Here is a 72089-nt window from a genome sequence, read left to right as displayed (position 1 = left end):
TTCAAGATCAGCATTAAACCAAGCAACTTTTGCTACGCTGACCCAATCTCAACAAGGGGAAAACATCTGCAATTATTCAGAGTTTTGACTTTGATACTACTTCCATTAATCGGTCTGGTGGCATTTGCCGCCATTTGGATGATACAGGCGATGGACATTACTGATAATCTTCAAAAGATAAAAGAACAGATTGACAGAGCCCATCGCATAGGAAACCTTATTCATTCGCTTCAGCTGGAGAGAGCAGATACTATTTTGGCTCTTCAGACAGGTAATTATACACCGATGCAAGATGCATATAAGCATACCGACGCTTTTATTATAAATATGTTGGAATTTCCGGATTGTCTGCAAGTGAATTACACCCAAGAAGGCTTGTTGTTCCTGCTCCAGGATCACCGACTTAACATAAAGAACGAAAGTCTTAACGAAAGTCTGGGTGAATTGGAATTCTACACTAATTTAAACTCATGTTTAATGTCAAACCTTTTTGAAGCAACAAAACAGATGCGCCATGGTGATATGTGGCAAGAATTGGTGGCGTATAAGTTCCTCGTTACTTCCAAAGAAAGCATCGGAATAATATTATCGTTAGGTATTATTTTCTTTGAGAAGGGATTCTTACCAGAAATTGAATATATATTTCTACGAGAAGAAACAGCAATGGCGAAAGATCGTTTAAATACAGTTCAGAGTTATTCAAGTCGTGCTATGGAACTGTATTCGCAATATAATGAAACACGCGGGGATATATTTTCTAAATTGGAGTATTTTCAGAAACAGTTCTCTAAGAATGAGTTTTTAAATGCATCTCTAGAAGCGGGTATAGACTATCATGATAATACTGTTGAGTATCTGGATATACTGAAAGCTATCAAATTTGCTCTTAAAGATGCAATGTTAGAAAAAATAAACGAAGAAATCACGAACTCTCAAAAGAATCTGTTTATCTCGTACTTTATATTTGTGTTTGCTTTGATCTTAACACCGGTTCTTGTTTTCATTCTGTACAGACTAACAGCTTCAGTACAAAAATATGCTTTAGAAGCTTTTATGAAATCAAAACAACTCAGTAAAGAAAAACAACGATCGGATGCTTTACTTTATCAAATGTTGCCAGAAACGGTTGCCAAGCAACTGAAAATGAACAAGGCTGTGACAGCAGAGTATTTCGATCAAGTGACTATATACTTTAGTGATATTGTGGGTTTCACGAACCTGTCCGCCCAGAGTAGCCCTCTTCAAGTGGTGGACCTACTCAATAAACTATACCAATTGTTTGACAGTTGTATAGATATGTATGATGTATATAAAGTAGAGACAATAGGGGATGCCTATATGGTAGTCAGTGGTCTACCCACCAGAAACATTGAAAAACACGCCAGTGAAATAGCCCTACTGGCGATTGAGTTGTTGCTTGGGGTTAGTGATTTTAATATTCCACACTTACCTGAAGAAACCCTCCAGTTGCGTATAGGTCTCCATAGTGGTAAATATATTACTAATTTATAATTTATAATAAAATACCGTCAGAATCTGAATACATGTAATTATTGCTTCAGATATGGTATGGATAGAATATTTGACAAAACCGAAAATAAATCCGATTTCTGCTGACTTTTCAGTAATAAAATCGGCGGAACTTGTCCATTATCTTGAAAGCCTTTCGGACCAACGGAGCTTTTAACAGAAATTCGGACTATAGCTATACACCCGGCATAAAAGGTAGACTTGCTACATGTTAGTCCCATGTTAGTTTTATATGTCAGACTACATCAAATGGCATTAGTGATCAATCTGTATAATAGCTAACGATTTTTATGTAGATCCATAGCCCTTTCTGTTCCATGCCATTTTCATTCATGAACGCATGTGAACCTTTTTTTGATTTGGTGGGAGTTGTACGAACGTGATGCTGTAGGCGTGTTTTGATAATTTTAGACATATTTTAGGGGTGACTAACTCATATACCACTTTTTTCGATTTTAAAATTGTGATGATGTAGAATTAGCAGTGGCAACGACATGGTCGTCCAGTTTATGCCAATGACGAAGTAATATTCTCGAGTTCCATGCGCAGCATATTTTCGAGATAATGGTTACAGTTACCTCCCTCACTTGTTATGATTTTCATTTAGTTCTTGTTGTATTTTTCTTGTCGAGAAGTCGCATCCTATAGGATTTACTTTTATGTACCCTTCAGTTTGGAAAATGATGCGCATAGAACCGAGCCATACCTGAAACTTATTAAAACCTCGAAACTGCGAAGTCTTTTTGAATATACATGTACCCACTACATTGGACTTTCAAATTGCAATAAAAACAAAAGCAATGTTAAGAAATGAGTTTAATGAATATTCAACCCGGTGAAAAGAAAAATCCCCGTTTACATTCTGTAACATATACTTAACGCAAGACATTAATTTAAGAATTCCATTTCGCGTCAGGATCATAAAATAAACCCCTATTTTTTTAAAACAAAACTATACAATCAATTTTGAAGCAAAGGTATCTCAAATATATTTATTTATAAGATTTTTGTTATTAGAATTAAATATATTAGCTTTTTAAATTGGTATTTAAAAAATTTAGTTAAAATAATTAGTCTAGATATAAAACGATGGTCCTAGAACGTAACCTTGTGGAACATACATTTTAAAGTTTTGAACTACAGCCCCTACGTATATTAGTAATACTTTATTTCGTTTAACTGCATGATTGTAAGGACTGTACATTTTGAGTCGTCTTAAGTGTTACCATTAACATTAATGTTGACATTTTGTCATTGATTGACTTTGTATAACTGACAGCCCATTTTCAGCAAACCGTTGCTAAACGAAAATACATGTATAGACTCTTTGCATTGATTTGGAACGGTATTTAATGTCATTAATTACGACATAGAAAATTCTGCCGAGTCTTTAGACAAAACTGATTAAACCGACGAGACTGTAAACTCAGTGCAGACTTTTAATATATGATTGGAAAGCACTTCATGTAATTTATGACCGACGTACGTTTGAGAGACTTTTGTCATATTGATGTATATTATACAAAGTGGTATTTTCGCTGATATGTAATGTATTGATCGCCAATTTAAGGGTACTCATTTATCTTGCTAAAAACATAAATCCTATATATATAATTTTCTTCCGTCGAGATACACCAATCGATTCATTCTAAAAAGGGGGATGGCTGAAAATGGAGTCATCGATACCGAAATCTATATTTCAAAAGCTATTTGATGAGATTGGAGCTAGTTTGATTTTCTTTCTTTGCGAACCAAATCCACAAAACTTAGTTAACGACCGATTATTAAGTAATATGCCTTCCACGAACTGCTAGAGAGAGGGGGCGATTGGTTTCTAATAATACGGTTCCATGATTGAAAATGAGAAAAAAATCGTTTTAAAAGTTTCCCAGCAATATGAAATGTAGACTGTTGTTTCTACCTATAAAACTTATACCCAACCGATTAATCGATTTTGTTTCAGTCAATTTACATGGATTTTTATTATTAATTGTTTGGCGGGGTGTTAATACCTAACATAACACTTATTAATTAATTGGTAAAGAGACTTACCTTGCTTAGGATTCTTCGCGTTATCTCTAAGTTTACATGAAAGTCGATTTGACCATTCAGTTTGTAGTATTTTAATTCGAAAATCTTTTTTGTCATAAGAAAGACAAGGGTTATTATACAAAACGCGTGTTAGATTTGCTGACAGATAGACAATAGTCAATACAACACTATTCATTTTACCTCTATTAAACATATGACTCTTACAGAACGTTCTACTTAATCAGTTTATTCTTGGCAAGTTTTAATAAAATCATTTATTTCAATCAAAGGTTCAGTAGTTGCTGGTGTCGTTGGTAACAAGATGCCTAGATATTGTTTATTTGGCGACACAGTAAACGTCGCTTCTAGAATGGAATCATGTGGTCGGCGTAAGTATAAATTAAAAAATATATAATGGGTAAATAAATGTATTCTTACAGATGAAATTCGTGATTGCCCCTCCCCCCCCCCCAAAAAAAAAAGACTGGTTATATTTAAACCGTTCAAAAAAGAAAACAATGTTTGGCCTTCTGTGTCCATCGGCTAATAAATACGGAATATATTTTTCAGAGGTGGGAAGGTAATTTGGAGAAACGAGTCTCCAACATTTTAGATATAATATGTTGATGATATGTCAACCTCTCCCAATCGGGTATTATCCTATTTTGAATTTAAATGTAGATACTGGGTTGGCGGAATTCTTATTATGGATATGAATAGGTGTGTTTAAAAAAATAAGAAAAGAAAAAATTAACAATCTTGTTTTCTACTTTTAAGCTAATAAAATTCATATAAGTACCTCAACACGTGATTCGTTAGAAAGAATTGGTGGCTTTGAGATAGAAGTTCGAGGGCTAATAGCTGTGAAGGTAAGTTACACATTATATTCTCATCTGTTATCAATACATGTACATTAATTCGTTTCTTACGGTGAGGACTGTACGACAGCACTGCGTTTTACTTTTATTTCAGTTGGAATTCATCTTCGGTTAATTTTGAAGAGAGTGCTGGTAACTAACGGAAATACAATATAGTCAATTTTAACAAGCCGAAAACTTTGTCATCCATTTCGAACGCAGCAGTGATTCCTTCGTTCAAAAACAGAATGTGACTGCTGCAGAGTGCGCCCCCCCCCATTGTTTTGATATTATACGAAAAACAATCTAACAATATATTTATTATTACATTATCGTTCGACGAAAGGTGATACTGGATAAATTGCTAAATCTGCCTATTGCAGGTCTTTCTTTGGGCCGCCCTTGGGCCTGAAATGTTATATAAATTATTAATTAGACATTAATTAACTTATCAAGACCATAATCAACTCTCGATGCCATCGCTAGCCGGTAATATTTAGCGGATTGGGATATATTTTTTAGAAAAAGAATTAAACGTAAAACTGGATAATCGAGACTTTGTTTTTATGGTACCGACTTTAGTAATGATGATCGAGGCTAGTTTAAAATTCAAAAGCTGACATGTCGGTTCATAGTGGAGCAATTTGACTGAAATTTTCAGCATATTCTATTTACGTTATCTTTGTTTTAACTATTATAGCGAGAATTGTCAACTTTTTATCTAATCTCCCATAATGCCCCTTTAAGTATATATACATATACACTTTGATTACTTATTTTGCAAATACTGTATTTAATAAGTAATAAATCATGGGGGATAATCAAAGACAAAAAGTCTTCGAAACGAAAGGAAAACTCGAAATAATAAAGTTGACTTCGAAATGGGAAGTTATCAAATTAATATATTATAGGGAAGGGGTATCTGATATTCTGAAAAGAGTAAGTATACATAGTTTTTCGCCCAACATCCGATTTCTAATCTACTATAATTTTATGCTGTATAATTCTAGGGTAAAGGTGAAATGGAGACATATTGGCTTGAAGGGACTTCACATAAAGTGCCTCGGAGAACCGACCTTCTTCCACTACCAGATTCTGCTAAAAACAATTCTCTTCTAAAGATATCTGGCAACCATAAACACAACAAAGTTAATGGTCTAATAATGTTATAGAAAACATTTACAGGGTTGAAGGGATTAAGATTTGGTTAAACCTGATATTTTGTGTGAATGGTTGTCTAGGACGGAATTAAACCGAAATGTCCGACTCTTTCTTCTGCCTGTTTTATAGCTATATTTGAGGCCCTGGACCACGGGACAGTTAATGCGATACTGTCCAGTTTTTAGTTAGTTTTCGAACCTCGAAAGGATCGCGGTTTTTGATAATTTTGAAACGAATTCCCTTCCTGAAACATCTTATATTATTATACTTTGATCGAAAGGTGTTGGCTTAATAAATCGTAGGAAGGTTATAAATGTATCGCCGTCGAAATATTTGAGAAATAAAACCTCCAGATCTTGATAGATTCGTAGAAAATGACAAGAAGGGTGGGATAGTTATTAAACATTCAGATGTTGTGAACTTTTAACCAAAGTATAATTTAAAATCTAATTTGTTCGTTGAGAATCATAAATAGGGTAATAATATGGTTCTGTGAAATATATCGTAGCACATGTACAGTGACCTACATGCACATATTAGGATTTATACACAATATATAAATATACAGTTTGTAAACAGTCATATGCTCTAAATGCCATAATTCCTGGAACTTACTCGACAATTCATTTACTATATTTAAAAGATGCGCATATCGTCAAAAATATATACCTCGGCTCAATTAACGTTCAAGATAGATTGCAAACAAAATACATGTATGAGATAAATGTGCTAGTCCATTTATGATACTGACCTATGATTATACGCTCTGAAAATTCTGAATAAGCGTCGATGATGTCAAGTGAAAATCTCAAGCTTTTGTTACAATTTGAGAGATGGGAAGTAGCATAACTGTGTAGGTAAACACCACCACTTGTAACACAAAACTGGTTAGATGTGGAAAACCCCCTCATCAAAAACCCCCTACATCCAACGTGTGACGCATACCTTCTCCTGCTACACATTTTATTAGCCATGTGATCGTCTAGTATTGTCTCCGGTTATATTTGTAATTCTCTTCTTTTGGCTAGGACTCACGTTGTGTATTTATTTTTATCTCAGCCGCTAAGACCTTTGTCTACCAGGAACAACAATGCAACAGTTAGTTTTAACATTTTATATCAAGCACTGGATACATAGGTTACAATCATAGATTACAATAAAAGTCATAATCTCTCTATCAGCCCCAACATTTCGCAGAGCGAGTTTACTGACGGAATGCCTACATAATATGGCTCTCATACGACCTTACGATATCTCCCAACGAATCTACATGGTATCTCTCTCTCAAGACCCCAATGCGTGTCTATAGGATCTAAATTAGTCTTTTAACATTGACCTTTAGACATGATTCTTGGTTACCAAGCCTAATGACGCCGAGAACCATCCTTATATGGACAGTGGAAACTTCCACCACGAATGTCGGGCGTCCAGAATTAAATGTTTATGAAATTATAGCTGATTTTATGTATCAACTTATCAATCATTTCAATTTGTCTACGTGAAATATGCCTTGTCTATGAATATGAACGCAATAATACTCAAGGCCATAGGTAAACTAAAAGTCTCTAATTAGCCTCACACTATTATTCATGTATAGCACAAATTTTCACCATCAACATTACTACAGGTTTGCCGAAATTCACAGTTTTTCTCTCGCCCAGGGGAATCCCCCCACCCCGTCCTCTATGTCCCAGCACTTTAGATTCCTTAAAAAAATTATCACGATAAAGCATCTTATCTGATTTCTGTTTTTTATGTACTGTTCGATGATATTACTAATGGCTTAATCATGTTCAGTTATAACATAAAATCAATGAATAAAATGTCACTTATGAGTCAATCATTTGTAACGGTCAGATATCAGACACGCCTCATTAGTTACCAATGTAGAACGTCTACAATAAAACGTTGATTGTCATGTATGTTGGAATGTGGATGGTCAGGCTTGAATGACGAGTAATTAAAAATTTTCAGGAGGAAATTATAGAAGGGGTATAATGACATGCAGTAGGAAGAGTCTGCATTGAAATGGGACGATGACAAATTAGAAATTATATGGTTGAATATTTGAGCATGAATTTGACACCCAAATGTGAAAATCACAATATGTTTTCAATAATAAAGGGAGATGCGTGTGGTTTATTTCCTATTCCCTGTTAAATATTATACAGGAACAAGGAAATTATCACATTGATAACAAATTCTATCTGTCAACCAACGAATAAAACATGTCCGGAAATATTGTATATGAATTGGAGGAAAAATAATATGAATCTCGCTGAGTTGAGTGAGGCTGTAATAAATTCCATAACCGTCATACCGTTTCGTAAGACATCAATTGATATAATTACCAGCTTTGCAGATAAATACCATGGCGGACGTATATCAGCAATATCCTCTCCTATAAATTGCAACCCAAGCCGTTCAAGGGCATAGGCTGCCCTCCCAAAAATTTATTTTCGGGCAATGAAAAATTCGACCTTTTTTTTTCTATTAACGTTTAGAGAAAAAATATAACTAACTTATTTCTATGAGATCCACACTGCCCGAAAAGTATTTTCTCGTCTTTTTCTTGTCCACTGCATGCCCGAAAATATACCCGAAGCTCTCTTATGATATGTATGCCCGAAAAAATGGTATTGATTTCGGGCAATTTTCTCTTATGCCCCCCTGAATTACTTTGAGCTCCTACGCCTATGTACAAGGGGAAATATCAAATAGTTTTAACTTCGAAGATTGTGATTTAAATGTAATTTAAATGAATATTAAAAAAAGCCAATTTTTTTTTTAAATTCCGATACTCCTAATTTGGACTTTATCTCCATTTATGTTTTGACAGTAAATAACCGAAAATAACCAAGATGAATTTGCGCAAACTCTGAGGAAATTTCATGATTTGCAATAATTTTCATCAAGAACATTAATTTACGGGTTATCTCGGGTGAACTGAGGTACATGTATAATACTATATAAAGTATGTTTTTGAAGAGACTAATTAAATCGATTTTTTTGATCATGCATCATATAAATATAATCACCAATTTCCTATACTATAGTAATCATAATTAATCATTTACATGCGTGGCGCACACCTATAATGTGCTTAGCCCCAAAAACAAACGTATTGCTCGCTCACTTAATTAGTCTAACGGTAAACAACTACTTATCCATGGTGATAAATTGATTAAAACATTCACGTCTATGTAATTATTAAATTATAATGTACATCGTTGACGACAGCTAGGAGTGCCCTGGGTGGACAAGTCATAGTTTGTGAACAAAGCTAATATTTAATTTCACATTTTTAATCAATATAATCGTTTTTCAGTTTACTCGATTATTTTATTTGGCGAGTCGTGTTAAACGTTCATATTGTGTTTTTTTTCGTCGTAGTTTCTCGGTGCATCATCCACCCCAACGTTGGATATGTAAGATTGAAACACAAAATAGTGCGAAGCCGATTCTCATTTGATTTCTGGTAAAAATTTGACATTTTCGTACATATGCATCGCCCAAGAACCGAATATGTACGATACCCTGCGTCGATGTATTTTATTTTCAGCAACTATATTTCAATTTGGATCCATACAAATTATTGTTAAGAGTATCATCATTTCAAAGGAACTATTTCATAAGAGAAGTGTATTGAATTCCAATATTTTTCTAAATTTAGCTTTGCAGATAAATACCATGGCGGACGTATATCAGCAATATCCTCTCCTATAAATTGCAACCCAAGCCGTTCAAGGGCATAGGCTGCCCTCCCAAAAATTTATTTTCGGGCAATGAAAAATTCGACCTTTTTTTTTCTATTAACGTTTAGAGAAAAAATATAACTAACTTATTTCTATGAGATCCACACTGCCCGAAAAGTATTTTCTCGTCTTTTTCTTGTCCACTGCATGCCCGAAAATATACCCGAAGCTCTCTTATGATATGTATGCCCGAAAAAATGGTATTGATTTCGGGCAATTTTCTCTTATGCCCCCCTGAATTACTTTGAGCTCCTACGCCTATGTACAAGGGGAAATATCAAATAGTTTTAACTTCGAAGATTGTGATTTAAATGTAATTTAAATGAATATTAAAAAAAGCCAATTTTTTTTTTAAATTCCGATACTCCTAATTTGGACTTTATCTCCATTTATGTTTTGACAGTAAATAACCGAAAATAACCAAGATGAATTTGCGCAAACTCTGAGGAAATTTCATGATTTGCAATAATTTTCATCAAGAACATTAATTTACGGGTTATCTCGGGTGAACTGAGGTACATGTATAATACTATATAAAGTATGTTTTTGAAGAGACTAATTAAATCGATTTTTTTGATCATGCATCATATAAATATAATCACCAATTTCCTATACTATAGTAATCATAATTAATCATTTACATGCGTGGCGCACACCTATAATGTGCTTAGCCCCAAAAACAAACGTATTGCTCGCTCACTTAATTAGTCTAACGGTAAACAACTACTTATCCATGGTGATAAATTGATTAAAACATTCACGTCTATGTAATTATTAAATTATAATGTACATCGTTGACGACAGCTAGGAGTGCCCTGGGTGGACAAGTCATAGTTTGTGAACAAAGCTAATATTTAATTTCACATTTTTAATCAATATAATCGTTTTTCAGTTTACTCGATTATTTTATTTGGCGAGTCGTGTTAAACGTTCATATTGTGTTTTTTTTCGTCGTAGTTTCTCGGTGCATCATCCACCCCAACGTTGGATATGTAAGATTGAAACACAAAATAGTGCGAAGCCGATTCTCATTTGATTTCTGGTAAAAATTTGACATTTTCGTACATATGCATCGCCCAAGAACCGAATATGTACGATACCCTGCGTCGATGTATTTTATTTTCAGCAACTATATTTCAATTTGGATCCATACAAATTATTGTTAAGAGTATCATCATTTCAAAGGAACTATTTCATAAGAGAAGTGTATTGAATTCCAATATTTTTCTAAATTTAGGTATTTCAATACAGAATATTTAACGAATCCAGATGAAATTCAAACATAATATATCAGTTCTCGTACATCGGGCCTTAAAATGTTATGTTCAGTGATAGTAATTCGGTAATGTCTCACAGATTGCCTTATTACAAGAATTATGCATGCAATCCGAAGTAATATTAGGTGCCCACACCACACTGATCGTTAAATACCAGGAAAAAAACCGTTTACGAAACACTGTAAAGTAGACCGACTAAAACCTTGTATTCAAACGTAACAGCAACATCCTTTTATCGGAAATAATTAAAGTTTGACAGGCTTCTTCCTTGGGCGAACAGCGTAACATAAAGAAAATAACATGTACCAATAATTACCTGTTGGTAATAACTTTAGACTTCCAAGCGTCAACAAAAGTTTTCAAAAAGATGAAGGACAATACTTTGGAAAATAATTATCGGAAATGGGCTTCTTCATCTTGTGAACACAAACATTGTGTGCCTATTTCAAGATAATCGGATGATAAATGTATTATGTTATCCGAGTTGTTGACGACCGACAGACAGGGGTGACAATAATATTCGACCACATTTCTCTGCAGTTGTATTAAAATCCATCTGATGATTTATGTTAGGTTCCCACAATCACGATTCGTGCTGCGACTGAAATCGTGGTTTTCATCGTGGAGTAATCGTTGTGATGTCATCAGGTTTTAGCATGTATTAAGGTCAGTCTTAGCAATCGGGTTGATCGTAGGCCTATCTGCACGTACCAGATCTTGAACTTAATAAGGGACAATCCTATCGTAACGCATAGTACCACGACAGTGGAAACCTAGCATTACACGGAAACTTGGAATGTGTTGTTATACACAACCAGATGAAGTACGCTGAACTTTCTGTTCGATGTGAGATCTATGAATCAGGCAATGTTTATTCTAATCTAGGAGCTAGACCTAAATATTTTAAAGAAAAAACAGTTTATGGGTTGCCATAGCAACAAAAATGCCAGGCGCCCGACTGGACCATACGTACGCAAGTTTAGTCAAGATCGTTGGAGCAGTGACCAGATATGTCTCGAAGAAATCGAAACAAAGAAAGAATGAAACAAACCAACTCACAGAATCATCTCCAGAATAATGATAAAATCTCGACTGCGCCGTTTAAATGAGCATTTCTCAAGTTTTTCGGTAAACAGCTGTGGGTATATTTATAAACTCTTACGTTAACTTTCTAACTATAAAGCTATAGCAAAATGAAATGAAATGGGGTTTAACGTCCTACTGTGCTGCTCCGACTGGGCAGGAGCCCAGGGGGTTAACCTAGCTGAAAAGTGTACCAATTTTCTCCTATATGGTATCAATGTATGTATATCTGGTATCATCAGAATGTAAGTCTGCCGAGTTTCTGGTTGTGGGTGCGGTATTCCACGCCCAAAATGCCATGCCCCCAACTAGTCTAGATTAGCTCAAAAGTGTACCACATGAAAATCGCACAGCAATGTACCGTACATCTTCAGGTATTACAAAAACACTCTGACAGACATTTCTAGTGGTGGGGTACTCCTGACAGAGCTATGTAATTGCCAGATATTTGTAGTGATGGAGTATCCCTGACAAGAGTTATCTAATTTCCAGACCAAAGCTAGGCTAGATTAGCTCAAATCTGTACCACCTAAAGCAGCTTTGGAGTTGTTCATTACCACCACCGGAATCATGAATGACCACTGCCAGACAGTTTGTGCGGTGGGTTGCCCCTAACAGACACGCCCAAAATAACACGACCCCCAACTAGGATAGATTAGTCGACACTGTTCCTGTTGTCCAAAAAATTAAAAATTGTGCCAGGATGCGTAGAATACTAATACCTAGCACATATGGAAGAGGCGATAAACTGCGGTTGTAGGAACAATTTTATTTTTCAAAAACGCATTTTTAGCCCCATAAAATGTTTTTTGCCCAAAAATCAATTTCTTGCAATCGCAGTTTATCGCCTCTTCCATACGTGCTAGGTATTAGTATCCTGCGCATCCTGGCTAAAAATCTAATTTTTTAGAACACGGGAACAGTCCCTGCTAAGCTAGCCTAGTTGGGGGCGTGGCATTTTGGGGCGTGTCTGTTAGGGGTAACCCACCGTATAAACTGTCTGGCAGTGGTACTGAACAACTCCAAAGCTGCTTTAGGTGGTACAGATTTCAGCTAATAATAAAATAAAACCAAGTACGAACAATCCAAACCATAAGACAGAATTCGAAGTCCTAAAAAACGTTATAGGCAAAATAGTGTATTCAAGCAAAATAGTGTAATCAGCAAATGGACTGCTCCTCGTGTACAAAATACACGACAAACAATGAACTTTCTCGGCCAACGCCGGGAACGAACCCGTGACCTCCGGGCTAGCGAGCCAGCGTCTTACTCACTTAGCCACCGTGGCTCCAGCTATAATAACAAATGTTTGATCATGAAATATCACTGAATGTGTATCGCTGGATATGTATGGGAGCCTATAACTACCATTTTGACCAACAGTTACTGAGCTATAGTTATTTGAATATCTGTATATTTCCAATACTGTAGGGGTATACTATTTTTATTAATCTGTAAAATCAAATCAAGCATGCATACCTGATGCCAAAACTCAATGTCATTTCACTTTAAGATGGATTAAGTTTTGGTATAAGGTCTGGAATACGTTGTATCCCGTTGATAACCTTCCAAAAGATAGTTAACCATGAATTAGTCAGTCATCCTCTTTTCTCGGTCTTATATTATATTTTGATTAAGTTTACAAAGTATTTCTTGTTGCATTCATTACCTTTCCAGCACAAGCCAACGCAATCTGTTTTACAGACCTAATGCGACATCCGTCTTTTATCTCTGTCCAAGATGACTGACCTTTAAAAGGTCAGACCGCTGTAGTTCTAAGGGTGACGTCACATCACAATGTTTACCAACAAAGCAAGATGGCATCAATAACGCCAAAAAAGATTACTTCTGTGGCTTGTTTTTGTTGTTTTAAAACAAACACGAGCAGGTCAATCAGATTAGACGGTAAAAAATGTACTTCTGAAAGAATTCAGAGTAAACAAACAGAAAAAGACGTCAAATTGATGGTCACACGTGCGTTGTTTACATCGAACGTAGTAATATGAACTGGTACGGGCAAAATTATATCGTTTTACCCATTTTACGCCTCCGCGTACTATTTTCTGTGCCTATTTACGCTAAATATGGAATATTTTTTATCAAGATATACTTCAAACACCTTTATTTATTTTTCTAATACTAAAAAAAAATGTTTCAGAATTTAATTTGTCGAAAGAAAAAAGTGAATATTTTGTAGTCATTAAGTCGCATCGATGTCATCCTTATCAGTGATTGTAGCGGCCAAGCGAATATTCACTGCGGATCAGTGTGAAGCCAGCGGTGAGGCTGATGTTCCCCGCCAAAATCCCAAAACAAATAGATGACACATCGACCAAAGAAATTGATTAGCTCTGCTTAGCTTCAGCTCGAAATGTTAATCACTGAACTCAGTCAAGACATTCACCTAATGAACATCTACATCAAGTTTAACCATTCTACCTCAATTAAAAGCAGAGCTGTTATGTTCCAAAGTCTTGATCAATCAAATTGCTTATCGTTCCTTAGCCTAAGCAGAAAATTCTCACCATCGAACTTAGTCAAGGTAATGAATGATATAATGAATCTATATTCCGAGTTTCATGGCTCTCATTTCATTATAACCAAAGTTATCGTGCCCCAAAGCATCAACCAATCAGATTGCTTATCTCTGCTTACGGTAAGCAGACAATGTTCATCATCGAACTCTATCAAGGCATTGACCTAATAAATACCTACACCAAGTCTGAACATTCTAGCTCAATTAGAAGGAGAGTTATTGTGTTCCAAAGTCTCGGCCAATCAAATTGCTTATCGCTCTGCTTACACTGAGCAGAAAATGCTCATTATCGAACTTAGTCAAGATATTGATATAAGAAACTATATACCAAGTTTCATCACTCTCACTAAATTAGAACTAAAGTTATCGTGTATCAACACATCAACCAATCAAATTGCTTATCTGTGCTTACCCTAAGCAGAAAATTCTCATCTTCGAACTCCATCAAGGCATTAACTTAATAAACACCTACACCAAGTTGAAAATTCTAGCCCAATTAGAAAGAGAGTTATTGTTTCCCAAAAAGTGTGACGGACAGACAGAAAGGCGGGGGACAAATATCCCCATTTCATCAATTTTAACAAACCGGTTGTTTATTGAGCTATAGTTATATGAACATCTGTGGCCACGCCCATTTCGACCAAAATTGCCCAGACTGAATGGGCCTTTTCTCAGGAACCGTAAATCTGACCAATGTAAAATTTGGAATATTGGCAATTGTGTGATTTGGCATGGATCCATGACCATATCTCAAAAAAGAAATACCTTTAGGTCCAGGTGGTGAAACTAAATCAACCAGTTAACAAATATATGTTGATAGAGTGGCACACATGTCGGCAGAAGTTCCAATTCCATGCTTTAAATTCATAATTAAAGATACATTAGTTAAGAGCTAAATATGCCTATATCAAATCTTTCTATAGGCTTCAAATGTTATAGAAATTAATTAGACCTTTATATACATAACATGCCCAAAATCAACCTTGTAGATCCTGGGATGGCTTGAATACAGCTTAGATTGAAACAGTCGCCCATTTAATCATTAAATGGCAAACCAAGCTAACATTTACCGTTAATCACTGACGTCACTACCGTAGACTGTCGTTGAAAGAACTGATAATCGAGGGTACTTGAAAATAGAGAATATGTGGGCGGAATTATCGTCTGTCAATCAAACGATCGGCAATTCTCGGAGATGGTGCGGAGACAGACAGTTGATGGCTATTTCTATTCCAAACTTCCAACAGTGACAACTTCGTTCAGAATAAAGTAATTTGACTGAAATATTCAATATTTTCCTTTTTTTATCATCTATTTTTGAACTGTTGTATCAAGAATAGCCAACTTTATATTAACATCTTAACTAATGTATCTTTAAAGTACATAGAGAAATGGCGATGAAACCAAACCAAAGTCTTAGTACCACCAGAATCTCAATGAAACTCTTATACTGGTTTAATAATAACTCAAATACCGAGGAATCTGTTACACCTTTATTATGTACATCATTTTGTAACCAATATAATATCGACCCACACAAAAGATATTTTCATCTGCGACGAGAAATCGGACTGTCGGCGACAGTGGCCGTTGGCTGAATTTTACTTATCTACACGGAATATGCTATCCACTTCTCAGACTGAGAATACACTTCAATATATACAGAAGCAAGACCCCAGTTTTTAATGAATTACTGGCTTCTTCTGGTCTCAAGAACACAAATATTTCTTAACAGAACACAGTTTTTATGGGAAACAATCACCAGTTTTATTCTAAATGCATGCGGTTTCCACAAATATCCTCTTATCGTTATCAAGCACAATGTTCCCATAAAATCTGTGTTCTGTTAATGTGTTTTCCGATTGCTAATTGCCAGTATTTCTCATGGTTGAACTTAATATAACTAAAAAGGCCAAAAAAAAAAAAAAAAAAATCAACAAAAGAAAGTGGAATATATGTTTTTAAAATGTCCTATGTTTTTGCACCAACTTAGCTAATGAAGACAGGTATATTTCATGCCGGGAAAGCAGCCTTTTCATCAACTTCGAATTGTCAAGAGTTCTTTTATGAGGACAGTAAGTACACAAAGTGATGTCAGTATCTCGTCCTTGCATCTTACACCACTGAAAAGGGGAAATTAAGCTGGAAAATCCTGAGGAACTTTCTCCTCCAATACAGGGATCGAACACGAGATCAACGGGTTAGTGAGTCAGTTTCCTGAAATAATTTTCTTGTCACCTTATTTGTATACATGTATAATCAGGTCGTAGGATCTACTGTAAACTAAACCATTGAGAAATATGTTAGGAAATATGTTATTACCAGTAAATTAGTCATTCCTACTTATTTACAAATAATATCTAATCACTAAATAATATAAGTGTCCAAATTTTCAAAAATAAAAGTTTATCAACTGTCTACTTAACCTTCAACTTTGAAATTGATAATATTAGAATAATTATATTTTTTTCTGTATGGTTTTATATCTAGATTTGGTGAATGCTCTTGAATATAACTATACTTATATTAACTTTCTATTATGTAACAATAAATGTGATATTAAGGGTCTCTTTCTAGCGATATATATGGCCATAAAAGTGCACAATCAATGTAAGGTATTTTTTTTATCAATATTCCAATCTATTGAAAGTTTTGATTTGCAATCTTCAATTCAGTATCACAGACAATAGGACTCCCGTTTTCTATTATCAATATGCGTAAACACAATAAAGTTTGCCAATCAATGTCTGCTTCCTAAACATCAGTTGTTTTATATTATTTTCCCTTTGCTATGAAATTTAATAGTAGCCTACTACCCAGTTAGTCTCATGGGTAGAGAAGAATTAAAACATATAAGAGGTTACAAAGATGACTTAACAAATATGAAAAACATGATTTTAGTATTGACAACACTATACATATTTACATAACAGTAATCGTCATTCACAGTATTTACAATTTATTTAAAACACAGCGTAACACATAAAGAAGAGGCAAGTGTTTACACTTTTGTCTTATTTGTTGGAATATCATAAATAAATCAATCCTTATGAATAATCTTCAAGGATTAAACTCTCAACTGATATCCAGTCAGTGGTCAATAATACAAGAGTAAAACTTCGTCAACAAAATAATATTACATGAATAGAATCTCCTTAAAAATTACCTAATTCTTTAACTGTATATTCATATGTATTCAGAATTTTTTTTTTTCTTGATCTAGTTGATATAACCCCTTGTTAAGGACATTAAAGGGCCAATGCCAGATTTCACAGGATCCCATAAAGGAAAGCAGGTGTAAGAATGTAGATTAAACATCAAAATGTGACCAATGACTTAAAGAGTCATCCCAATATTGGAAAGTTTGCACTTTTTTAAAGCTTACGATCATTGACAGGTCAAATATGTAAAGGTTTGTAAGAGTATTTCACCTCAAATTAACCAGCTTTATTCGCTAATATAATTTCCTCACATCACAAGTTGGATTATCAATAACCATCCTTCATTTATCTTTTTTTTTATATACACCCATGAACCAGGTTTTAAAAAGTTCACATAATAGAATCACTTGTTATTTTTACTAAGGAAGGCTACTTGATTTCTGCCTGAGCTTTAGTCTGTATTCATAGTTACACTAATAAAATGCCATTGTGTGTAAAATAGTTCTTTTAGTTTGAGTTTCAAATTCTTGAACTATTTCATCCACATCATTATCTAAATCTTCTGACATCAGTAACTGAAGTAAAGAATCAATGTTAAATATTGAAAATGAATCATAATCTACAGTAATTTGGAAGCACAACTTAAAACTTAATTTTACTATTCTATTTTGTCAATACCATAAGGAACCAATTTCAATTACCTGTTATCCATTTGCCGAAAGACAACATTTCGTCAACTGCAGATAGATAAGACTTGAGAATGTTTCTGGGAGATTTTAATTGTAATAAAGTCACCATGTGACTAAGAACGGCTTTGTAGAACAGAAAGATGATATATTGAATATGTTTACTTTTAACAACAGTTACAGTATAACTCCTGCATAATGGCTACCAGTATATGTATGTATCAAGAGCAGATGCAGAATTAAGATTTGTAATCCCGCTGGTTAAAAACACAACGTCATTTAACATTAAGCATTTATACTTTTACATATATACTTACCATTGCCACTAATTCACAAATCATAAATGCTCCTATTGTTGCCTCTTCATGATTATCTTGAATATCAACATTAATTATGTGTACTGCTTGTCCTCCACTTTTTTCTCGAGTCTCTAAATCTGTAAAATTATTAATTCATGACAGAATATCAGATGGTGTCAATCTATATCAAAATCATTCACAAAGTAAACACAATAAGCAGAATGTTAAAATGTGGTACATGAATTATCTCCCTTTACAGAAGCCACCTTTTCCTGACCAATGGCAATGGTAAAAGTACATGTAATTTCATAAACAGCAAGGAACTGTTCAAGATTGTCTTTTGAACCATCATTTCACTGGATGGGCCAAGACGAATATTGCAGGCTGCAGTCTACAGATTCGACCTTTTTATGAAGGACTGTCCTGCGATTTACAGGACTGGTAGTAACCCTAAATAAAGCTATATTGGTTTGGACATCCTCTCGTGGCCATTTGTTGTTAAGCACATGAAAATAGATTAAAAGTAGTGCAAAATACAAACTCTTACTGCAATATTTAAGTAATAAATCATTTTAACATGGGTACATAACCAATTTGCTATATGTAAGTTAGAAGTTACATGCATTGAAATAAACATATATAATATATTATTAGAACAAGCATTATTTTGAATTATGTTGTGAATTCTGCTTTATGCTATACCACAGGCTACATCACTTAAAATTTATAACATTTCAAAAGAAAATGACTTTGGCACATTACCTTCTATAACTTGGTCGTAAACTCTTTCTTCGCATGTTACTATAATATCAAATCTTTCAAAACAGTTTTGGAATCTCTCAGGGCGAGGTTTTATCCTCCGATTTCTATCTAACATGTGAAGTATGCCATTCTGTGTATATCTTAGGTTTTTGGTTAAAGATATATTATCAAAATTGGTTAATAATATCTTAATTTACAAAAAAGCAACATTTACAAGTATGTGTATTCAGTTTTTTAAATTGTTGGCAATAGGAAAGACAAACAAGTATAGAAACTGATCCAGGTCATCTCTCACAAACCAGTTCATCTTGGGTTGTTTCATCTACTCTTATAATATCAATATTAAATAGTAATGTCTACTGTAGAGTCTATACTCTGATAAAATAACATGATTACAAGAATCATAACTCTCTTTTTGGTTGTTTTTCAAGATTAGCAAATGAAAATTTTGTATAAAATCTTAAGGTAACGATGCATCATTTGTATTTTTCGCGAAAATATCAAATTTCTCAAGCTTAATATGTACTCAGATTGATTATTTAACATTTAATTATAGATGCATTATGTAAGATTTAGATAAAGATCTGGTCATTCTCACTATAATAGTTTAAAGCGAGAATTTCAAATTTTCTGAGAAAGTCAAAACATAATTATTTCTATGTCTTTTGCTCAATAGGTTATCAAATCACTATTATACCATCATGGGCATTATTTCCCACCCTTAAAAATCTATGACAAAGGAAGTAACAACACAATTACCTCCCCTGTTTTGCTATTGACAACATGGGGCAGCCATTTTCCAACGTTGGAATTTGAAGTTAAAAATGATATTTTTGCCAATTTCTCAGCTGGCAATAGCGAATTATAGGATTATTAGATAATGAACAATGTACACATTGAAAATTTCAGTCAAATAACAAATTACTTTATTCTGATCGAAGTTATGAATGTTTGAAGTTTTGATAAGAATAGTGTAGTCTTGATTGTCATTGCTACGATAATAAATAAATTGGGATGAAACAACAAAGACTGAACACTTCGCTTGAAGGAAACAACCTGTTCCATAAAACATACAGAAACACAATATGGTACATGTATATCAGTTCTTAATGTCTTAAATTGAAAAAATGGATACAATTCTGGATCTTTCTGAGATAAATCATTAAACATCTCATCATAGGTGATACTGAAGTCATAATTATTTGGTTTGTCTGGTGATGGACCTGGTAACTTGACTTGAGTTCCTGTACCAAATGATCTAACACGGAAACCTTTTTTACTGAAAAACAAAAAAGCAAACTTACTTTAAAATTAAAACATCACTGTGACCAACAATGTTTATATGGCAATATCTGCATTCTAATTAATTCCATTAAAATTTACAGCTCTAGATTTCTTCTAGATTATAGCTAGGCCTACCTATGAATAATGTTTTATAAATTGAAGTTTATTTCAATATTTGAGGTATGGTTCTTTTAATTATTTATAATCAATTTATTTGGCTTTAACATTGATGTTAATGTTATGATATTACCAGAAAATTATTGGCTTCTGATATCCAATATTTAAATGAGCTAAGTCGCTAATACATGTATTTGGGATCTAGAAATTAATAATGTAATTGAAACTTCTGGCGTATTTCGCCAAACATAATTGATTTGAAATTAGAGTCAAAACGGAAACATTTAAATATGTAAATTAGTTTATATACATTCATATTACCGGTACATTATTATACGAGTTGCGGCCAATTTGTGTCAATTTCTGGGTTCCAAATATTAGCGATTTAGCTTCTTATTTAAAGGTCTTTCCTGTAGGAAGAAATCTAAGGTTGGGAAGGCGCACCTCCCTATCCCCTGCCAAGCCACATATTAATAGTAATACGCTACACCAGCCCAGGGATCGACACCACAAATGCAAACCAGAGGTGGCTGGTCAGCTAGAGTCTGAAGACTGATACTCTTAGAGGCCCTAAGGCTGGTGAACACATTTCTCAAACATTGCCCTGCTGTGATAGGATGGTAGTAGGGCTTACATGACATGCATTATTCCTGGTCTTAATTACCTTAGAAAATTGTGAGCTTCCATACTTCTGTTCTGGTTACTCGAACAAACTACAGCAACCTTTAAATCACCTGTCATTTTTCTTGTTTTAACTAGAACAATATTTAATTCATAACAAAAACAACCGTGCGCAAATAAAAGATTAGCAAACAGAATTGAAAGCTTAACATGAACAACAATATTTTTTCTTAAATACCCATAACGTCCTACATGACACCAACCTCGTTGCTTATTGACTGATTTCATCCAGGTAGTCCAGATCAACGACAATTCCGACCCTCTCGTTGATATCAATTCGGCGAAAAAGCAAACCGTTACAAGGGCGATTGTGGAGTGGCCCCTCCAAAATATAGCGAAATATATTCAGGCTACGAATATTTGATAGGGTCGGAGAATAGACAGAGAAATGTCACTGTATTATTGTGCCCACTTTGGAAGAGAACACAATAGCGTCTAAAGTTTGGCCGAGTTGTCTCCCACGACGTGGTCGATTCAATATCCTAAAATCGGCCAGTCGTCTACCTTGACAAATGAAATAAAGAAGCGTGATATATTTAAAAATTACAATTGGAATATAATCTGAAACGAATTGATAATTTAGGTCATATCTAAAAAGACATTAAAGAAAACAACGAATATTGATATTATATAAAATCACAAAATATCCTCATAAAAAGTATTTTAAAGTTGCAAATCAAAAAAATATATCATAATTTAAATGATTCGTTACATAAAAGTCTGCGGTTTGAGCTATTTCAGATTACACTTCAATAAGTACGCCATATTGTTAAAGTAGAAATGAAATATTTTAAAGAACATCAAAGTAATTTGGTAGGGAAATGAAGTGAAGAAATAAACAAACATGTTTCGTTGTTAATATATTTAACATCAAGGAAGCAGTAAAGTAATTAATAACTTTATTCGAACATTAGTATTGCTCTTACAGTATATTGTTGTACGTGACCAGTGACAATATCTGAATATGGCGAAATGTCCCGTCGGGCGTCCGTGTAACAACAATATTTCTTCACCAGGCTTTTAATACGACGTGATCATTTTTGGTGTAGACTTTTTCTAATTTCAGCTGTTAAATTCCCACCAAGAAACATAACATTCGATTAGTTAATATTAGCAATAATAGACAAGCATTGCATGACTGTGTGAAGCTTTTTCCTACAATAATTTCATTGAAATGAAAAGATTAGAATAGATATAATTATTATAAGCTTACTTACTCAAATTAGTCTAATTTAATTAGTAATGGTAATCCAAAAGTAAAGCCAAACATTCTCACATTCTCATTTCTTGTTAGTCCAAAAGGATATTGTTAAGTGATACACCTTCGACCTTGTCTAGTGTACACAATCAGTGTTTAACTTTTATGCATTTGAATGAGCAGTCTCCCTGACTTCTTCTACTCCTACCTGTGGCCCACAACCCTTTGGCTTGTTTCATAACAGTTTTAAAGGAATGGTTTTGCATAAATTTAACTAAACCCAATATGCATTGAGAGATAAGATGTGTATCACCAGCCTACAGAAAAGATAGCCGATTACAACAGAAATCTTGGTGAAGGTGTTTGTTTTCTACTAGTATTTGTTGTAACATTATAATAATTTAACAATTATTACAAGGTTATAATGTAAGTGATGTTTGACACATGAAGTAAAATCCAAGAGGAGTTGCAAACCCATAATTGTTAAGGAATTCTCACATTATCAAGCTGAAATTATACACAACCGTATAATAATCTCCCCATAACTAGAAGATTTCTCAAAATCAACAGCTTGTGACCCTCCCTCCATCACAATTTTTGCAGTGAAATTACTTGAATTTTATTGAATGGGTTTTGATAAAACTTAGAATAAACTTACATCTTCATTATCACATTCACTAGCCCAAGAAAAACCCTCAATGTCATTTGTGTGTATTTAGTCGACCTACTGCAAAATCTGTTTGATCCGTTGAAATGCCAATTATAATTGGCCTGCTGAAGATCTGATTGGTTGATCCGTTGAAATGCAATGGATTTTGATAAACTTTGAAAAATATACCTTCATCTTCACAAAAAGTCTCGAAAGTTCAAACATTAATACATGTAGGTTAAATTGTTTGAAAAGCATTTCGTAATTAAACCTGAAATACACAAGTTACAATTCTATAAAGACTAGAGAAGCCTAGTTGAAAGGGCACTCAGTAATAAGCAGTAATTGTATTCCATAGAATTGTATCTTGTGTATCCATTGGCTAGCTGCAGTCTGATTGGTCTATTTTTTTTTTTAAAACAGTAACCTTACTTCTTGTGAATGGATATATACATTCATTATCCAGTCACTCGACTAACTTTGAAAATGAACACGATATTATGTATTTCTTGTGAACAGAAAACAAATAGTTACTAAACTATTGAATATAATAAGCTAATCTTCATAATAACAGACCTGCCCTTTCTCAAGTCCCAATATCATTCAATACTTTCTTTGAATTTAATTGCCCTATTCATTTAGATTGGTAAATGTTGGTGTATGTTGCGTTTACTCTAATCGGTCCTTGTAAAATCCCAATTGGCACTATTTTATTGTACCATTGTTCTTTATAATGGACTACTTTAATCGTAATATCAAATACATGTACTGATGAAATGAAAACCCATACAAACATATGGGGTCGAATTTGATTGAAGTTTGTTTTACATGGAGCCTTTTTATAACGGATGTTGAATGGGAACTATTACGTTTATGAAGAAAATAAATGTCATTCATTTTCAACAAAATCGTGTGAAATAACCATAGATTCACCTAATTGTTGATAACACAAAGAAAAGTAAGGTGACTTGCACAAGCTTTTGTCAAACTCATTGAAAACCACTGACATTGTGTGTAGTTTATATGGCAACATTATAGCCTTCTGTGATTGATTTGTGTATATTTCCATCTCTGTTATTTACATTTCTTGCTAGCATAATAGAGAACACTGCAATCCATATAGCTAATAAAATGAGTTTATATGTCAAGCTGTCCATCCAACACACCTTTTGGGACACAATAAGTAATAACTCTGCTTCTTATTGAGGTTAACTAAAATGTCCGAAGTTGGTGTTGATGTTCATTAGGTAAATATCTTAACCGATTTAGTACAGATAAGCAATGGTTGGGACTTTGCTTCTAATTAGGTAAAATGTTCAAAATTAGTATAGATATTCGTTAGGTGAATTTCTCGATAAGCAGTTTGATCTGTTCATGCTTTGGAACACGGAATGCCTGATTCCAGTTGAGAGCGAGTTATGAAAAATGGCACAAAGTTTCATTTGATTAATACCTTACTATTAATGATAAGTTAATGAGATTTTCCGCTTTAGTTAAGTGGTGATAATCAATTTTAATTGTTGACGCTTTAGAGCTCAATGACTCTAATTGATTGGGAGAGGTTATACATGTACTTGATGCATAGTTTCATTACATCAGTATCTTGACTTGATTCAAAAATGAGCATTTTATGCTTAGGTTAAACAGAGTACTTTATTAAAGGGCAGGGGACATTAGCCGCGCTTGTTGAAATTCATAAGGTTTGAGTATCTCATTGAAATCAAGATGCCTTTTGATTTTCTACATTATTCGATAACCCCCCCTCCAACTAATTCTTGTCACTGCTTTATAGCCATAGGCTGCAATTATTAAAACAGCCGATTGTCATTTTAGGCATTTTAGATCTCTTGTTTACTAGAACATTGTGAAAGTTGAGTCTCTTAACGGGATATATGTCAAAGAATTTCCAAGCCATCTGATTGAAACCAAGCGAGAAGGTTATCTACCATTGATATTTTGGTTTTATTTTCCTAATTAAATTTTAAGTAATCAATTTAGTGTAGCTTAAGCTTTGAGAAATTAGATAATGATGATCATGGACTTTAAACTATCTTTCTGAGATGTATGTTGGTTGTCTATCTTATCGAAAGGAAATAAAATGGGTTGGATGGCTGAATGGTTAGCGTGTGTCCGTTGTATCATAAGATCTGCCATTGAATCAAATGGCGTAGTTTCGATTACCCGGTTGTACGTGACGAGGAGTAGGGTAGCCTGTCCAACCTCGTGGGGTTTCTCCGGGTCCTCCAATTTCCTCCAACTACTAAAGACCCCTACGTGCAAGTGAATTATTGAAAAAAAATTGAACCATATGTTAGTCCCGAAATGACCTAGTTTGTGTCGAGCAGACGTTAAACCCCATTTCTCTCTCTCTCCCCTATGTTTTTGTCAATTGTGCCAACAAAAACAGACTTATGCCATCCATTATTGTGCTTTGAGGGAAATTGGCTTGGAATGCAGTCTTATCAGCTCACTCATGGTGGAATTCCAACAGCAACCTGTACACAAGACTGCTTTTTTTTTTACCAGACTCTACTGACAAGGGGGAAAACAGGCTGGAAAATCCCAAGAAATGTTCTTGGACAAGAATGGAATGGGTTTTGGGACCTCCTAGTTAGTAAGCCAAGAAGAAATCTATTTGTTTTCATTATTTCTCAAGAATTACCTTCCGAGTATTTCCCTATGCATATTTCGGTCGTCTATCCTATTGAAAGGATGAATCCTATTGAGTTATTCCCCTTAGTTGCGGCATTTTAATAGCACTTAAGAGGCGTTGATTATGATTTGATGATTGTGAAATTTTCATGAGTTATTTAGGTCATAAATGCACCTTCAAATCTTCTATACTGATATTTGTGACTGTCGTTTGTCTGTTTAGGGTTGGCGGCTACACAAGGGCTGTCCCGAGGCAGAATTTTGGTGTAGAGGAGTAGCTCGAACCAGGGAGTAACATTGGGCTAGGTGGCGTTGTGCTACGGTTTCTTGGTTATCTGCTAGTTAGCTTATAATTGGTTTCCTGGCAATTGTTATTTGTGTACCGTAATTAGGTGAATATAATGCTATTTCAAATATGATTATGTTTAATTATCCCGCGCCGAACGAAGTTAGGGAGGGATATTGAAATAGGGTTCGTCCGTCCGTCCGATTTCGTTTCCGAAGCATATCTCATAAACTGTTCAAGATATCTTTCTGAAACTTTGCACACACATCAACCTGTTACAGTAGTTGTGCCTTTTGCTATTTAGGAATTTCTGGGATTGATATTTTGTGTTTCCATGGAAACAAATTTTACTTAGTTTTTGGTGTACAATTTTGTTTCTGGAGCATATCTCATAAATCGTTCAAGATATCTTCATGGCACTTATTTTGAATTTCTCAGATTTGATAATTTTATGTGTTTCCATGGAAACTCATTTGACTGTTCAAGATACCTTTAAAATAATTTTACCCATTATTTTATTTTCTGAAATTCAGCCTTCCGTCTTGATTTTGTTTCTGGAAGATATTTTATTATCTGTTCAAGAAATCTTTTTGAAACTTTGTACAAACATTAACCTATTATAGTATTTTATTTTCTGATGTATAAGTTTATTGTTTAACATACAGCAGCTAATTGAGGTAGGCAAAGGTTGTTGTGCGAACCTTACAGGGAGTAGCGACCCTGCCTTGCCGAGCTACTGTGATCAGAGTATGAAATTCTGTGAATTGATATTCCATGTGTCAGAATATGAGATTTGTCTAAAGCTCCAGTTCCCTCCACTTGCAAAATATCTCTATTTTCTATGTAGTCATGTCTAATTTTTAAAACCAGAGCTTAATGTCATAAATTATCTCAAATCTTCTAGTAAATAGCAATCAGTCATTTATTTTCAGAAATAGAGAGCAATATCTACTTAACATTGCCACAATATTAGGACCAGTGACACTGTTTGCGAAATCTGATACATTTTTATATTGATTACCAATAGCATAAACAAGTTATTTTTCCTTATTTCTTCCAAACAAGTGCAAGTGTGCGGGATGTTGATGACTAGTCATCTTGTTTTCTTGGGGATTATGATGATGCCTCTTTTAAAAAAAAAAAAAAAATAGTTAACTAACAATTTGCAGAGAAGGCCATGTTTTGCAGCAAAAGTTTATCATTTCAAATACCAGTACCAGGTAGGTCAGAGATTGTCCAGAATCTAGTTTGTTTCATGTGACTTTTAATTCTGAGGTTTCTGTGTAATAGATTTGGATATAATAAAATATTTATAATAAATGTATTAGCCAGGACAGCTCACTATAGGTTAAATGTATCTTAGATACACTGAATTTGCATCTGGGGTTCCTGAAACATCATACTTTTACAAAGTATCAAGAATTTAAAACAAAAATGCGCACAGAAGATCAAAATTTTAAAACTTGAACTATCTTTCGCACTTTTTGGAACATAGTAACTCTGCTTCTAATGGCACTTTGATTATGATTGAATTATTTTGGGAGTTATTGAATTGACTTTACCAAAACTAGGTCAAAAATGCATCCATGAAAACTCGGACAAGTTAGACTTTGAAGGTGATTTGTTAATTAGACGTAGTTAAATAAATTAATTAATAGGCCCTGGCTTAGTGGAAGCATGTCAAGAATAGCTAGTGAATGCTTTGGGCCCACAGTTTCATCCAATTTCAATGAAAGTCGTTATGCATAAGATCTCAATTATTGCAAAATTATAGACCTTCACATGATTTAATTCACTCTCATTACATATTCAAATAGTTGTTATTACTGTAAAAAGCTAACACCACAATCTTATCCTTGTTTGCCATCTACCATTTCCGAAACCTTTAACCAAGCTTATATTAAGTATTATTAAATCTAATGTAATTTATTTTAAGAGACAATTATCAAAATTATAAAAAATATAAGTGCTGAACAGTTGTTATTTAGATAGTAATTATATTATAGAGAAAAAGCTTTGCTGATTTCCTTCTTAATTTCTAATAATATTTTGGGGAGCTAATTTGGTTCAATATTCATCAAGAAAAATTCAATTCTAAACAATGGTTCATTGTACCTCAACAATATGTTAGATTATCTGAAACTTTTTTGTTTTTGTTTTACATTGTACAATACACTCTGCTTAGTAGAGTTGGGGAAATGGTGGTGATTTCCACCCCCTAATCTCTGATCTTCCACTGGGTTGAATATAAAGTTCTGTGAGCTTTGTAGGAATTTTGTTTGTAGGAAGAAACTTCAAGGTAATGTGTGAAAAAATATCACATGGATAGTTGGAATGTTTGGAATAAATCCTACAAGCATCTTATTCTACATGTACACTACAGGCACTAATATAAGTTTAACTAGACAATTAATGGGGATGACATCATAGGCTGGAATCTGACAGTTGTTCAATGAATAATGTGTGCACATTCAGACATTCTGACAAATTGAAAGCAGTGAATCATCTTACCAATATTTTACTTTATAAGGGATTTGTGTTGTAAAATATTGTAAATTAATCCAAATGTGGGTAGATTGTGTGCCTAAATTAAAATCTGTGCATGAACAATGGGTCAGTCAGAAGTAAAGAGTAAAACATTACAGAATAGATGGTTGGAATATGCTTGAAAATGAGTAAATCGTTGTAGAAATTAGCTCCAATTAAATATCAGCATTGAAATTTGAAAATAACAAGATAATAACATTGGCCAAGAAAGTTCAACAGGACTTTCCTACATGATTTCCCCTTGTCAGTGGTGTAGGATGGAGTTCCTGACAAGGACAGCTGTATAGATTGGCGTGCACATAAAAGATCCCATGGCAGTTGGAATTCAGTATAGAAGTAGGCCATAGTGCCTCTGCCCGGGCAAAATTTCCCTCATAGCACACTGTATGGCATATGCCCATCTTCATTAACCCAGTTGGAGCAGAACAGTAAGACAAACCCCATTTCATTTCATTTCCATAGAACTGTTCCTATCTTCAATAGTCCAGTCGGTCCCGAAAAGTAGGACCCTATTTCATTTCATAGAACTGTTGTGATTATTAAATGCTGTTTAGAACCATGGAAGGAAAACCCCATGTATGCCTTGATTAAAGCAGCCACCATCATGAAATTATACTAGTATTGATAATTTGTGGAAAGATTAAACATGCATTATGCAAGAGCAAAATCTGCTTATTACAAGTCTTTCTTTAGGCCTGAAATGTTATCTAAATTATCAATTAGATATTAATTAACTTATCCAGGCCATAATAAACTCTCGATGTCAAGGCTAGCCTTCGATGTTGGCTGGATTAGATTCCTATATGCCGCTAACGGTAATTGATAATTAAATCAAAAAAAGTGGATATTCGAGACTATGCTGTTTATATTAATGATTTTAGTAATGATGACCGAGATTATGCAAAAATTTCACCCGCTTCTCTCTCGGCTCATAGTGGATCAATTTGAATGAAATTTTCAGCAAATTACCTTTACACTATCTAGTTTTTAACTATTATAGCGAGAACTGCCATCTCTTTATCTTATCTCCCATAATGTATCTTTAAGCTGATTTATTACATTTTCATACACTTGTCTTCGTCATACACTTTGTCACAATTCCAAGATATTGTATATTTGATTTAGATATGTATGTATATTACAGATTAAACAATGGACGGGGGTATGTTAGCATTACAACCTGGTGGTAGAATGCAACCTGGTCCAGTAACCAGAATGTTCCCTCCACCATCCAATAATATAGCAGTCATGAATCAGCCACCACCATCTAATTTTCCACCACCTCAAAATATAGCTAGTCAACAACCACAACAACAACAACAACAACCTGGCAAACAACAACAGTATGTAAGTCAAGTACGTCAACAACTTATAGCTAACCAGGGTATGCTGTTTGATGGTAAACGTATGAGAAAATCTGTCAATAGAAAAGTGGTTGACTATAATTCATCAGTATTTAATTACATCAAGGTAATTTTAATTTTTGATTTATTTTGTTTCATAAAGTTTCGATTCCGTTGTGTACTTATGTAGGTAGGTAACTGACTCAAAGCATAAAATATGTTGATTTGGGAGTTAGTTAGTGTTAGTTGTATTTTACGTCCGCTTCCACCGAGGTGATATCGCAGACAATGACGTGTTATGTGTACAAGGTGCATTAATTTACAATGTGATTAGTGAGAAATATTAGGATGGTTAGGTTTTCATATATATGTACATAGGACAATAAACAACAGTAGGATAACATGTGCAAAGGACGAAACAGGTGCCAGTAGACATTTACAAACATGCGATTTGACGGAACAGACATGGACAAAGACGGACATTTTCACAGACATAGACATATTATGTACATATCTATATATTTTGGGTCGATTGGGTTGGTCTGGTCGTTCTGTCCGGTAGAATGGCAGGGCGGTGCAACTCTACCTTGGGGCTTTGTTGGTGAGTTTGAGTCCTGGTCCATTCTTCCTTCCATTTGGGTATGTTGTCCGGTATGGTAGCGTTTTTACATCTTTATTTATGTTATTCATTCCTTTTATTGTTGGTTCTCTGAAGGAAGAATCCAGCACCTGAAAAAGAAAGCTAGAGAAAAGAGAGTATCTGATCTTACTGTGATTTTTTGGTTATTTCGTCTGGTAAGGCTTCGTGGGGGGGGGGGGGAATCATTTTAAACTAATAATAAAAATAATAAGTGAGAGTAAAAGAAAATAGAGTGTTAACTGAATTGCAGATAAATAATAAGAATAATAAATAGATATTAATGGTAATAATGAGAATAATAAATTACTCATGAATTATGTTAATGGTAGATTAGTGGTTTTATTATAAATGTAGGGAGGTTTACGCTTCCTTCTAGAGGACATTTTTGCGCTTCATCCTACTGTTGATTAATTGGTTTTATTAGTTGGTAGATTAATGGTTTTATTATAGATGTAGGGAGGTTTACGCTTCCTTCTAGAGGACATTTTTGCGCTCCACCCTACTGTTAATTGATTGGTTTTATTAGTTGGTAGATTAGTGGTTGTATTATAGATGTAGGGAGGTTTACGCTTCCTTCTAGAGGACATTTTTGCGCTCCACCCTACTGTTAATTGATTGGTTTTAGTTGGTTTATTAATTTTATCGGAGTTATATTAGTTGTGTAAGGCGGTTTACGCTTCCTTCTAGAGGACATTTTTGCGCTCCATCCTACTGTTAGTTGGTTTTATTAGTTGATTTATTAATTATATCGGAGTTATATTAGTTGTGTAGGGCGGTTTACGCTTCCTTCTAGAGGACATTTTTGCGCTCCACCCTACTGTTAAATGATTAAATTCATTATTTTATATATATCGGAGTTATATTAGTTATGTAGGGCGGTTTACGCTTCCTTCTAGAGGACATTTTTGCGCTCCACCCTACTGTTAACTGATTAAATTCAGTATTTTATATATATCGGAGTTATATTAGTTGTGTGGGGCGGTTTACGCTTCCTTCTAGAGGACATTTTTGCGCTCCACCCTACTGTTAACTGATTAAATTCAGTATTTTATATATATCGGAGTTATATTAGTTGTGTGGGGCGGTTTACGCTTCCTTCTAGAGGACATTTTTGCGCTCCACCCTACTCTTTAATTGATTACATTCATTATTTTATATATTTGGTCATCCCTATGTTCTCAATAAAATCCCAGACAAGTTGTGATGTCCAGTGTCTATCGTCGGGTTGTGGAGAAAGGAGTGATTTGAGACAGAGGGTGTTTCCCCTCTCTGCTAGATTCTTAATTACAGATTGACGTTCTTTGCTCAATTGATTGCAGTCAATTAGCAGGTGAGACGTGGTCGCGATTTGTCCACATGGGCATTTAATTGGATTGAAGGTGAAGTCTTTTATTACGTTTATCGTTTTAAGCCTCGTGATGAGTTTGCATATTTTGATTGATGGATGATTGGTGTAAACATTGTCTACAAGATTGCTATCAATTTGATAGCGATGAGTATTCTCTTGTTTTAGACGGGTTTTCCATGCATTTTTGATTTTATCTTTGGCTATGCTTGTGAATTCTTGAGTGCTGTATTCTAAATTTTCTATATCAGTTAATGCCAACCCTTCCTTGGCTAGCTTGTCAGCCTGTTCATTGCCGAAGATATTGATGTGGGAGGGGATCCATGCAAGGACTACCTCTCTTCCGTTATTCTTTATTGTTTGAATAATATACCTAATTTGGTGGATTATGTCCTGTCTGCTTTTGGAATAGTCTGATTCGATGGATTTAATGCTACTTAGGGAGTCTGATAGGATAACGGCTTTTTGGTGTTTTTGGGTGGCAAGCCATTCTATTGCAGTTTTGATGGCCATCAATTCTGCGGTGTACACAGAGCAATGTTCTGGTATCCTTTTCTTGATGTTTAGCTTTGCTTTGGGGATGAAAATGCCGTACCCTGTTAGTCCCTGTGTATTATTTTTCGACCCATCTGTATAAATTTTAATATAGTCTGCCCATTTTGTGTCTATCAGCTCTTGGGAGTATTTAATATCAGTTTAAGTAATAAAAACATTTTGTGCCTCCTGTTACCACCCCCTTTGGAAATCTTCATGTTTTGGAAAAAAAACAACACCAAACAATGCCAACATTGAAATGTATAAATTTCTACAGTGCACTCTGTCACATCCGACATCGTACGGGATCGTTACAATATGTCGGATTACGCAGAGTATCGGAATACCCAGTTTTCTCGAAACCGGAAATATTGTAACTTCGAAAACCGGAAGTATTATTATAATGTAGCTTCGAACATAGAACTTCGAATCACCAGAATGTTATTCCCTTTAAAAATAATAAACCTTTCTGTACATTCAAAATTTTATTACATTAATTTTTATTTCATTTAACATGCGTAGGCATTTTGAATAGGTCAAGTCTGTCGTTAATTTATCTTGTTCGCCGTCTTCAGTTGATCGCACTCTTGTCTTTGCTATCACGTGTTCATTGATAATGGGCGTACTCGATTGAACGTTCCGGAATTGAATTTTCTCAATCCCAAAAATAATGACAATCAAGTGAAAATGGGTACTTCGGTCCACAACGCATGCGTCGACTGGATATATAAATATCTCATCTAACCAAGCAACCGAAACCTGTTCATCGTGTTTAATTACGTCACAATTCTACCCACGCCACCTCCGTCGTCGGGACTGTAATTCCGCGTCACTCGATTGCAATTCTGTCAATTAGGGATGTTCCGGACTGTGACTCGAGCATTCCCAGGTCGTCGCCACATGGTTCGAAGAGATCCGTAGGGTGACAAAACTTATAGGTTATTCAGGTTCAATCGGCATGCGCAACGAATGTTTCCAACAGATGCTAGGAATATTTTTACGACTGTGAATTCGGGGGAAAATTCGTGGATATTCTTGTGTATTTGTCACAACTGTCGTACAAGAGATTAAAATTATCAAAGTAATCAACAAAGATACACGGTAGCGAGTTTTAATCTCGCAGATAATTGATTGGTGATTGCTTGTAATCTTTTGTGGCTTCACACCCATCCAGTTTTAATCTCACGGATAATTGACCGGCAAGTGTTTGCTTCACACCCACCGATTGAAGGCCGGATTATACGGTGTCGACTCAATGGAAATCGTTTGACGGGACGGCTGATTGATGTCGTAATCCGGAACGTACAGAGGTCGAATTACCCAGAGATTTTTTGGCTGAAGTAATAAGGAAATAAATCGGGACATGAAAAAGGTGTCGAATGTAACAGAGTGTCGGAATGATCAGAGGTCGGATGTGACGGAGTGCACTGTATCTTAAAATCTTATTTTTTTTAAAATTTTTTACAGAATCGTGTATGGCAAAGAGATTATCGAGATGTTCGTGCAGTCCAACCAGATGGCTTATATCAAACAAATGTAATTGTTTTTGTTATCTATGCTCACTCTTGGGCTCTTATTTCAGTCATATTTGCCCGTTTTAACTGAATGGCAGTTAAATTGACCGGTGGGAGAAGTTTTATAAAATTAAAATTTCAAAAAATTAACCTTAAAACACATTAATATTCTTTTTATGTAAAAAATTGGGATAATGCTAAAAAAAATTCACATCCTTTGGAAAAAATATCTTGCTAATATTCTTTACCAGAACTGTGTGTTATACACACAGCTGTTGGTTTTTCCCTGCTTTGGAGTTTAGACTGAAACTTTTCTGTCTTGTGAATTTTCTGTAAAATTAAACTGACAAAACTAAGTTATAGACAGATGACGTCTCATTACAATTTATTTCTCTTGAATAAATATAATCTGTCGACTGTTATTTAACAACAACAAAATTGAAATTTCTTTATTAATGTCTTCACTGTTCTGTTTCAGTTGATGCCTCCAATCAGCACACTTAATAATCCAATGAATTGTGTAACAACCAAATTCGTGAGACAGTCCACAAATAAGTTTCGATGTCCTATATTTGTTTTAACGGTAATTAATGTTTTTTGTTCCCGCCTTTGGAAGAAAGCAGGGGACTATTAAAATGGGTCCGCTAGTCTGTCTGTCCGTCACACCTTTTGGGAAACAATAACTCTGCTTCTAATTGAGCTAGAATTTTCAAACTTGGGACACGTTAACTTTACATCTAATTGAGTCATACTGATGAAAATTAATACATAGTTTCATTACATCAATACCTTGACTAAGTTAGATAATGAGGATTTTTGGCTTGGGTTAAGCAGAGTGATAAGCAATTTGATTGGTCAAGACTTTGGAGCTTGACACTTTGATTCTGATTGAGTGAGAATGGTGAAATTTGGCGTTTATCATTACATCAATACCTTGACGAAGTTGTAATAAGACTGGCTGCTGATAAATCACCTTTTGTCTTAAAATACATCTGTTTGTCTGTTACCTTTCGGAACATATTTCTGCTTTAAGAATGAACATTTTCTGCTCACATTTAGCCCTGAAAAGCAAAATGATCAATGCTTTATAAAAAGATAAATATGCAATTAAAAAACGTGTGTCATCTTAGCCATCTTCTGATTTAGGTGCATGAGAGTAATTTCTCTATTCCCCCCCCCCCCCTACACACACACACCCACCCACCTACACAAAGTGTTAATAGATATCGATCTACTACTCATTAAATGCCTAAATAATTATCTGAAAAGTATATCCTTTATATGTACTTTATATTGACCAAGTTTTGGCCAAAAAATGTCTCAAAGTGTTATTCTGGAGTTACTACATTAAACAGAGTGTTGAGCAACAAGAAATTGGCAGCATGGTCATTCACTGGCTAGCTTGTTGCAGAGCTATGGTTAGAGGATAATGTTGGTGTCCACCAATATTACATATGAGATAGAACTGGTTGAACACATTCTAAATACGATTTTAACACTGATCATTGTATGGTATATGCGTAACGAAGATTTGAAGAAACTGGAAGTGACGCAAAAAATGGAAAACACAAGTTATCCTTTTATACAACTGACTGAAGTAAAGAGAGATACCAGATTTTCAGCTCACTGATAATTCCTTTGATGACAAAAAGTTATTATATGAGACTGTGAGAGGATATCTGACAATCCGTAAAAAGAATTGACTGTTGTTTTCTAGAGGATAAACTGCTATATACATGTATATCGATTTGTAGTTTTCTAGAGGTTAAACTGCTTCATTGAATTGTAGTTTTCTAGAGGTTAAACTGCTATATACATGTATATCGATTTGTAGTTTTCTAGAGGTTAAACTGCTATATTGATTTGTAGTTTTCTTGAGGTTAAACTGCTACATCGAATTGTAGTTTTCTAGAGGTTAAACTGCTATATACATGTATATCGATTTGTAGTTTTCTAGAGGTTAAACTGCTACATTGAATTGTAGTTTTCTAGAGGTTAAATTGCTATATTGATTTGTATATTTATAGTGGACACCAGAAGGTAGAAGATTGGTAACTGGAGCTTCCAGTGGAGAGTTTACATTATGGAATGGTTTATCTTTTAATTTTGAAACCATTTTACAGGTACCTAAAATAAGATATGATTTATATATGTACAATGTTAAATACATGTAGGTATATTTATATCAGCAGGCGTTAGTTGATTCTCGTAGTAGTAGTAGCTGTTAAAATATGCTGTTAAAATATAGAAATAGGTGGACCATAGTGTAGTCTAAATTTTGACATTGTTGATTGTGGTGGGGAGTCACAGTGGTCCCATGAATATGGCTTTTAACTAGGAGGACCTGGGTTTTATCCTGCTTTTTCGACAAGTAAGTTCCTCCAGATTTTCTGTTTCATTGTCCCCCCCCCCCCCCCAGTCAGTGGTGCAGGAGGAATGGGTGCAAGGACCAGTGTCTAGAGATTAAGATGCAACAGAAAAAATGTCCTGGGGCAGGATGTTAAACATCTGTAAATGTTGGGAATTGAAATAAAAGTAGAGCCCATAGCATCGCTGTTGGGACAAAATTCCCTCATAGCACATTACTTGAACTATGTGCCTATCTTCATTAGCCTGTATGGTGCAGACATTTTTGTTTTTGTTGGATGGACGGTTACCACTTTACTGTCTATTAAGTATGGTTTAATGGTCGAGAGCGAGACATTAAGTAATATATTGATACTGCACGAGTGTTGTTTCAATATATTACACAATGTCTTTAGCTCGAGACCATTAAAGGGACAATAACACTCTTGCTGGCTTGACAGCTCCAGGAAATAAAAAATAGCCCTATTCTAAGTACTAGATGTGTTAGTGTCCTACCTGTTGTGTAAATTATCCATTAAATCCTATTTTACTTGTTCAGAGGGTTCAAAAATATTTTTAAATCCAAGTCACATTTGAAAAGCTTTACGTCAGGCTTTTCAAATCATTTAGTTGAATTTTTCCAATTTTTTAAATTACGTGTGTTAAGATGAAATTTGTATCATCAATTAATTGGAATATTGTAAAATAGTACAATTTGTTGACCAGAATAAAGATTGGGACATATTATTCAGTTACAACAAGAGTGGTATTGAGCCTTTAAAGAACTTAAAATAAAGACACTATCCCGCACATGGCTTTTCAATGAAATATGTCACGCGAGTCCAATATTTCATCTAGTATAGATAATGTATGATTGGCAAGTTGCCCGTACATTATTGGAAATAATGGTACGCCAGCATCAAAGGATGACATCACATCTGTATTTTAAATAATGATAATGATACTTCCAATTTTTAACAAAATCATGAATGACATTTTTTTGTTGTTCTAAATCTTACTGATATTTTATTTTTCTGGCTTTTTGTCATATTAAGTGAACCAGAAGAATGAAATCAAGAAATGATGTATTGTTATAATAATAACATGTAAGAATATTGGAAAGTAACATAAAGTATTTATTAATGTAAATGTTATTTATATTGATTGGAAGACCATATTCTGTAATTGTTATATGATTGTATTTTTCAGGCCCATGATGTTTCTGTACGAGCCATGCAGTGGAGTCATAATGATCAATGGATGGTAACGGCTGATCATGCTGGCTTTATTAAATATTGGCAGACTAACATGAATAATGTAAACATGTACCAAGGTCACAAGGAAGCTGTTCGTGGGATAAGGTGGGCACCGGACACAACACCTCCAAGTGTTAATCCAACAATAATGATCTTTCTTCAACAAATTCTAAGTATTTTTCCTGATATCTTGTATACCATAGCACCAACAATTTATGTCATTTATTCTGTGCTGTTAAATTACTTCACAGTATTTGTCATTAAATGAGGCAAAATATGTTTAGTTTGATCATATTCAACCAGACTTCTGAGGCTTTCAGCATAAATCAGTCGTTAAATATGATAGTCGGACAAGACTTCAGAGAACATATGGTCTGCAAGTTGATTCATTTTCTCTGCACATTAAATTCAAGTTATTGATGCTATGGTTTATTGTAAACCATGTTGATTTGTGTAATAAAGTGGCAGATCACTATATAAAGATAATAAAAAGCATGGCTGGAGAAAATGAATGTCTGTGCTAGGTAGAGTGAAATAAAGGCATTGCCCAATTTGAATTGCTATTGCATGATGATGGATGATCAACAAACGTGTATAGATTAAATAAAGGCTTGTATGCCCATTCTAATAAAGTTCGATCGAGTTCAACAGCATGAACTTGACTAATTACTGCAAAAGAAGGCAGGCATATCAGATAAATAAAGGCTTTAGCCCACTGCCATGCACCCAATGAAAAAGATCGTAATAAAGGCTTATGCCCTGCAACAATTCCCAAAGTCTCCAACAGTCTTCAAGGCGATAATTGCATCAAATTCCTGAGTCTTCCCTGATGGAGAATGAAAATTGCTCACAAACAGTTATCTTTATATAAATAAAGGCTATGACCCAAGGTTTTCTCAAATATCATTATCGAAGAAATTTTTAAATACAGTACCATAGAATAAAAAAATTATATACCGGTCGAAAACAGTGAATGCTGGTGCATCCATTTCCTATTTTAAAGCTAAAAAAAAAATTGCTGGTGCCATTAGAGCAGCTATGAATTATAATTTTTGGAAGATCCTTATTTTTATCCATCATAGTCTTTTATTTCATTTCATTTTTCATCAAAATAAGCTGTTGAATTGTACAAATTTTTATTTGTATCAATTTCAGTGTTTTTATCATACCATGTTTTACTAATGAATAAATGTTTTTTTTCTCTGATAATATAGGTTTTTGTTGTTTGTTTATTTTAAACAGTTTTTGCCCCTCAGACAGTAAATTTACGACATGTTCAGATGATGGTACTGTGCGTGTGTGGGATTTTGTTCGCTGCCACGAAGAAAGGATATTACGAGGTATGTGATGTTCTTCTAAAGCAGACTGCTTTTTTGCGTATGTTTGTGACAGTCTCTATGCTTGCGAATGTCAACATACCAATGTATAGTATGTGTCCTATCACTGATCTCCATAGACAGATGTATGAATATGAGGCCTACTTATTGAGGAAGACTGTAGAAAACTATGTGGGGCATTATAATCTTTGTATCACCTGGAAATTAAATGATCAGCTACCCAGACAAAAACAAGTAGACACATTAAACACCCGTTTTGTGTTCTAGGGGGGAGAGAATGGGTAGTGGGCAGTAAGAATGAGAATTGGGGCATAAACAGGATGTCAGTCTCTAACTGTTTTGAAAACTCATTTAGCAATAAAATACTAATGGCAGACATTTTAAAAAGTGAGGACTTTCTCATTCGGTGCAGGTTCGATGGAGAATTGAAAGCCTCCTAGCCGTTCCCTGCTTTCTGCTGCAGTTGGGCGAGTTTTCATTTTCCATTAGAAGAGCCAAACTTTGCAGTGAATTATCCAGAGACATCAGAGAGTGTACCCAACTATCTCAGTTTAAATCTAAACTAAAGATGCATCTGTTTAGAGAATCATATAAAGAGAATCATGCATGTACCATTGTGTAAATATGCCTGTACAGAGCTTAGAAATAACTATTGTTATAATGTAGTGGTTTAAAAATGAAATTATAACAATATATGTCTGCCAGGTTACCATATTTAATTTTATTAATTGGTATTATTTTGGCAGCCATTTTCCCTGAAAACAATACTTGATAGAATGTTAATGTTATATTGGATGGCGATGCAAATTCATTCTGGTGGCCATTTTCCCTGAAAACAATATTCGATAGAATGTTTATTTAATATTGGATGGTGATAGAAATTGCGATTTTCTATCCAACATGGTACAGCATGATTCTGTAAAGACTACTCTTTTAACTACTGCCTGAACCAGGCTAAGAAATAAAGTGTTTGGATCCATTATGAACAAACTGCTGAAGGTGATTTCAGTCCTATGGGTAATTTTTCAATAACAATAATTAAGCAGTTTATTCATATGGGACGAAAGCACTTTATTTTTTAGAATAGACCCAGTTCTTGCATTATATATATACCCCATCAAAATAGAAAAGCCCCAAATAATAAATCAGCTTTTGAGAGACGACTTCTACATACCGTTCAGTTTTAACAGAAGTTATATGATATAATGTATGATCTGAAGGTAAGTGAGGACAAAAACTAGTTTATGCACCTGTTGACAAATATTGATTCCTTCTTATGACACCGTATATAGGCTATATAATCACTTCTGGGCATTTGATTTACATGCATACTTAAATCCTTTTGGGACTGCCCCTTTAAACAAATTTAAAGGGCTGTTATCTGTAGAGGAGATCACGTGGCTAAGTGGGTAAGACGCTGGCTAGCTAGACTGGAGGTCAGGTGTTCGATCCCTGCATTAGCCGAGAAAGTGCATCCAGATTTTCTGGCATGGTTTCCCCTTGTCAGTGATGCAGGACAGAGGGCCTGACAAGGACAGCTGTCTAGTCGTTCGGATGGCATGAAAAACCAAGGTCCCGTGTACATATTGGCATGCACGTAAAAGACCCCTTGGCAGTTGGAATTCGATATAAGAGTAGGCCGTAACGCCACTGCCCGGGCAAAATTTCCCTCACAGCACACTGTATGGCGTATCCCAGTCTTCATTAGCCCAGTTTAGGAGCATACTTATACATGACTAGGAGTAGAATTTGCTGCTGCCTAACCTTGGGAGTTTTCTCCATACTGTACACAAAGAACTGTCTACTTTAAGAATAGATCTCTGCCCTAAATGACTGCCATCTTCAAAAATTAGTATACTTTTTGTTGTTAGGTGATTCTAATTCATTTAACATCTTTCATACACACAAAGACTAAATAAACATTTTCAATTTCATTTAATGAAAGTGGAATAAATACTTCTCAATATTATCGAGGTATACTTAGTTTTTTCAACTAAAATTATTGATGTAAGAGTAAAAATATCGGCCAACCAGCTTCGTGTTTTGTATGGGTTTTCACCTGTTAGTCTATTTATCTCCCACTTCTACAGACCCCTGTGCGTTATGAATTATTGAAATAAGAATGTAGGCCTACCATACAACATTGTGATAAGAACATGGTAAAACACCATTTCTTTTTCAGTCAACTTCATTGAAAGAGGTAGAAAAGGTCTTTTTTTAAAAAAAAAAGCTATCCCCTTTTTCATTCACAGATTGTTAGGCAACTAATTACTTTGCTACTATTTAAAATAGATAGAAAAGTACCCTATTTTAATCTGTACCTACCAGATCTAGAGTTTAGAAAATAACGAAAAGTAAGGTCTTGCTAGTCTTTCTGCCATCCACAATTCCTTGTGAACACACAGAAGCTACATTATTAGCATTGCTGACTCTTTAAAACTGGTCAAATTTCAATAATATCTGAGCTAATAACAGTTCCTTCACCTGTTACTGTGATTAAGGATTTTAGTGGAGTCACATACTTAAACTTGTTTTTATTCTGGTTCACCAGGTTTCCTCCCAATGCAAGCCAGATTATGAAAAGTAAAACATAGCATAGGCTAATCTCATGTCATATGGCTTAGTTTGTTAAATAAACCCAGTCTCTGTCTTTCTGTTTATTAGAAGATTGTTTTCCTCTTCAGGTCATGGTTCAGATGTTAAATGTGTTGATTGGCATCCACAGAAGACATTAATAGCTTCTGGTAGTAAAGATAATCAACAACCTTTAAAATTGTGGGATCCTAGAACTGGAAACAGTTTAGCTACAATGTAAGTTTTAGCTTCAATGTAAGTTTGAGTAATTGTAGAATCCATGAACTGGAAATTGTTTAGCTATGGGATCCTATGGGATCCTAGAAACTGGAAATAGGTTCAGCTATATGGTAAGTTGGAGTAGCACTATTATAGTTAATTTGTGTACAATATCAGTACACAAGACATCCAGGTTATGTGTATTGTAATGGTGGTATGTCAATCAAAGTTATCAACAGTTGTCGCTGTCTGTGTTTGTTCCTGTAGTGCTCCCTACTAAACTGTCGGTAGGTCTAATTTTTGGGTTTTTATACGCCCACATTTTCATGTGGACGTATATTGTCGTCGCCCCTGTCCGTCCGTCCGTCCGTCCACAATTGTTTGTGAACAGTCTACAGGTCACAATTTTTATCTGATTTCAATGAAACTTGAAAAATAGGTTTATCACCCATCAGATCTCGGTTCCTTTCAATATTGGCATCTATCAGACCGTAACTTCATGGATTATGGCCCCTGATTGTACGAAAAATCACGTTTTTGGCTTGTGAACACTGTAGAGGTCACAATTTTTATCCGATTTTGTTGAAACTTGAAATGTAAGTTTATAACCCAAAGATCTCGGTTCCTTTCGATATTCGCGCATATCGAACCGTAAATTCCTGAATTATGGCCCCTGATTGTACGTAAAAACACGTTTTTTGGCTTGTGGACCCTATAGAGGTCATAATTTTTATCCGATTTAAAAAACCGTATTATTATATCACCGTTAAACCCTAAGGACGGTTGAGTTCGAATTTCTTGAAAATCAGCCCAAAACTGACAGACAAAATGGCCGCCGTTCGTTATCAAATAGCGAAAAAATATGGTATATCAAGGTTGTGGACCCTATAGAGGTCACAATTTTTATCCGATTTTGTTGAAACTTGAAATGTAAGTATATAACACAAAGATCTCGGTTCCTTTCGATATTCGCGCATATGGGACCGTAACTTCCTGAATTATGGCCCCTGATTGTACGAAAAATCACGTTTTTAGCTTGTGGACCCTATAGAGGTCATAATTTTTATCCGATTTAAAAAACCGTGTTAACATATCACCGTTACACCCTAAGAACGGCTGAGTTCGAATTTCGTGAAAATCGCCCCAAAACTGACAGACAAAATGGCCGCCGTTCGTTCTCAAATAGCGTAAAAATATGGTATATCAAGGTTGTGGACCCTATAGAGGTCACAATTTTTATCCGATTTAGTTGAAACTTGAAATGTAAGTTTATAACACAAAGAACTTGGTTCCTTTCGATATTCGCGCATATCGGACCGTAACTTCATGAATTATGGCCCCTGATTGTACGCAAAAACGCGTTTTTTGGCTTGTGGACCCTATAGAGGTCATAATTTTTATCCGATTTAAAAAAACGTGTTAATATATCACCGTTACACTATAAGGACGGCTGAGTTCGAATTTCGAGAAAATCGGCCCAAAACTGACAGACAAAATGGCCGCCGTTCGTTCTCAAATAGCGTAAAAATATGGTATATCAAGGTTGTGGATCCTATAGAGGTCACAATTTTTATCCGATTTTGTTGAAACTTGGAATGTAAGTTTATAACCCAAAGATCTCGGTTCCTTTCGATATTCGCGCATATCGGACCGTAACTTACTGAATTATGGCTCTTGATTGTACGAAAAATCCTGTTTTTAGCTTGTGGACCCTATAGAGGTCATAATTTTTATCAGATTTAAAAAAACGTATTATTATATTACCGTGACACCCTAAGGACGACTGAGTTCAAATTTCGTGAAAATCGGCCCAAAACTGACAGACAAAATGGCCGCCGTTCGTTCTCAAATAGCGTAAAAATATGGTATATCAAGGTTGTGGACCCTATAGAGGTCACAATTTTTATCCGATTTTGTTGAAACTTGAAATGTAAGTTTATAACCCAAAGATCTCGGTTTCTTTTGATATTCGCGCATATGGGACCGTAACTTCCTGAATTATGGCCCCTGATTGTACGAAAAATCACGTTTTTAGCTTGTGGACCCTATAGAGGTCATAATTATTATCCGATTTAAAAAATCATATTATTATATCACCGTTACACCCTAAGGACGACTGAGTTCGAATTTCGTGAAAATCGGCCAAAAACTGACAGATAAAATGGCCGCCGTTCGTTCTCAAATAGCGTAAAAATATGGTATATCAAGGTTGTGGACCCTATAGAGGTCACAATTTTTATCCGATTTAGTTGAAACTTGAAATGTAAGTTTATAACACAAAGAACTTGGTTCCTTTCGATATTCGCGCATATCGGACCGTAACTTCATGAATTATGGCCCCTGATTGTACGCAAAAATGCGTTTTTTGGCTTGTGGACCCTATAGAGGTCATAATTTTTATCCGATTTAAAAAAACGTGTTAATATATCACCGTTACACTATAAGGACGGCTGAGTTCGAATTTCGAGAAAATCGGCCCAAAACTGACAGACAAAATGGCCGCCGTTCGTTCTCAAATAGCGTAAAAATATGGTATATCAAGGTTGTGGATCCTATAGAGGTCACAATTTTTATCCGATTTTGTTGAAACTTGGAATGTAAGTTTATAACCCAAAGATCTCGGTTCCTTTCGATATTCGCGCATATCGGACCGTAACTTACTGAATTATGGCTCTTGATTGTACGAAAAATCCTGTTTTTAGCTTGTGGACCCTATAGAGGTCATAATTTTTATCAGATTTAAAAAAACGTATTATTATATTACCGTGACACCCTAAGGACGACTGAGTTCAAATTTCGTGAAAATCGGCCCAAAACTGACAGACAAAATGGCCGCCGTTCGTTCTCAAATAGCGTAAAAATATGGTATATCAAGGTTGTGGACCCTATAGAGGTCACAATTTTTATCCGATTTTGTTGAAACTTGAAATGTAAGTTTATAACCCAAAGATCTCGGTTTCTTTTGATATTCGCGCATATGGGACCGTAACTTCCTGAATTATGGCCCCTGATTGTACGAAAAATCACGTTTTTAGCTTGTGGACCCTATAGAGGTCATAATTATTATCCGATTTAAAAAATCATATTATTATATCACCGTTACACCCTAAGGACGACTGAGTTAGAATTTCGTGAAAATCGGCCAAAAACTGACAGATAAAATGGCCGCCCTTCGTTCTCAAATAGCGTAAAAATATGGTATATCAGAGGTCACAATTTTTATCCGATTTTGTTGAAACTTGAAATGTAAGTTTATAACTCAAAGATCTTGGTTCCTTTCGATATTTGCGCATATCGAATTGTAATTTCCTGAATTATGGCCCTTATTGTAGGAAAAATCACTTTCGTTTTAGCTTGTTTTCTATCCATCTCTCGAAAATGTGGGCGTATCCTGCCTGGCAGCCGCTGGTTTTAAACTGGAAAAGGTTTAGCTGCACTGTTAGTTTGAGTAATTGTGAGATCCTAGAAACTAAAACTATTAGCTACATTATAAGGTTAAGTACTTGTGGGCTCCTAGAAACTGGAAATATTTCAACTACAATGTAAGCTTGAGTAACTGTGGGATCTTTAAACTAGATATAGTTCAGCTGCAATGCTAGTTGTCCAATGCCTTTCGAAGAAAGCAGGGGACTATTAAAATGGGTTCGTCTGTCTGTCTGTCTGTCCGTCCGTCACACTTTTTGGGACACAATAACTCTCCTTCTAATTGACCTAGAATGTTCAAACTTGGTGTAGGTGTTTGTTAGGTCAATGCCTTGATGGAGTTTGAAGATGAGCATTTTCTGCTTAGGGTAAGCAGAGATAAGCAATTTGATTGGTTGATGCTTTGGGACACGATAACTTTAGTTCTAATTAAGTGAGAGTGATGAAACTTGGTGTATAGTTTGATTACATCAATACCTTGACTAAGTTCGATATTGAGCATTTTCTGCTCAGGGTAAGCAGAGCGATAAGCAATTTGATTGGCTGAGACTTTGGAACACAATAACTCTCCTTCTAATTGAGCTAAAATGTTCAAACTTGGTTTAGGTGTTTATTAGGTCAATGCCTTGATGTAGTGTGAAGATGAGCATTTTCTGCTTAGGGTAAGTAGAGATAAGCAATTTGATTGGTTGATGCTTTGGGACACGATAACTTTGGTTTTAATTAAGTGAGAGTGATGAAACTTGGTGTATAGTTTTATTACATCAATACCTTGACTAAGTTCGATATTGAGCATTTTCTGCTCAGGGTAAGCAGAGCGATAAGCAATTTGATTGGCTGAGACTTTGGAACACAATAACTCTCCTTCTAATTGAGCTAAAATGTTCAAACTTGGTTTAGGTGTTTATTAGGTCAGTGCCTTGATGTAGTGTGAAGATGAGCATTTTCTGCTTAGGGTAAGTAGAGATAAGCAATTTGATTGGTTGATGCTTTGGGACACGATAACTTTGGTTTTAATTAAGTGAGAGTGATGAAACTTGGTGTATAGTTTTATTACATCAATACCTTGACTAAGTTCGATATTGAGCATTTTCTGCTTAGGGTAAGCAGAGCGATAAGCAATTCGATTGGCCGAGACTTTGGAACACAATAACTCTCCTTCTAATTGAGCTAGAATGTTCAAACTTGGTGTAGGTGTTTATGAGGTCAATGCCTTGATAGATTGCGAAGATGAGCATTTTCTGCTAATGGTAAGTAGAGATAAGCAATTTGATTGGGTGATGCTTTGGGACACGATAACTTTAGTTCTAATTAAGTGAGAGTGATGAAACTTGGTGTATAGTTTCATTACATCAATACCTTGACTAAGTTCGATGATGAGAATTGTCTGCTTAGGCTAAAGAGCAATAAGCATTTTGATTGGTCAAGACTTTGGAACAACAACTCTGCTTCTAATTGAGATAGAATGTTTAAACTTGATGTAGATGTTCGTCTTGACTGAGTTCAATGATTAACATATCCAGCTAAAGCTAAGCAGAGATAAGCAATTTCCTTGGTCGATGCTTTGGGACAAGATAACTTTGATTCTATCTGAATCGATACTTTTGAAAAAAATAGATGTGCGATTAATATGTGTCATCTATTTATTTGGGGATTTCGGCGGGGGACATCAGCCTCACTGTTGGCTTGTTTGACTAATTGTGGGATCCAAGAACTGGAAATAGTTTAGCTACATTGTAGGTTTGAGTAATTGTGGGATCCAAGAACTGGAAATAGTTTAGCTACAGTGTAGGTTTGAGTAATTGTGGGATCCTAGGACTGTAAGTTTGTGGTGAGCCATGGTGGCTCAGTGAGAAAGCATAGGTGTAAGGGCTCGATGACAGTTAGGGGGGCAGAACCCGAAATGCCCGAAAAAATTTCGGGTTTACAGACAGCAGCGACCTTGTATACCCCCCCCCCCCCAAGACAATTTTGGAATATTTGACGGCTGCAAACACGTTTTCCTGCTATTGCAGCCGTTGAACAAAGCAACTTCAAAGTGGTCTAATATAGCCTAATTAAGGTGGCTGACTTTGGATTCCAATCAATCGTTTACAGTCCTCGAAGACGAGACCGTTAGGAGTAAATTTTGAAAATTTAACTGCCGCAAACGCGTTTTCCCGATATTTCAGCCAGTGAACAAAGCAACTTCAAGCGGTCTAATATAGCCTAATTAAGGTGGCTGACTCGGAATTCCAATCAATTGTTTACAGTCCTCGAAGACGGGACCGTTAGGAGAAAATTTTGAAAATTTAACTGTCGCAAAGGCGTTTTCCTACTATTTCAGCCGGTGAACAAAGCAACTTCAAAGTGGTCGAATATATATTATAGCCTTATTAAGGTGGCTGACTCGAATTCCAATCAATCGTTTACAGTCAACGAAGACGGGATGGTTGGGAGAAAATTTTGAAAATGTAACTGCCGCAAACGCGTTTTCCTGTTATTCCAGTCTGTGAATACAGCAACTTCAATTTGGTCCAATATAGCCTACCTGGCTGACCCGAATTCCAAACAACCAATCAATCGTCGCCTCACCCTCCAGGAGAAAAATTTGAAAATTTAATCACCTTAAATGCGTTTTCTGCTATTCTAGCCCGTGTAAGCAACTCCAAAAGTATCCAATGGTTTTGTAACTGAAATCCCACTCTGAATTCTAACCATCCAATCAGACTGTTGCATCTGCATTCACAAATAATAATCGATGCCTGAAAAATGTCGCACAAAGTAGAGTGGCTCCAGACAAAATGTTTTAATCCATAGTCAATTCAGTAAAAATTTGTGATATTCAATTACAAGAAAAGTAAAATTAGTGTTTTATTAGGGCTCGATGACAGTTAGGGAAGCAAAACTAGAAATGCCCGAAAAATTTCGGATTTATAGACAGCGGCGCCTGTTTTCTTTGAGAGGCGAATGACCCCCCAAGAAAATTTTGGAATATTTGACGGTCGCAAACGTGTTTTACTGCTAGTTTCCTCTGCCGCTTTCCGGCCCGATGCTAGTTTTTCGGGCAATACTGTTTTTTCGGGCATACCTATCATAAGAGAGCTTCAGGCATATTTTCGGGGCATATACAGTTGACAAGAAAAAGACGAGAAAATACTTTTCGGGCAGTGTGGATCTCATAGAAATAAGTTAGTTATATTTTTTCTCTAAACGTTAATAGAAAAAAAAGGTCGTCGAATTTTTCATTGCCCGAAAATAAATTTTGGGGGGGGCAAATTGCCCCCCCTGCCCCCCCGGCTCCTACGATTATGTGAGTAAGCCTTACCTCAATCCGGGTGTTGTCCGAGCAATTTTCCCAGGGTTTTCCAGTGTGATTTGCCCTTTTCAGTGGTGCAGGATGGAGAGCCTGACATGGACAGCATCTAGTCAGGTGAATGGGACAAAAAACTGTACATATTAGCATGCACTTAAAAGAATCCTTGACAATCAGAATTTGATATAAGAATAGCCCAGACATATGCCCATCTTAATTAGCCCAGTTGGTGAAGAACATTTGGTCGTTGAACCCCATATAATTTCCTGTAAGTTTTGAGTAATTTAGGGATCCTACATCTTAAATCGTAAGCTACAATGTAACTTTGAGGAATTTAAACAAATTATTGTAAATAATATAATAAAATAAACATCTATTTATAGACATGCCCATAAGAATACAGTAATGAATCTACAGTGGAATAGAAATGGTAATTGGTTATTAACAGCTTCTAGGGATCATTTATTAAAAATATTTGATATTAGAAATATGAAAGAAGAAATGCAAGCTTTTAAAGGTCATAAAAAAGAAGCTACAGGTTAGTAATGATCTATATTAAAAAGATGATCAACATATTTCTATATACTTACAATAGATAGATAAAGATGACAGCTACTAAAATAAGTTTTTAAAACTGTCTAGATGCTTCAGATCTACATTTATTGAAAGAAATGATTTGCAAATATTCAAATAATTTTACAAATGTATGATGATTTCAGCTGTCGCATGGCACCCTATACATGAAGGTTTATTTGCTAGTGGAGGGTCTGATGGTGCCATCATGTTTTGGATGGTTGGGTAAGTTTTTCATCTGGTTACATATATTATAGTGTGGGGGAATTTGAGGTTTGTATTATTCAAGGGAAGTAACTGCATTTAATGACAAGTCATTTTCATTAAGTGTATAATAAATGTACAGAATTCTAGTATTGACATAGCTTGTCAATTGATTAATAAAATAGGAAAGAAACAACAAAAATATATCCATTTTATTTTCAACAACACAAGTATTTTGTTGATCACATCATTTTTGTTTTTGTGACCGACAGAACTGTGACAGGATTCAATAGACATACCGGACTGACAATTGAGCGTGCCCTTAAATATGACATCAATATAGTACAACATTACAAATATAAAGAAACTAACTGACATTTGTGTTTTTGCTTGTCAAAATACTTTGATGATTTTATACAGATTTTATAATATTGTATTTATAGATGTGATCGTGAAGTTGGTAGTATGGAAGAAGCTCATGAAGGAATGGTATGGTCTTTAGCCTGGCATCCAAGTGGTCATATTTTAGCATCTGGATCTAATGACCACTCAACGTAAGATTGTTTGAACTATTCATTAAACATTTTATGAAATCGTTTATTTTAAAATCCCTATACATGGTCTATATTTTTCATCGATTTTGTCTCAGTAAAAAAATATTCTATTTTAGGAAATTTTGGACAAGAAATCGTCCTGGTGATAGAATGAGAGATAGGTATAATTTAAATAATCTGCCGTCTGGTATAGAACAAGAGTTATTAGACTTTGGTAAGTATCCACAAATCAAAACTTCCAATATTAAGATTATTTTGAGAGCAAAGTACCCGGTATATTTTTTTTCTATGATCAGTGCAATGGAGGAGAATCTCATCTATGACAGGAACGTTTATGTGAACTCCAATGTGTACACAAGTCAAACACAGGTTTATAATTACAGAAAATCGACTAAAATTGTGAGAGTACTAGTATAAAACCAATTCTTTGGGTTTTTTATTGTTCGTCTTTTATCATCTCATTCATTTGTTCACTTTAATAGCCTTCTGCATGAATATAATATTCTGTCTAATGATGAATTAATCTTAAATGTTTTAAAATTTTCAGATTTGGAACCACAAGCATTTCCTAGTCTACCTGGTATGGGTCTTGAACATGGGCTTCCAGAACATCTTAAAGCTAAATCAGGTTTGTTTAAATAATGTAAATGATTCAACACTTATCTACTACCTTAGATTTGGTTAATATTTTTATCATACTGGTAGAAAAATAAATCTTTTTAGACATTTGTAAAAAAAAAAAAATAATTTATAGAAATTATAACTGCTTCTAAAGATTTTTTATTGACTTTTTTAAAATGGATGACATACAGTAAGTCACAAGCATTTCCTACCTTATTTTGTGTATTTATTTTCCATTCTATTGTTTTCTAGAAGAAGATGAATTGCCAAGTATTCCTGGATTAGATTGGGGAGCAGATGCAGAAATATTCAGACAAATGGAAGCTGCTAATCAACCCAGAAAGAAAATTCCTTACGCTAGACCTATACCAAGATCATTTGAACAGGCTTGGGCTGGGAAAATCCCAATGCCTATTGAGGATCGAGGACATGAAGATAGGAGAAGTGACAGAGGCAGGCCTGATGATAGTCCTGGTGGCAGACGGCATGGTTCTAGACGTGATGAAAGTGATGAAGACTCTGGGTCACGCAGACGGCGAGACCGGCACAGAGGAAGAGATTCAGAGGATCGACATAGAGACAGAGGGAGACGTGACCGCGACAGGGAGGATCGTAATGCAAATAAAAAAAATATTCCTAGTCTGATGGATGAAACTCTCTTTGTACCACCTCCGGCAAATCTTGGTAGTGTTGAGATGGCAGGTCCTGGAAAAAGGGAAGGTCCCCAAGGCAGTATGGGAGGACCTCAAGGAAATATGGGTGGTCCTCAAGGAATTATAGGAGGACCTCAAGGAAATATGGACGGACCTCAAGGAAATATGGGTGGTCCTCATGGAAATATGGGAGGACTTCAAGGAATGATGGGAGGACCTCAAGGAATGATGGGAGGTCCTCAAGGAATGATGGGAGGACCTCAGAGAAACATGGGAGGACCTCCGAGAAACATGGGTGATCAGCAAGCCAAAATGAGTGGACCTCCAGGAATTATGGTTGGACCTCAAGGAAATATGGGTGGGCCTCAAGGAAATATGGGTGGCGTTCAAAGAAATATGGGTGGACCTCAAGGAAATATGGGTGGACCTCAAGGAAATATGGGTGGACCTCAAGGAAATATGAGTGGACCTCAACCAAATATGGGAGGACTAGAAGGAAATATGGCAGGACCTCAAGGAAATATGGGCGGACCTCAAGGAAGTATGGGAGGTCCTCAAGGAAGTATGGGAGGCCCTCAAGGAAATATAGGGGGACCTCAAGGAAATATGGGTGGTCCTCAAGGAAAAATCGGTGGCTTCCAAGGAAATATGGGTGGTTTTCCAGGGAATATGGGAGGACCTCAAGGAAATATGGGAGGTCCGCAAGGAGTTGAACCGAATATGCGAAGTGATCAATTTCAATCAAATTTTAACCAAGGAATGCAAGGCAGTAAGTTACAATTATTTGAGTTGAATTATTGTTTATGCACACCATTTGATTAGTTTAACAGTTAGGTGACCCTACTCCTTGTCATTACGAGCTGGGAATTGAAACCATGCTACTTGACTCAATGACAGACCGTATAATATTTGTCTGAATGATTGAGACTATGTATCTGTCAATCATCAATTTATAAAATCGGGGTGTTCTCAGTGTTGTTCAGAATATTTACTGGGTTCTGTTTTTCTTTTCAGATGATGACACAAGAGGAAACTGGAATCAGAAAAATCCAGGAAATAACAGAGCAAATAGAAATTTGGACCGACAGAGTGTACCCCGACCATATGGTAATCAAAGTGATAGTGATTTTAGGAAAAATGCAGATAAAGACTTCCGAAATCAAAGGAACATTGGTGGTAATCAGGACAACAGAGGTGGACAGCAGTGGAATAATGACAATTTTAGTGGATCTGAGGATCAAGATTTAAGACATAATTCACGTGATCAGGATTTTAGGCAGCAAAACTTTAATCAACGTCCAGACGGAATCGATCAAGATCTGAGACGCGATATGGATTTCCGACAAAGTAGACGAGGGGGAGATCGAGATATCCGTCAAGGTCACACTGATAACTATGGTGATGACAACCCAGATTCTGATAATCAATGGCAAAATAATGCTCGTCCCTTTTCTGGTCAAAATCTAGGTGGAGGTGGGAATTCTGATCGTGGTAACCGCACATCAAGAGGTCAAGATCATGGAAATTTCGGTAATTCTGGGCGGGACAGAGGTAGAGGTTCTTCCTTTGATCAAGGTATGAGTGATAGTCCAATGGGCCAATCAAGAAAGCGTGGCTTTGATGATGGTCCAGGTGGTATGTATGGTGATGTGGATAATAAAATGTCTGGATCAAATGATCCGCGATCCAAATTCAGCCGATCACGCGGAAACTGGCAGGATAATCAAGATGATTCCTTTAATAACCAATCACAAGATTTCTCTCCTCAAGCTAGAGGTGGATTCCGTGGAAGTCCAAGAGGACGAGGTAATGATCGAGGTAGAGGTGGAGACCGAGGACGTGGAGGTAGGGGAGGGAGAGGGGGAGGGGGGTTCCGGGGTGGTAGAGGAAATAGAGGCAGATAGAAAAATTTATGTGCTGAAAAGTAATTAACATTTGTTATAATGTCATGGATTAGAATAGAAAAAGACTGAAGGTTTCTAGATGTTGATTATTACCGTGGTGCATTTATGTTCAGTACTTTGATACATGAACTAAAGACAGGATTATAAATATGAGGACTGGATACTGACTGTATGATGTTAAAGCTATGTAAATATTAACAAATTATTGTGTATAAGGACATCTTGTACTGTTGTAAAATGTGCTCTGGACTTACGTGTATTGTAAATCTACTTTATACGTATGTCTTCACTTGTGTTATAAACTTCCTTTGTCGAGGGAACTTATCATACAAGTATAAACTATATGCCTTGCCGTACGCTGTAAAATATTATCAGATTGGGCCTACTTGTTACTTTCATCGTACATGACACCATCAAAACAAAATCTATGACTATTTGAACAGCTACCTGGTTTCATTAATGTGCTTTGGACTGTATAATAACTTGCTTTTGTCAGACTCATTAATCTGATGTAAGCAATATTTTTAATTGCATGTGCGATTGTGAATAAAGTTTTGGTCTGAATTCGTGAATTGTGTATCTTGTAAAGAAAGGAATTGAAAATTAATAAGAAGAATTTAATGTGTTGATATTTGTATAGGACTGTATCTGAATCAAAGATACATGATGTATCATTCAAACACTTTATTTCGTAAACTCATGTGTATGCGCTTTTCTTGGATTAGCTCATTCTGAAACACCAGCAGATTGTTATTGATATCGCACATTTAACATGGACCATGGATGTCACTGAACTAGATATAATAGTTTTGTTTCCAACATTTTTCAAAGGTAGCAATATATCAAAACATCTGTGCTTCATGAAAAAAAATCATTCATTTTCATTTTAAATAACAATTTTGTTTCATGTCTGGCATCTTTTTGGTTCTAAAATGTTCAGCCGTTTTATTTTAAATTAGTTTCAATAGTATCAAAATGTTCTAAGTTATAAAGATTATTATTTCAATTCACTAGATTAAAAGATTTAAAATAATTTATTTTATTACAAAAGGATGATAATTATTGAAAAAGAAATTAATTGTCTGTCTGTATTATATTTAATTCATCTACATTAACCTTTATTGTATAAGTTCATACTGATTGCTGTATATTAAATCCAATTGAACAATAAACTGGTTGCTCAAACAAATTAAATCATTAATTCATGACAAATGTACTTCAGATTAAAATGTCAGAATAAAGAGTAAAAGAAAAACCCAGGTTTCATAGTTGGTTTACTTTTCTCTGCATGAATATTACCATGGTGGCTCAGTGAGTAAGGCACAGTCTAGAAGGTCTGGGGTTCAATCCCAGTGTTTGCTGCAAAGTTTCCCTGGGTTTTTCAGTGTGATTTCCCTTTGTCAGTGGTGCAGGATGGATGACGTGGCAAGGAAACTGGTCAGTCATTTGGTCTGGTGTACATGTTGACTTTCAGATAAAAGAACCATTGACAGTTAAAATTCAATAAGAAAAATCACATAATTTTCTGGGGTGTAGTCCGACATTTGTCAATCCTCCAAGCTCATATTTCAAAATAAATCTTGTAATATATTTGACAAGGTACAAATGTTGGCCTAGAACAATTAAGAGTTGATTCCCAAGATAGTTCAAGTTAGCACTCGTCCTCTAGTCTTTTTAATGGCCGATTGCAGGAAAGAATTGGACAATTCGAACTATCAAGTGTAACATTTTACTGGATTTCGATATTTTTGCATTATCTAGTTCTTCAAAACTGCTTGATGGATTTGGACCATTTGCTTGCGGGAGGTGGGGGGATAATATTTCAAGCAAATTTCGATATTTTCAAATTTGGTAGCTATGTTTCTTGAATCATTCTTACTAATGTCGGTTGATATACAGGTGACCAATTTAGTAGGCATGTTGCTAATTAATCCTCGCCAAATGACATTAAGGAGGGATAATGAAATGGGTTCTGTCAATCCCAGTTTTGAATCCGAAGCATAACTCTTTGCACAACTGTACATTCATTTATTAACAAAGTATTGTTTTGAATTCACAACTTTTTATTACTTTTTTTGTAAGTTACATTGAGTGAGTTTACTAGATGTATTGTTGTTTTTATTTATACATAACAATCCTAGGACAATACAGTATACATAAAATTATCAATAATTATATTGACAAGTTATGGCACAACATTTTAGATTAACGTTACTTTGGGCATTCTACTACATTGGGTAATTTAATTTTGTATTTACCATACTGGTAATAGACTACATATTAACAACAAATAAATTATGTCAATTACTTTTATACATTTCAACCGCTGCTGGTAGAAGTGGGTCGGCTGTATTAAAGTGGCGTCTTGGCAAAAAGTCAATTTCCACCCCATCATTCAACCTTCCCCAAATCTAACCACAATATATCGAAGCAGGTGTTTATTAATCTCAACAATATATATTCATCATGTTTTGGCTTATTATTATTTGCAAAAAAAAACCCCTGTCAATTTTTATAATTAAGTCCCAAAATTTTGAAAAAAGGGTAGATGCTTACAATGAAAAACTTGAAACACCTACTAAACCTGAATGCCAAGAATTACTGTTAACTCGGGTGGATTAACATTGAAGACAGTAAATGGTCATGTTTTTGAATGAATAAAAGGAGTTTTAATACCAGCATTGGATTACTGAATACTAAAAGGTTGAGCCAAGGTTTACAAGATGAATCTAAAAGCACTGTACATATATCAAATAGCACTATAATAGAGTGTATTATACTTTTCTTGCATTAACGATCTGTACGAAATCTGGTTTAAGAGATGCACCGCCAACCAAGAAACCATCCACATCACCCTTTGTTGCCAATTCACGACAATTTCCAGCACTAACAGATCCTGAAATAAAGACATAAACTGATATCAAACCATCCACCACTTAAATTACAGACAGTAAGTTTGACAACCAATACAATTTTATACCTACTAAAAGATGATGACGAATGGGGGTTTAATCTTGCACTATGAGACTAACATGCCATTATTTATATAATGTGCACATTTTATGTGGGAGTATATAATATTGTCACCCCAACTTGACTGAAATTTAGAATTGCACATCAATTTTATGCAGATAGGAGTATATGTGTGTAACCTGGCACCACTATATTTATAGTGGAGTGTGCAAAATATACAAGGGGGCGAATTGAAGGGATCGAAATGACTTGTCATACAGTCCTCATCCGCATGCAAATATTATTCCTTATTGAAATATAAACCTTATATTTATAGTTTTTCTTTGTATGTATGAACTTGACTGAAATTATCTTAATTGCATTTTGGGAAGCCACGGTGGCCAGGCGGGTGAGACGTTAGCTCATTAACCTGGAGGTCGGGTGTTCGATCCCTGCATTGGAATGATAAAGTTCATCCTGATATTCTGGCGTGGTTCCTCCTTGTCAGTGGTATAGAACAGAGGGCCTGGCACGGAACAACATATAGTCATTCGGATGGTACGAAAAACCAAGGTCCTGTGTAAACATTGGTGTGCACGTAAAAGATCCCTTGGCAGTTAGAATTCCATATAAGAGCACACTGTATGGTGTATTCTGGTCTTCATTAGCCAGGTAAGGAGCAGAACAGTAGGACATTAAACCCCATTTCATTTCATAATGGCATTTTGTAATTGAATTGGAAATACACTGGTCACAATTCTATAGAATACAATTACAGAGCGACGTTTCCACTAGGCTTCTCTATAACATCCACTCGACACAACCAGGCTAATGAAGATAGGCAAATTCTGATTTCCAATGGCCAGGGGATTTTAACCAATAGTATACAAGGGACCTAACTTTGTCATAGAGGAGCCTAATCGAAACATTGCTCAGTAAAAAACAGTAATTGTATTCAATAGAACTGTGATGGTTGTAAAACTGTTTGTGTTTACAGTGAAATGTTCTGACTGGTTTAATATACATGTATATAATATTTACCTCCATATATTATTCTAGTAGTCCGTGCTACTTCTGGAGATACATTTTGAGCTAACCATTCACGTAAGTCTTTATGTACTTGCTGAGCTTGATCTGGTGATGCTGTTTTACCAGTACCTATTGCCCATACTGGTTCATAGGCTAATACTACTCTACTCCAATCACTAATGTTAGCTGTAATAAAATAGTACCCATTGTCAGTACTGTACATTCTTGTAAAATAACCTAACCCTTTGGACCGCACAAACTAATCTTTAAACTGCCCCAAACAGACTGTGCCACATGATTAGCTGTGACGCCCCCTAGAATTACTATACAGACCTATAAAACGGAGAGCTATTCCTCTGGCAATTTGAGGCAGTCGAGAGATATATTGGTATGAAATATATCACTTATTTAATATTCTTCAAGGAACCTGGGTAGTCAATATTCACAAATGTTAATTTAATGTATTTAATTACCCAGTGCCTATTAAACTGGTCTCCAGTCCACCATGGAAATATAAGTAACACTGTCTTGATCAGTCCAGATATCCAAAATATATGATTTTGTCACGATTCTGATCACACTATATCAGTTTGTTGAACTGAAGTTTACTTAGATTGGTGCCATCAAGACCACTTATTAAGTTTTTAAAGTGTATGTTTATTATATATATCTGATCATACAATTTTGATTAGTAAGCTTGTATTACCTGCAATAGCTTTAGTTTGTTGAAATACAACATTATTTGTTTGGTTAGCTTCTCGTTCTTCTAACTTTTCACCGATGCATGCAATAACTCCTAAACCTTCACTGAGGACATGTTTCACTTTTTCACCAATGAGCTGGAAAATAAAATTATTCAAAAACATTCACTTTGTGCCAGAGCAAACTTCAAGCAAAAATTCAAATTGGTGTGGCTTAACCCATCTTTTTATAGCCTAAAGTTCAGCTAATATTTGTGGAGGGCTGGTATCTGTCTGAAACCAGAAATGTATATTAAAATTGTAGTTGTTGTGATTGGCATGTAATAACACATTAAATTATGCTTTCAAGTTGCATGTATTTATTTTACAGTACACAATTACACCATAATCACTTCCTATCCAAGCCGATCCTTAATGTTTCATTATATAAACAAACATACCTCGTCAGTTTCTCCAAAAACGTGGCGTCTCTCAGAGTGTCCAAGAATCACCCATGTAGCTCCAACATCTTTTGCCATTGCAGCACTGTTAATAGAAAATAAGGCCTTCTCATTAAAAAGGTGCCAGAACTTTCAACAAGAAAATAATTCCAATTATACAAATACAATGTCAACAAAATCCATAAACTCTATAGGTATCCCCCACACAATGTATAATAAAACAAAATCTAGATTATCAATTTTTCACTCTACTTTCACTTTCTGCATTCCATTTGTATCAAACCAAATTTACTTCAATAATTCAGTGGTGTGTGAGGGTCATTGGCAGTGGGATGAAATTGAAGGACTGATAGAAAACCAACAAGGTTGGACTGGCGACCCAAACCCTTGTCACATACCTTGAAACCACACCAAGTGACACAATGACAGACCTTAAAATCAAAAGGACACATGTTAGACCATTTGCCCATTTGTTACCCACCTATTTTCACCTGTAAATGCTCCTTTTGCCAGTTTGTAACAGTTCTGGGCAGATGTGGCTACACTGGCACCAAGTTTACTTTTCACATAATCTAAATATATGGCTGGTGGTGAAACAACTACCTCTAAAAGGAAAAAATACAAATTTTAATATTAAATAGGAAATAAGTTGGGCACTTGCAAATGGTCTCATTCTGATCTGAGCGGAAAAGATAACCATTATCATTTATTAAGTTGAAAGTCTGTCTTAGTTTTGGGATGTTAATACAGATTAATAAACAAAAACAGTTTGCAAGGTAAATTTTAAGACTGAGAAACACATCACATCCACATGTTTAAGAGACATTGTCCAACCAAGTAAGAGTGGGCCAGACCTCAACCAAGCTCCATACTACTGTACTGTACTGTAGTGTGTGTTAACCATCCGTCATCGTCCTCGGCTTGATCAACTGTGTTTAGAATACCATTCCTCTTGCCATTGGGTTGGGGGGGGGGGGGGGAATTTGGGAGGGACAGGGCCTACATAATAAGTGGAATAGCCTATATGGGCCTCTCTAAGTCTCTTCATCTAAATCCGGCACTCATGGCACCTAATAACTTGGATTTCCTGGGGTTACTGTCTGGTTTCCCCTTGTCCACAGTACAGGAACAGGTACATGGGTGTTCCTGTAGTGCTGCAGCTAGCATCCAGCGGGTGACCATTGACATCACATAAAAGATTCCATGATGGTTGGAATTTGAATTAAACATATTCGGTTGCTGTCAGGAGTGGGTTCCACTAATCCGCAGGTGCACTAGTGCCGCGCTATACAAAATACTGTAAATATGGGTATCAAGAAAACCAGAAGGACTTACTGAAGGTTTTAGGCCCTGTTTTGTCATGGTCAAAGGTCAAGGTCGGACCAGGTATATTGTTACATGGGTATCTAAAGAACCAACAACCCCATGACATCCCGAAGAACATTTTATATGATCACAACACCACGATATTGTAATATAACAAACCATTAGAACGATATTTCGAATATGAGAAGATGTCGATCAATCGGAACAACTACCAGGATTTGAAAAATGCAAAACATATAACTATATACATGAATATATTCTCATAAATCTTGATACAACGAATGATAAAACCTGAATTCAAGTACCTCAGATCAGTGGCTATTTCTTGTCAGTATGGGTGCGTTATGTCATTGTCCGAGTGGGTGCATTATGTCATTGTCTGAGTGGGTGTGTTGTCATTGTCAATGTGGTTGTGTTATGTTAGGGTGGGTGAGTTATGTCATTGTCATAGTGGGTGCCTCATTCCATTTCATTGTCAGGGTGGGTGCATTACATTTCATTGTAAGGTTGGTTGCGCTATGTCAGGGTGGGTGCATTATGTCATTGTCAGGGTGGATGTGTTCTGTCATTGTCTGGGTAGGTGCATTATGTCATTGTCAGAGTGGGTGCATTATCATGTTAGCGCAGTTCGTTCATTATCGAAAATCCATGCGTGAAATTATACCTGTATTTTCGTCAAGAGGCCCGGCATTAAGAAACTGAATGATACCATCGATACTCTGTCTATCGCCATTTAATTTCCAATTGCCACCAACGAAAAATCTACGATCATTTGCCATCTTAAACACCTTCGGCTTCTGTTCAACTCTCTTGTTAATCGCTCTATGAACTCCGATTAAGATTATGACCTTGAAATGTAAGTCAAGGCCAAGGTCGAATGTTTATCCGCATTCTGTACTCTTCAGTTGATAACGGAAAAATGGTCGGTCTCAGAACCCTATTAAGGACTACGATTGGCCCGGTTCCTAGAAAATTCGTCCCAAAATATACCATCGAAGAACACAGGACCTCTCCACTGGACTTCTCCTGAAGTCAAAGGCCCCATTTTCTCAGATTCGGGGGCCTCTCGAATGGGGTCCATATCTTCGCGGATTTGGCATTTTCTGTCAGGTTTCTTTTTGTAAATTTTCATTTTTTTGTTGGAGTGGGTGGGGTGGGGTGTAGACTGGTGCCTCCGCGCCCCGCTTCTGCATATATTATTAATGGAAAGGGTTTATGAAACGATTTTACGCCTGATATTAAAAAGTAAAGTGGTTTGGGTGTCAAACAAAAGGAAAAGGAAATATTTTGTATGGGACATTATCTCCCCTTAATCATAAATCACAATCACTGACAATACTAACATTTGTATACTGAAGCTGTCTTTGATACATATTACAAAACAAATATAATACTGTCAATACGAAACTAGGAAAGGAATTGAACTCATCATCAAAACAGTTACGTCGGTCTTAGTCCAGGCATTTTAACTCAATTTCGCACCATTTCGGGCAGATGCTGCAATAGAAATGCCGACCACGTTTTATGGTCGGTCTAGACGTATATTATGACCAAAAAAAAGTCCCAGTCCGAAATCCGTGCCCAAATGGGTCAAATTGGCAAAAATCCAAAATGGCCGCCAGTTTTGACTGGAAAATGCCAGTTTTTATCCACTTACCATAAAATGATTGAGTTTGGTATCAAAATATCCTTTCGAGGTAGCTGGATCCATTCCCATACACATGTTGGTGATTAGTTATACCGCAGAGTCAATACTGGGAAATAATTCCAGATGGCGGCCAGTTTTGGCGGAAAAATTCGAATTTTACAAAATTACCACATTTGGTGTCAAAATATATGTTTTGGAGGCAGCTGATGTCATTTTCGACACATTTTTTCATTTTGGTAATTAACTGGTTCCCCTGGGTCAAAATAATTGGAAATCCCATTGGAGATTTGGGGATTACGAGTGGTCGATACTGGGAAATAATTCCAGATGGCGGCCAGTTTTGGCGGGAAAATTCGAATTTTACAGAATTACCACATTTGGTGTCAAAATATATGTTTTGGAGGCAGCTGATGTCATTTTCGACACATTTTTTCATTTTGGTAATTAACTGGTTCTCCTGGGTCAAAATGATGGGAAATCCCATTGGAGATTTGGGGATTACGAGTGGTCGAGTCCGCCTCAGATCTAATACGATCGCATTCATCAAGCATCAACTAAATTTCATTTAGACGCTCTGGTCGACCACTGTCCACTACGGAAGCAGCGTAGCAGGCATGACGAAAGGGGTCGCTCTCAGCCCACTGTGGACGCAGTGTCGTGGGCGTGTCCGATTTCGTTCACCAACCTCGAAAATGGAGCCAAGATGGCCAAACCTACAGAAGCGCGTCGCGAATTTATTTAAGAAAATGATTCAAATGTTGAGACACAGATTGATACAATATCGCCTGTTTGTCAGATATGCAGTGAACTGCAGATCGTCATTCCCAAAATGACGGAAAGATAACGGGTAGGCCTATTGGAGGCCGACAACAGTGAGCCGATTAAGATTCCTGGCTTACGTTCAATAATGAGCGGAGATACCAATTTCAATGACAGAGAATTTAGGACAGAATAAAACTTGGTGTAAAGTCATGACTAAGTTCAACAATAAGCTAAGGGCGTGATAGGGCCTCCGAGGGTAGGCAGACCAAAGTTAGGGCACTTTAGGGTGGAGGGGGTAGGATCGTGAAAATTTCAGTTCTGTGGCACATGGTAGAAGCGATTTGACGTATGTCATGACATACCATACATTGACACTTGGTTAAGTGATTATGATTATGATTAAGTTGTAAAGATCTGAACATGAACATAGTTAGCTGCTATCAAGAACTAAACGACCTGTGAGTAAAGAAAAACAAGCATCAAAAGGGACTGGTATTCCTTACAAAGGGTACCTGCCAAGTTTCATCCGATTCTGTTCCCTAATTAGGGTAGGGGTAGGGCGGTAGAATTGGAAGTAGACTGACAACCCCAAGAACGAGAAGACGATCAAAATACACTTTAAGCCAGGCCAAGGAAGTTACTGGTACAAGATTAAATGTCATTCGTTGTGACGGTTTGCGTATTGGCCCTGAGTATGCTAACCAGCAAAAACGTCCCCGTCGCCCGTGTTGCAATTTTCCTAAATTCATTTAGATAAACAAATTAGTTGATTCTGAATATTATGGAAATATTAATCCGTCTGTGAAATCTATTCTGGAAGTCATCCGTATAAATCATGGTCTGATTGATCTTGTATGGGGCGCTTACATCATCAATGAAAAACGGAGTTAGTTGGAACAAGGGAAGGGCAGCAGAAAAAGGGGGCACAATATTCGATGGCACATTTTCGGAAGAGAGGGTACATAGCCACCCCCGCTCCCTCCCATTTACCTTGTTAGGAAATCTCATCGGATTCGAGCGTTACCAACCATTTCGAGTTTCTTTTGTTTTTGCATTTATGAGGGCAGGGTAGGCGACATCCCTGCCTATACTTATTAAAAAGCTTCCAAGGCTTATTTTAATGTGCATTTCCCATTTGTACACACGTGACCTCGATGGCTAGACACACTTTCGTTGTTGGTCCCGCACCGACACTACCCCTAATAAGTGATAACCGAGCTTGGAAAATATCGAAGATTAATCTCCTCCGCCCACTCCGTCCCACGTTCTTAGATCACCGAGGTGAGCATATTAGTTTATTAAAGATTTGAGGCATTATATTTTCGTTGTTAGTCCCACAGACACTACCCCTAATAAGTGATAACCGAGCTTGGAAAATATCGAAGATTAATCTCCTCCGCCCACCTCGTCCTACGTCCTTACAGCACCGAGGTGAGCATATTATTTTATTAAAGATTTGAGGCATTATAGAGGCATCAGAATTAGAAGTAAAGAACACCAGATGAGTTTTAGTTGCGTATGGAACGCCGTAGCTGTCTTATGTTAAGATGTTTCGTGATGTCTTGTGAACTGAGTGCCTTGTTAACTTATCTCAAATTAAAATGATATCTTCCTCAAGAAATATCACATCTTCTTGAGTGTTATGCTATCTTGTATCTTCTCATATCATGTTAAAGGAGCTAAATCGCTAATATTTGGGACCTAGAAATTGACACAACCCTAAACCTAACCCTGGACCTAGCCCCAATGTTTGTCCTGACCCTAATCTACAATCTCGCCAACAATCACGTGCCCTAACCTTATTTACATCTCAGCGACCTTGACAAAAATTGAGCTGGCCTTAACAAATAGATTTAGCCGTTCAACATGATTTGTAGAATATGTCTAGCGCCGTTCTTTGAGTCCCTTGTTACAAATGGCGCTGAAACGCATTATGGTGCACCAATGGTAAAATGCTTATTTTGTCTTAAATATTGGGTATCGGAAGCACATCTTTTCAAGGTAAGATCCCAACATCAATGTTGATTTAAATTAAAACAAATAATTCGTGTTTTCAATGTCGAAGACTTTGGATGATATTGAGTTAGAGACTTAGCTACTTTAAACTAACATGTTATCTTGTTTAAATACCATGTTAACTTCTCTACATGACGCGTTATCTTCTTAAACGGACATGATATCTTGTCCAAATACAGTGTTAATGTCTTTAAATGGCGTGTTATCTTGTCGGTTCTATACCACTTACAACCAGTATTTGGATTTACAATACAGTATTTGGATTTAAAAATACAGTAAGGTCTAACAATAACTCATAGGCGTAGGGGGACAATCTCAATTGGGTTGGGGTGCGGTGTAAGGCTATTTGCCCGAAAATGTTCTTGGCCACCCGAATTTTTCAGAATCAATCATTAACTAAAACGAATTTTCCACAAACAATGTTATTGCGCGAGGTCTTAAGTATTAAAGAAGTCAAGTCGTAAACCGTGACTAATTTCATTTTACAGTTACGCAATTATATTTCTATGATATATGGTCTCATTCTCTGATGTTTGTGCCCGAAAAACGGAAATACATTGCCCGGAAAATGCTCCCCCCACACCGGCTCCTACGCCTATACACGTAGTGTGTGTTCACCAGACCCAACATGGATTTTTTCATCCCAAAGGACAGACACGCTACATGACTTGGGCAAGAATGGTTTTTGACCAATCACAGGGACTAAAACTATAATTCAGAGGAAACAGAGAATGTATGTAGTGTCCTAAGCCAACCAAAATTAAGACCAGAAAATATATACCACGCGAATGTCAAATCTCGTCAAAATAAACGCTAGTCTGCATTGCAATAGACTGTCTTTATCCGGTCCATCAGTTTGCTGTACAACTCCCTTTTACAATTATTTATCTTTCGTCGGTGTTTATAAAATGTATGCAAATAGGCACACGGTGGCCGTTATATAGATCATGGCAAGGAGTATAGGGTTTCTTGTTTAACATCTTGGGTTATTCTCTCTCTGGTTTCCACTGCTAAATACCCCTGAGTACAAGCGAATTATTGAAGGTTTAGGGTCGTAATTTTCTGCTCCGACTAGGCTAATGAGGACGGACATAACGTCATACAGTAAGGGGAATTTGCTAGGACAGTGATACTACGGCCTACTCTTATTTCGAATGTGTACGCCAATGTGTACACGGGGCCTCGGTTTTCGTCACATCCGAACGTTTAGACAAGGAGAAACCATACTACAAAATCCTGAGGATTTTGCCACCAACACATGGAGCGAATCCGAGACCTACTGCTCATGCTATCACGATTCGTGGTTTTAATCGTGAAGTAATCGTGGTGATCCTATCAGGTTTTATCATATATGGACAAACCTATCGTAACGTATCGCACGACAATGGGATGTTAGCATAAGCAAGCCAGCGTTTTACTTGAGCCAAGCCCCCCCCCCCCCAATACATATTAAACTGATGTATTTACACTCGAATCCCATGCATAGAACACTAAGCAAAGTCAAACCGCGTCACCGGTATTCAAAAAAGGGGAATTTCAGTCTTCCTATCTGCTCGACCTAAATGTAAAACATATTAAGCAGTAACACGAAATGCAATGGCTATGCGAATTATCAATGATCCGAACCATTGACAAAAATTTATATTGTATATCAGATGTTAGCATAATGAATTTCACTAACTTCACAAGTCTTCCACTTTAAACTCTTGTCCTTTTGTTCAGTTTTAATCCACACATACTGTATTAACATCAAAACTGAAGAATTGTCCATAGAATTAAATATTTATGCAGTACGAGCTAATCAAGGTGGGTAAACATAATAACACAAAATCATCATCTACACAGCAGTTTCAGTAAGGCGCTGGCTCACTAACCAGAACGTTCCTACGTTCTCTTCTTTCGCCTCCTCGACAAACAACCGTTCACGATCGCAACATGGCAGTTAGAATCCAATGAAGAGTAAGCGGAAATGCAATGCGCGGCCACAGTAAAATTGCTCTTATAGTTCACTGCTTGGTGTATGTTTTCTCAGAAAAGTCGGACGTTACACCCGATCACATCTATACAGTATGCCTATCAAGAATTAAAATATTCTCCCGCAATGTGATCGGTGTTTTCCTTTTGTGTTCGTCACTTCCTTTTGTAGAAACCTTCATTACGCATTATCGTAGCAATGATCTCTGTGTTAAAATTATATTTGGAACTTGTTTAACGAGTTCTATCACATATGTGATAATGACTAATATTGTCCTTTAACTGAATGTCTTAGACTGAATTTTTATACAGATTCTAGTGATTAGAAATTCCGGACACGATCTTCCTACTCTATTCTGTACATCAAATTCTTTACGGCTGACTGATCCTCGACTAGAATGTCCCGATTTCAAATCCCGGCATGGGCTGAGATGAATCTCAAAATATTTCATGCTCGATTCGCAATAGTTAGGGGTAACGCCTGTTGGGCTAACAAGTACAATTTTGCTTGGTTGATCACGTGGGACAAAAAGCAGAGATCCACCTATCTACTCGTTAGTGTGTATGTAAAAGAATCCTTGGCAGTTTGAATTCGATTAAGAGTAGGCTGAAACGCTAGTGCCCAACCCCAATCCTTGGTGCCTTAAAAGCACCTGTTAACCACTGCGTATATTAAAAACTTTAAATAATCACGCAGATCAAATATAATGTAGGAAGTATTCATTATACATGATATATATACGGATTAAATTTAATTTAAATGCTCGTATTATGTAATTGATATCGTCTTGAATAATTGGCATATGTTAAACATATTTTCCATAAAGATGAATGAAATATATATCTCGTTAGATTGTAAACCATGCGTATCATATATTAGATCCAGCTTGTTTAAGGTCCACTTGATTCCTGAAAAGACGATTATTCTTTTTAATTGCACTCGATCTATGGTTGTTCCCGGGGGAGTTCTTTTCATTCATACGTACCGTTTGCTTTATGAATTCCGTTGATATTTAAAAGTGAATGTATTTATAATATGGATGATAATCATTGGACACTATAAAAGAAGACGCTCTTGCCATAATATAATATCACCGTTTAATCTAAACCATTAGGTGCACATAAAACCATACACAATAGCTTTTGTATTATCCAATAAATTAATAATGAAGATATAACAAATAGATTATTTTGTTCTAGCAAATTTGTTTTATTCTTTCCTAGCAGCGAATACTTTATTATGGTGATTGACTTCTGTCAGCTAAATTGCTTGCATAAAGCGTCATGGTTATCAATTATAGTAATACATAAATTTACTGATTTCATCAAGTGAAAGAGGAGGGTAAACACAGAGATGGGCTCTAAAGCTATAATTTCAATCGATTCCTAATCTATTTACAATAAAATACTACTGTCATATCGACACGCCAACATGTGAGAAAGAATAACATCATCACCATGTTAATGACATTCATATAAGTCTATTGTCAGATTTTTTTTAAAACAAAAAGCACCCGATAATTCCTATATTAGGGAATTTCTATTATTACTGAATAGATGTGGTTAGCACTTGGCAGTACTCCTGTGTTATAAAAATAAATCATAGACTCCGTGACTTTTCACACCAATTGTTCTTAAAGGGGCGGTCTCGAAATGATCGGCTATTGACGAGAACGGTTCACATATTTTACATTTATTCCCAAAAGACTGATGAATGACATAGTTCATGTAAAAAAAAGATGTTATCTAATAAAGGAGTGAAAGAATAACAATGTTTATGGGCGAGTTTCGGATACTCATAAAAAACGCTATGTTGTTGTAGAATTTTCGGGCTTAGTATCTGAATTTATAACATGTTTTTCAACATTGCGTTTTCCCATGTACTCGGTTTATATCAATAAAATATACTGTTTGATAACATTGTTATACAGCAACTCCCACTTCTCTGTACTCCCTGTTTCATTCTCCTTCAATGTGCCTTTGATATTTAGATCTTTGTTTTCAGGTAATAATCCATATTATCTAATACTATAGGCCTTTTCTAATTAGAATCTGCTGGAAGTGTATTTTATAGAAATATGTGAGATTACAAAACTACATGTAGTCTCTCAATCACACAGAAAACATTTTTAAACAACATTTACTTTTTATATTACCTTTGAAAGCAATTCAAATAACATTTATTTGATCTAATTTTTTATGTTTAGAAGTTAATCATATTTCTGGAAATATAAACAAAGAGAACAGAATCTGTATGTGACTAGTATCTTCGATCTGTATTTTAGAAAGGTTTTCCGCAAGGATTGGTTATAACAACAATTTCATTTTCAAATTATGTAAATATGTTGTTTGATTTTTCGTGACTTCAATGTATTCCACGGGGTTTGGGTTTTGGGAAAATTTTATTTTGTTCCAAAGTTACATTTTAGGTTAAAAAAAAATTGAAATAAGTATGAAGTTTGTAGATCTTCCAGGGGCTACAATTTTTGTCCGGTACAAGTTAAACTTAACAAATATGTTAAGGATGAAAAGATCTTGAATGAGTTCGATTTAAATGTGTATCAGTACTCATCTTCTAGATTTATATTGCCTAGGTTGTTAATTCACATTGGGTTATTTGGGAAATACCCTTGTATAACACGTGTATTGTTTTTTTTCAAATTCGATGTGAAGCATTATGATAATGAGAAGATGTATCCTTGTTATTTGTTTTGGGGTTTTCTTTATTTTGCGAAATTCTGATCAAACTAATTTAAGCCATTGAGCAACTATAGCAACATTGTGGGAAAGTGTGTAGTGTAAGTGCCTCTCCGTCTTATTCTTCAAGTTATACTTTCTTGACGACAATATGACGACAGAGGGCAGTGACAGCTCTTGTAGTCTCTCACATCATCCTATATTAAAACCTCTACTTTTTGCCCGCGGATAGAAAGCGCACACAGCTTAATTCTCTAGTGGTTAGAAGCAGTCTAATCGCCATGCAACAATTCTCAAGCACCGTAATGTTCGACATACAGTCGCCGACAAGACATAGGTATGGGCGACATGAAGGTTATCTAAATTAATGCATGCATGGGAAAATAATAGAACAAGAAAACCTGGAATTACAAGTCAGAGTTTAGAATTAATTTTATGCAAATCATATGTCAGATCTGTAATATATCAAGTACCGTCTACATCAGCCCGGATGGAATGGCCAAACATCAGTCAAGTAAGTTTTAAAAATTCCTCAATGACTTTAGGGTATATCTATGTAATGATCTCCAGACGTCTGTGACGTGGTTAATAGCGAAATAAAAACCATCTTTTGCATACCGACGGATATAAAGACCTTTGGGATAATCTGCTTATATCAGTCTTCTGGTCCCAGATATGACAGTCTTAAATATTCACACGGTGTCTCTTTCTCCCATAATATGAAATGGTCTCTCGATTCTATTAATCAGAATTTCAGATATGACATTAGTGTTATACATACATAACCGTTACCTTTCAAACGGATAATTTCTTTCTTCTGTTAATTAAATAATTGCCCTTTAAAAAAGTGACCGGATAAGAAAGTCTTGCTTATCGGATGATTACTGTAAAGATGTTGTTGTTTTGTTGGTGAGTCCAATTGGTGGTTCCAAGATCGGTATCAGAATGTAAGGGGTATATCATAATATATTTGTTGAGTTACCGGGTTTCAAATGAATAAAAATGATACAGCGTTCAGCCCTTTAACCATATTTGGATTTGAAGTAAAAGTTAAAGTGAACACGAATTATGAATGGAATGTCGTCAAAACTTCAAAACCCATATAGCCCGAAGGTTATCCAAATTATTAGAATTGGATTACAGGCATTAAAATGTCTTTATAATCTGATTTTGTTGCGGGTTTTAAGTGATAACTCTTCGCTGGTGCTGCTTCATGTTTTAGTGTTGGGTTTAATAATCGATGTTAAACTCGTTTAACCGAATAACCGTAATATTCCACGATGGCATTCATAAGAGAGTATAACATTACCCAAATAGTCCATCGTATTCAGCAGCCTGCTTATATATTTGCAGATCTCCACCCGACCCCCCCCCCCTCGCACAGCCTCAAGGGAAAAGGTCCTTTTGCTATTTTAATTGAGATTTTATATTACGTTCATGCTTAAAGGGCAATATTGGTGTCAGTCATTATCACATATATGTGATAGAACTGGCATATATTCCAATAATTTTAACACACAGATCATTGCTACGATGACATGTTTTTATCAAGGAATTATCAGTGAGCTTAAAATCAACCGTGTATCTGTTATAGCTCTTTACTTCAGTCAGTTATTTATAGAAGGATAACTCGTGTTTACCCTTTGCTTTCGTCACTTCCGTTTCTTGTAATCTTTATTACGCATCTATCGTAACAATAATCCGTGTGTTAAAATTAAATTTGGAACGTGTTTAACCAGTTCTATCACATATGTGATAATGACTGAAACCAATATTGCCCTTTAACAGTTGTTTGATAAAAAAAAAAATGCTTTTCGGAGGGGGACGGCTACCTATGGATCCACCATTGCTTTATTACCAAGTTCTAATGGGCTTGTAGGCTCTTCAATCAGTACCACCCTCACACGATCAATAAGCAATTTATTACCAGTTCCCAGGATCATTAATTATTCTTGTGAGCAAAGGATTAAAGACAGACATCATCATATACCGTGTAACATAACTTTATTTTGTTTATCATCTGTGTAATATTATGAAAAAAAAAATCCACATATCTTTAATTTATTCATGATATAATAAATGTTTCCGAAATTGGTTCATACAATATTAAGAAAGAGCGAAGCATCAATAATACAAAATAGTTACAAATAAAGTAGGTTTTCAAATTTATAAATTTAACTCAATCACTTTTGGAAAATAAATAATTCTATTAAGTTATTAAAAAAACCATGTAACAAAAACAAAATAATTAGCTAAAATATATTTTTTTGCAAATGAAACACTTTATATTTCAAAGTTCCATTGTGATATATTATTTATTTATTTATTTAAAAGTTAATTACTATGAAACAATTGACTGCTCCACGTTGCACACTATTTAAGGTTTCCTTAATAATCGGTCTAACACAGATGATTTCTGAAAAAAAGAAAGGTAAAAACAATATAATATATTAAAGTCTCAGGTCGTCAATTGGGGGCTTTATAATTCTGTGCAAACTAAATATGGTGAACGTTGAAACTCTAAAAAAGAGAGAGAGAGATAAATTGGGTTTAACGTCCACTGAACACAGACTAGGTAATTTCGGGACTAACATATGGTTTAATTTTATTTCAATAATTCGCTTGCGCGTAGGAGTCTTTAGCAGTGGGAGGAAACCGGAGTACCCGGAGAAAACCACGAGGTTGGACAGGCGACCCTACTCCTTGTCACGTACAACCGGGGATTCGAAACCACGCCAGTTGACTCAATGACAGGCCTTATGATACAGCACGCACGTGCTAACCATTCGGCCATCCAACCCCCCTCTCTAAAAGGAATATCAGTCCTAAAATGGTTCAGTTCCATTCAGTATTTACAAAAATGTGATAAATTGGAAATTTGTGAGCATTCGGCATCCTCTATGAAATAGTCGTTATAAATGTGATATGGTCAAAAGGCTAACGCTACCTGTAATCTTCGCTAAAATCTGTCGATGGACATCTTATAATCCCATTATATATACTATTCAAAAAAAGTAGGGGATATTTGATTTTTAAGTGTTATTAAAGTCACCTAATGAAACTGACGAAGAAACAAATGACAAAATGAAATGAAGTTCACATTCATCGATTTATTCCAAATGATCGTTAGACTAAGTAAGGCACATACTGACCATTATAAGGGTAAAATGATACCCGGGGTCAAACAGCAAAGTTACCACAGCATCACAACCAGGTCAGTAACGGGTAAATCCTCCTCTGTTTGCCAAACAAGCATTGATCCGACGTGGCATACTCCTAATGAGACGTCTAAGGTCATTTTGGTCCAGATTGTCCCATTCCTGTTGCAACGCAGCAGCAAGTTCAGAGACATTGGCCAAGGTAATGTGGTGATGTTCTGTTGTTGGAGGAAACCTGTAACGATTCTGGACCTGTGACATCTTGCGTTGTCATCCTGGAAGATGAAACGGCGGCCATGACGTCGTGCGAACGGCACAACATGGACTGCCAAGATGTTGTCCCGGTAGTACTGGCCTGTAACACGCCCTGCAACAACATGTAAAGCCGTTCTTCCAGCAACAGTGATGCCTCCCCACACCATAACAGAACCACCCCCAAATCGATCATGTCTGATGACGTTAACGTCTTGGAAGCGCTCGTTTCGACGACGCCACACCC

General features: G+C 35.7%; 4 protein-coding genes across 5 annotated transcripts; 2 read left to right on the top strand and 2 right to left on the bottom strand.

Annotated features, from left to right (window-relative positions):
• The first annotated feature begins 850 nt into the window (after positions 1–850).
• Positions 851–7419, top strand: LOC126827197 (atrial natriuretic peptide receptor 2). Its single transcript, XM_050556434.2, has 4 exons — positions 851–1489; positions 3852–3950; positions 4339–4430; positions 5429–7419. The coding sequence occupies exons 1-4, from the start codon at positions 898–900 to the stop codon at positions 5588–5590; spliced, it is 945 nt and encodes a 314-aa protein (XP_050412391.1). The 5' UTR covers positions 851–897; the 3' UTR covers positions 5591–7419.
• Positions 7420–15708: 8289 nt separating this feature from the next.
• Positions 15709–21441, bottom strand: LOC126827742 (RNA polymerase II subunit A C-terminal domain phosphatase SSU72). The gene is made up of 5 exons (XM_050557246.2): positions 21204–21441; positions 20274–20417; positions 19139–19278; positions 18395–18513; positions 15709–17966 (listed from the first exon to the last, which is right to left on the bottom strand). The coding sequence occupies exons 1-5, from the start codon at positions 21278–21280 to the stop codon at positions 17865–17867; spliced, it is 582 nt and encodes a 193-aa protein (XP_050413203.1). The 5' UTR covers positions 21281–21441; the 3' UTR covers positions 15709–17864.
• Positions 21442–21973: 532 nt separating this feature from the next.
• On the top strand, positions 21974–54152 carry LOC126828841 (pre-mRNA 3' end processing protein WDR33). 2 transcript variants are annotated; one of them, XM_050558851.2, is made up of 15 exons: positions 21974–22106; positions 29697–30022; positions 33882–33950; positions 34407–34511; positions 35956–36051; positions 37484–37635; positions 38773–38870; positions 41552–41678; positions 48762–48916; positions 49098–49176; positions 49599–49709; positions 49826–49923; positions 50257–50337; positions 50583–51752; positions 51998–54152. In XM_050558851.2, exons 2-15 carry the CDS (start codon positions 29705–29707, stop codon positions 52885–52887), a joined length of 3549 nt encoding a protein of 1182 aa, XP_050414808.1. In that variant the 5' UTR covers positions 21974–22106; positions 29697–29704; the 3' UTR covers positions 52888–54152. The 2 variants fall into 2 exon arrangements, with proteins under 2 accessions (XP_050414808.1, XP_050414809.1); XM_050558852.2 differs by lacking the exons at positions 38773–38870; positions 41552–41678; positions 48762–48916; ... (4 more) ...; positions 50583–51752; positions 51998–54152 and having other exon boundaries at positions 37484–38739.
• A 777-nt stretch (positions 54153–54929) lies between these two features.
• LOC126828842 (triosephosphate isomerase) lies at positions 54930–60187 on the bottom strand. The gene is made up of 6 exons (XM_050558853.2): positions 60000–60187; positions 58491–58614; positions 58010–58094; positions 57575–57707; positions 56881–57054; positions 54930–55783 (listed from the first exon to the last, which is right to left on the bottom strand). The coding sequence occupies exons 1-6, from the start codon at positions 60112–60114 to the stop codon at positions 55662–55664; spliced, it is 753 nt and encodes a 250-aa protein (XP_050414810.1). The 5' UTR covers positions 60115–60187; the 3' UTR covers positions 54930–55661.
• Positions 60188–72089: the final 11902 nt, after the last annotated feature.

Source organism: Patella vulgata, chromosome 7 (assembly GCF_932274485.2).
Source record: "Patella vulgata chromosome 7, xgPatVulg1.2, whole genome shotgun sequence".
NCBI classification, from domain to species: Eukaryota; Metazoa; Mollusca; class Gastropoda; family Patellidae; genus Patella; species Patella vulgata.
This window is presented reverse-complemented; position numbering and strand designations above follow the sequence as displayed.

Bases quoted from the DNA above. Each gene is read 5' to 3' on its own strand.
- LOC126828841 (XM_050558851.2), top strand. From the start codon at position 29,705: ATGGACGGGGGTATGTTAGCATTACAACCTGGTGGTAGAATGCAACCT. The intron at 30,023-33,881 runs GTAATTTTAATT...AATTTTTTACAG, and splicing joins CAGTATTTAATTACATCAAG to AATCGTGTATGGCAAAGAGA. The intron at 48,917-49,097 runs GTTAGTAATGAT...TGATGATTTCAG, and splicing joins TCATAAAAAAGAAGCTACAG to CTGTCGCATGGCACCCTATA.
- LOC126827197 (XM_050556434.2), top strand. From the start codon at position 898: ATGTTAGAAAAAATAAACGAAGAAATCACGAACTCTCAAAAGAATCTG. The intron at 3,951-4,338 runs GTAAGTATAAAT...TCTACTTTTAAG, and splicing joins AATGGAATCATGTGGTCGGC to CTAATAAAATTCATATAAGT. The intron at 4,431-5,428 runs GTAAGTTACACA...GTATAATTCTAG, and splicing joins GAGGGCTAATAGCTGTGAAG to GGTAAAGGTGAAATGGAGAC.
- LOC126827742 (XM_050557246.2), bottom strand. From the start codon at position 21,280: ATGACAGGTGATTTAAAGGTTGCTGTAGTTTGTTCGAGTAACCAGAAC. The intron at 19,279-20,273 runs GTATCCATTTTT...CAAAAACCTAAG, and splicing joins TCTCAGAAAGATCCAGAATT to ATATACACAGAATGGCATAC. The intron at 18,514-19,138 runs GTAATGTGCCAA...ATAATTTTACAG, and splicing joins TTACGACCAAGTTATAGAAG to ATTTAGAGACTCGAGAAAAA.
- LOC126828842 (XM_050558853.2), bottom strand. From the start codon at position 60,114: ATGGCAAATGATCGTAGATTTTTCGTTGGTGGCAATTGGAAATTAAAT. The intron at 58,095-58,490 runs GTGGGTAACAAA...TTCTATTAACAG, and splicing joins GCATTTACAGGTGAAAATAG to TGCTGCAATGGCAAAAGATG. The intron at 57,055-57,574 runs GTAATACAAGCT...ATTTTATTACAG, and splicing joins ACAAACTAAAGCTATTGCAG to CTAACATTAGTGATTGGAGT.